Raw genomic sequence first — 72,089 nt, forward strand, 5'->3', positions numbered from 1 at the left:
GCCAGCCTCAGCATCTTAGTGAGCAATTTAGCAAGAGTATCTCAAAATAAAAAATAAAAAGGGCTGGGATGTAACTCAGTGGTAAAGCACCCTGGGTTCAATTCCCAGGACCTCCTCCCCACCAGAGTCAGCGATTTCCAGGGCCATGAGCAATGTAGGAGGTATCCCCTCCCCTGTGCCCCTGGAGGAGTAACCAATGGAGCTCTCCTCTTTCATTAGACTGATCCTTTTCAAACTTTTTTTGACTCATGCTTTTCTTGACTTGAGAAGTCTCACTATTTAAAAAGTGATCTTAAAAATAGCTGTAAAAGTTTCAAATACATATACTCTTTGATCCAGTAATGCCTGTTCTGGGAATTGATCCTTTAGCTGTCATAGCCAACGTGCAAAATGACATGTCTATAGGGTTGTTCATTGTGGTATCATCTGTAACTGTGACAGACTGCAAACTAATAGGGGGCTGGTTAAATAATTTATGGCTCATCCACACAATGGATTACTATATAGCCATTTAAAACAGAAAGAAAAAGCTCTCTTTGTACCCATATGGAACAATATCCAAGATATATTTTTAAGTGAAAATAAGAATGCAATAGCTAACACTTAAATCTCACATTTCATCAATTTCAAGATGTGCATTTTTTTCACTTTGTATTGTTTTTGAAATGAAGATGTATTACAGTCAAAGACATGTCATAATTTAATTACAATGTTTTTTCTTTCTTAGTACATAAAGTAATGATGTGTTTTACAATCTATGCCATCTTGGATTTGCTGAAATACAGTAGTGCTTACCAAGAGCAAGGCACTTTCTTAAATGATATATACACATTCATATACAAACACACATATATATTATATATAGTGATATATACATAAATGATATCTATATATCAACTATATATAATTTCAATCACACAGCAACCCTATGAGGGTTGGTACTGTTCTCCATTCTACAGGTAAGGACAGGGGACTTGACCTTAGGCAGTCTTGATCCAGAGCTCATGCTCTTAGTCTTCGGACACCACACTTCCTATAGTAAAAGTGCCCGCTATAGAAAGCTCACTGTGTACCAGGCCCTCCCTTAAATGCTTCACTTAATCCTCAAATAATAATATGACACATATACTATTATTATCCTCACTCTACAAATGACAAAACTGAGAGGTTATGAAACTGGAGTAAAGACAACTAATGGGTAGCAGAACTGGGGTGCCAGCATTGCCAATTTGGCTTCAGAGTTCACATTCTTAATGCTCTTTTTGCAACCTTTTGTGTACAGAAAGGGGGGTCATAATAAAATATTCATATTGTAAAATGAAATCTTTTTTTTTTTTTTTTGTACCAGGGATTGAACTCAGGGGTGCTTAACCTCTGAGCCACATCCCCAGCTCTTTTTTTGTATTTTATTTAGAGACAGGCTTTCGCTGAGTTGCTTAGAGCTTCACTAAGTTGCTGAGGCTGGCTTTGAACTTGCAAACCTCCTGCCTTGGCCTCCTGAGCCTCTGGGATCACAGGCGTGCACCACTGAGCCCAGTGTAAAATGGAATCTTGGAAGGAACAAAAAGAAAACAAAGCAAGCGGGTTACTTGCAGGCCAATAGGAACAGGGTGGCTGGAGGATGCAGTGCAAGGAGACATTTTATTGTACAGCTTTTTGTGTTATTTGATTTGGGGCTCATATGAATGTATTATCTATTGAAAATAAGAATTTTAACTGCTTCAAATTAATATATGGATGGTATGAGAAAAGTGATCCTGAGTATTTAGTTAATGAGATTTCTTTTCACATGCTCTTTTAATATTTTGAAACTTGTCATCTAAGCCTCCAAAAGATTTCATTTACTGTTTTGAAATATCAAGGGATAAGAGAGAAAAATCTCCATTCACCCTGACCACACATGCCATGCTCTCAGAGCTCACCTTCCACTGTAGCACCTGACACATGGATCTGCAGGTCGCCGCAGGGAGGATGGAAACAGACAACCAACAGGGCAGAGCCATACCCTTCTCCTGATGCTGGGGCGTCTCAGGGAGCTGCCTCCGGTGAGCTTCCCTGCAATGGCATGGGCTTCAGTTATGTTCTTTTGTGTAGTTCCATTTTTTGTTTGTTTTGGTACCAGGGACTGAACCCAGAGGCACTTAATCACTGGGCCAGATCCCCAGTCCTTTTTTATAAATTATTTAGAAACAGAGTTTTGCTGAGTTACTTAGGGCTTCACTAAGTTGCGGAAGCTGACTTTGAACTCATGATCCTCCTGCCTCAGCCTCCTGAGCCACTGGGATTACAGGCGTGCACCGCTGCACCTGGGGCACATTCACTTTTTAAGTCCTTCATCCCCTTAAAGATGCGGGTTAGTAAGACCATTGAATCTTCCTCATAATTCGGAAGGATCCCCAAATCCACCTTTCTGAACCAAAGCTTGGGTTCTATATTTAGTATTGATCACAAGTAATGGCGTCAACCTTCAAGTAAATTTAAGAAAGCCAAATCTCTTTCGACTTTCCAGAGGTTATTAAATGTCTGCTTTTCATTTGTGTTCAGTCTGCGAAGATCCCCGGCTCTAACGTGCATGAAGGCAGTGATGTGATACATTCTAGTTTTGTTAAATGCTTTAGAGTTGGTAGATCAGCAGCCCATCTTGCTGCTTCATGGGGATGGGAGGACAGCAACCAACTGTCTACTGAGGATTTTCCCAGGATACTGCTCCAGGGCCAGCAGGAAATACCTGGATTCTGTGTCTTTCTCAAGACTTTCAAGGTCTAGATCATCAGCACTAAGAATCCAGCAAACTGAGATCACAGTTTATCAGACCTACTGGGCTCACAGCTACTGCAAACATTCCAGGGCCATTAAAAAAGACCCCCACTTCGGGGTGCTGAGGCAAGGAGGATTGCAAGTTCAAAGCTAGCCTCAGCAACTTAGCAAGACACCCTCTCAAAACAAAAAACAAAACAAAATAAAAAGAGCTGGGGATATGGCTCAGAGGTTAAGCACCTCTGGGCTCAATCTTTGTTGACAGAGAGAGAGAGAGAGAGAGAGAGAGAGAGAGAGAGAGAGAGAGGGAGAGAGCCCCCTGCTAATGCCATCTTTTAAGGTTTCCTGATAAGTTATAAAATGAAGAAATGCCAAATAGGGCCACAAAAATTGTGGTATATTTTAAATATATACATTTTTTAAAATGGTCTTTTAAATACAAAACAAATAAAATTCATTCTAGATGTGCTAATCAGGAGATAATTACAGAATTTATAACAATACTAATTCACGGCACACTCTCAGTGATGAAGTGAAATAATAAGGGGCCACACTGAGATAAAGTGGCTGCAGAAACATCTTCATTCAGTTTTGTTAGTGGGTCCCTCTGGGGGAATGGCTGTCTCATTTGGAAATAGGATTAAAAGTCCATAAGATTTTCTGAGAGCATGAGGTCTGCGGGAACCCAGCAAACACCCAAAGATGGAGAGATTATTCCCGCGAACGCAGGCCAGGGGAAGACTCTGGCAGAGCTCTGCTCCTAGGGTTGAGGCTCTGACACAAACCAGCTTGGGTCAGGTATGGCAAAGTACTAGGGTCTATTTCTCTATTTTTACTTATTTGTTCTTCTACAAGAAGGTGCATAAGGTGAATTCAGTAATGTTCCTTGGTCTTTGTACTTTGAGGTTATTTTTATTGTGAAACTTAATTTATTATATCTTAAAAATTTGGGGGCCATTTGCCTGCCTCTCACCTGTCCATTGCCTGCCTTACTCCTATCCATCACCCATCCCACGAGGTTCACCTCCCGATCCTGCGACAACAGTCAGCAAACTGATCGCCACAGTGGAGCACCAGCTGCCTGCTATTGCCTGGAAGTTCACTGTCACAGTACCTGCAGGTTTGATTACACGTGGCTGCCACCATTTTGAGACAACAGCCAGGCCCTGTAGGACCCCTGGCCGGATTGACTGAGCCCTGTATCCAGGATCCCTCAGCCCAACCGATCACTCCCTGCCTCTGGGGCCCTCACATCGACTGACTGCTCCCTGCCACCAGTACCCCCAGACCAACTGACTGCGCCCTATCACCGGGACCCCAGACCGACTGATTGCAACCGGCCTCCAGGATCCTGCAAACACACCCGACCTCCGGACCCCTGCCTGACCAACTGCATCCTGCTTCCAGGACCTCCTGCTGACCATGGCCACACCCTAAGCTGCAGCTCCCCATTTGCCAACACATTTCAAAGCCAGAGTGGCCATCTTGGATAATCCTGGAAGCCATAGCTCCAATCTTTAGGTGGGACAAATCCCATCCTGAGACACCTGCTGGAGACTTGAAGCTCATTGTCAGGTACCTCTCATGCATCAGGCTACTGAACTCTGGGAGGTTTCATTACTATATGACTGTTATACTGTAGATTTTCCTTTTTCTCCTTATTGAAAAAGTTTAAGTTTTTATTTCTTTACTTTTCTTGCTCTCTTTTCCTTTTGTTTACCTGTTCCCTCAGAGTCTCCTTCTCCCTTTTTTGCATGCTAACATCTGATTTCTTTTGATTATACTCTCACACTTTCCATTATCTAGAACTTCTGTATATTCTTTTCTTATCCCATTAACAGCCGCATTCTACATCACTCTGCATCCTCTTTGTCCTCCATTAGAAACTGTAGACCTTATTGCAAATTTGTTTGTTTTACTGAAGATAATATTTGAACTCATTCTGTTTATTATGACAATTTTGTTATTGTCCTCATAGGGGCTATTTGGTCTAGGATTGCATAGTGCCTGAATTGGGCACTGCTAATATTGATCTCCCCTTAAAGAAAGGGTTTTGGAAACCGATAGGGTCACTATAAGCCTATAGGGGGAAATCTGCAATACCCCAGATCTGCACTGCTAGAGGGGAAGATACATGAACAACATGAAAAAACAAGGGCAGAAAATGATCCAAACAAATCTAGATTCTATATTAATAGAATCCAATGACAGTATGTTAGAAGAAATGTCAGAAAAGGACTTCAGATTATACATGATTAAGATGATTCATGAAGCAAAGGATGAGATAAGAGAGCAAATGCAGGCAATGAATGATAATACAAATAAGCCGAAAGAGCACCTGCAGGAAGCAAAAGATCATTTCAACAAAGAGATAGAGATATTAAAACAAAAACAAAAACAAAAACAAATGGAAATCCTTGAAATAAAGGAAACAATAAACCAAATTAAAAACTCAATGGAAAGCATCGCCAAAAGATTAGACCACTTGCAAGACAGAACCTCAGGCAATGAAGACAAAATATTTAATCTTGAAAATAAAGTTGCCCAAACAGAGAAGATGGTAAGAAATCATGAACAGAATCTCCAAGAACTATGGGACATCATTAAAAGACCAAATTTAAGAATTATTGGGATTGAGGAAGGCACAGAGATACAAACCAAAGGAATGAACAACGCATTCAATGAAATAATAGCAGAAAATTTCCCAAGCCTGAAGAATGAAATGGAAAATCAAATACAAGAGACTTACAGAACACCAAATACACAAAATCACAACAGATTCACACCAAGGCATATTATAATGAGAATGCCTTACATTCAAAATAAAGATAGGATTTTGAAGGCCACGAGAGAAAAGCATCAGACTACATATAGGGGGAGACAAATACAGAAGCAGCTGACTTCTCAACCCAGACTCTAAAAGCTAGAGGGCCTGGAACAACATATTTCAAGCTCTGAAAAAACATGGTTGCCAACCAAGAATCCTATACCCAGCAAAACTAACCTTCAGATTTGAAGATGGAATAAAATCCTTCCATGATATACAAAAGTTAAAAGACTTTACAAGTAGAAAGCCTGCACTACAGAATGTTCTCAACAAAATATTCCATGAGGAGGAAATGAAAAACAACAATGTAGGTCAGCAAAGGGAAGAACTACCTTAGAGAAAAACCATTCAAAGGAGAAACCAAGCCAACTTAAAAACCAAAAATAAGCCAAATGACTGGGAATACAAATCATATCTCAATAATAACCCTGAACGTTAATGGCCTAAACTCATCAATCAAAAGACATAGACTGGCACAATGGATTCAAAAGAAAGACCCAACAATATGCTGCCTGCAAGAGACTCATCTCATAGAAAAAGACATCCACAGACTAAAGGTGAAAGGATGGGAAAAAACCTACCACACATGGACTCAGTAAAAAAGCAGGGGTTTCCATCCTTATATCAGATAAAGTGGACTTCAAGCCAAAGTTAGTCAGAAGGGATAAAGAAGGACATTTCAAAGTGCTTAAGGGAACCATAAATCAGGAAGACATAACAATAGGAAATATTTATGCCCCAAACAATGGTGCATCCCTGTACATCAAACAAATCCTTCTCAATTCCAGGAATCACATAGACCACAACACAATAATTCTGGGTGACTTTAATGCACTGCTGTCACCACTGAATAGATCTTCCAAACAGAAAACAACCAAAGAAACCATAGACCTCAATAACACAATCAATAACCTAGATTTAACAGACATATATAGAATATTCCATCCATCAACGAATGGATTCACTTTCTTCTCAGGAGCACATGGAACCTATGTTATGCCACAAATAGACCATATGTTATGCCACAAAGCAGCCCTTAGGAAATGCAAAAAAATAGAGATACTGTCTTGTGTTCTATCAGATCATAATGAACTGAGAATAGAAATCAATGACAAAATAAAAAACAGAAATTACTCCAACACCTGGAGACTAAATAATATGCTATTGAATGAAACATGGATAACAAAAAACATCAGGGAGGAGATAAAAAAATATATTAGAGGTCAATGAGAACAACAATACAACAAATCAAAATCTCTGGGACACTATGAAAGCGGTACTAAGAGGAAAATTCATTGCATGGAGCACATTCAAGAAAAGAATGAAAAGTCAACAACTAAATGACCTAACATTACAGCTCAAAGCCCTAGAAAAAAAGAATGGAATAACAGCAAAAGTAATAGAAGACAGGAAATAATTAAAATCAGAGCTGAAATTAATGAAATTGAAACAAAAGAAACAATTCAAAAAATTGACAAAACAAAAAGTTGGTTCTTTGAGAAAGTAAATAAAATAGACAAACCCTTAGCCACAATAACAAAGAGGAGAGAGAAAACTCAAATTACTAAAATTCATGATCAAAAAGGAAATATCACGACAGACACCACTAAGATACAGAACATAACGAGAAGCTACTTTGAAAATCTGTATTCCAACAAAATAGAAACTACCAAAGACATTGACAAATTTCTAGAGACATATGCTCCTCCCAAACTGAACCAGGAGGACATACACAATTTAAACAGATCAATATCAAGCAATGAAATAGAAGAAGCCATTAAAAATCTACCATCCAAGAAAAGCCCAGGACCAGACGGATTCTCAGCTGAGTTCTATAAGACCTTCAAAGAAGATCTCATTCCAATACTTCTCAAAGTATTCCAGGAAATAGAAAAGGAGGGTACCCTACCAAACTCATTCTATGAAGCTAATATCACCCTCAAACCCAAACCAGGCAAAGACACATCAAGGAAAGAAAATTTTAGACCAATATCCTTGATGAATATAGATGCAAAAATCCTCAACAAAATATTGGCAAACCATATCCAAAAACATATTAAGAAAATCGTGCACCACAATCAAGTGGGGTTCATCTCTGGAATGCAAGGATGGTTTAACATCCATAAATCAATAAACGTAATCCATCATGTCAATAGACTTATGGATAAGAATCATATGTTTATTTCAATTGATGCAGAAAAAGTGTTCGACAAAATACAACACCCCCTCATGCTCAAAACACTAGAAAAAATAGGGATAGTAGGAACATACCTGAACATTGTAAAGGCTATTTATGCTAAGCCCATTGTCAACATCATTCTTAATGTAGAGAAACTAAAACCATTCCCTTTAAAAAACAGGAACAAGACAGGGATGTCCTCTTTCACCACTTCTATTCAACATTGTCCTCAAAACTCTAGCCAGAGCAATTACGCAGACTAAAGAAATTAAAGGGATATAAATAGGAAAAGAGGAACTTAAGCTGTCACTATTTGCTGATGACATAATTCTATATTAGAGGATCCAAAAAACTCCTCCAGAAAACCTCTAGACCTCATCAATGAATTCAGCAAAATAGCAGGCTATAAAATCAACACGCATAAATCTAAAGCATTTTTAAATGCAAGCGACGAAACAGCTGAAAGGGAAATGAGGAAAACAACTCCATTTGCAATAGCCTCAATAAAATAAAATAAAATACTTGGGAATCAATCTAACCAAAGAGGTAAAAGATCTCTGCAATGAAAACTACAAAACACTGAAGAAAGAAATTGAGGAAGACCTTACAAGATGGAAAGATCTCCCCTGTTCTTGGATAGGCAGAATTAATATTGTCAAAATGGCCACACTACCAAAAGTGCTATACAGATTCAATGCAATTCCAATTAAAATCCCAATGATGTACCTTACAGAAATAGAGCAAGCAATCATGAAATTCATCTGGAAGAATAAGAAACCCAGAATAGCTAAAGAAATGCTTAGCAGGAAGAATGAAGCAGTGGGTATCACAATACCAGAACTTCAACTATACTACAAAGCAATAGTAACAAAAACAGCATGGTATTGGCACCAAAATAGACAGGTAGATCAATGGTACAGAATAGAGGACGAGGACACAAACCCAAATAAATACAATTTTCTCATACTAGTCAAAGGTGCCAAAAATATGCAATGGAGAAAAGATAGCCTCTTCAACACATGGTGCTGGGAAAACTGGAAATCCATATGCAACAGAATGAAACTAAACCCCTATCTCTCACCCTGCACAAAACTCAACTCAAAATGGATCAAGGACCTCGGAATCAGACCAGAGACCCTTCATCTTATAGAAGAAAAAGTAGGTCCAAATCTTCACCTTGTTGGCTTAGGATCATACTTTCTTAAAAGGACTCCCATAGCACAAGAAATAAAAGCAAGAATCAACAACTGGGACAGATTCAAACTAAATAGCTTTCTCTCAGCCAAGGAAACTACCAGTAATGTGAAGAGAGAGCCTACAGAGTGGGAGAAAATCTTTGCCACTCATACTTCAGATAGAGCACTAATTTCCAGAATATATAAAAAACTCAGAAAACTCTACACAAAGAATACAAATAATCCAATCAACAAATGGACTAAGGAAATGAACAGACACTTCACAGAAGAAGATGTACAAGCAATCAACAGATATATGTAAAAATGTTCAACATCTCTAGTAATAAGAGAAATGCAAATCAAAACTACTCCAAGATTCCATCTCACCCCAATTAGAATGGCAATTATCAAGAACACAAGCAACAATAGGTGTTGGAGAGGATGTGGGGAAAAAGGTACACTCACACATTGCTGGTGGGGTTTCAAATTAGTGCAGCCACTCTGGAAAGCAGTGTGGAGATTCCTTAGAAAACTTGGAATGGACCTACCATTTGACCCAGCTATCCCACTCCTCGGCCTATACCCAAAGGACTTAAAATCAGCACACTACAGAGATACAGCCACATCAATGTTCATAGCTGCTCAATTCACAATAGCCAGACTGTGGAACCAACCTAGATGTCCTTCAATTGATGAATGGATAAAGAAACTGTAGTATATATATACAATGGAATATTACTCAGCTATAAAGAATAATAAAATTATGGCATTTGCAGGCAAATGGATGAATTTGGAGAATATCATGCTAAGTGAGATAAGTCCATCTCAAAAAACCAAAGGAGGAATGATCTTGCTGATAAGCGAATGATGACACATAATGGGGGGTGGGAGGGGGGCAAGAATGGAGGAAGGAGGGACTGTATAGAGGGAAAAGTGGCGTGGGAGGGGTGGAGGGGGAAGGAAAAAAATAACAGAATGAGTCAAACATCATTACCCAATGTAAATGTATGATTCTGCAAATGGTATGCTGTTACTTCATGTACAAACAGAAACAACATGTATCCCATTTGTTTACAATAAAAATAAATTTAAAAAAATTTTTTGAACTACATTCTCATCATCCATCTTCCATTTTAAAGAATTTCTTTAGAAAATATTGTTCTCCTGCAAATATCAATCAAAAGAAAGCAGGAATGGCTACACTAATATCAGATAAAGTAGGCTTTAGAGCAAAGATTTTTACTAGGGACAATGAAGGCAGTACAAAAGGACAAGGGGCCTATGTAACAAGAAGATGGCGCATAAACACGTATGCAACCAACAACAAAACTGCAAAATATAAAAAGCAAAAACTAATAGAACTGGAAGGAGAAATCGACAAATCCACAATTATAGTTAAAGACATTAGTACTCTTCCTACAGCTGATAGCACTAAACAGAAAATCACCAATGACAGAGAACAATGCCACCAACAAATAGGATCTCACTGATATTTTTTAGAACACTCACCTAACAATAAAGGCACATAGGTGGGGCATGGTGGCTCAGGCCTGTAATCCTAGCGACTTGGGAGGCTGAGGCAGGGGATCATGAATTCAAAGTCTGCTTCAGTAGTTTAGCGAGGCCCTAAGTAATTCAGCAAGGTTCTGTCTCTAAATAAAATATAAAAAAGGGCTGGGGAGGTAGCTCAGTGGTTAAGTGCCCTGGTACCATAAAAAAGAACGTATACTCTTTTTTAAGCACTCGTAGAACATATACCAAGATCAACTATATCCTGGGCCATAAAGCAAGCCTCAGCAAACTTAAGAATTTAAGTCAGGGCTGGGGATGTAGTCCAGTTGTGACTTGCCTAGCATGCGTGAGATCCTGGGTTCAGTCCCCCGCCTACACACACACAAGGAAAATCTGTTGTTTTTTTTTTTAACTCAATGAAATCAAATTTGATATCAAAAAGCTAGTAATATTTTCGAACAATTGGAAACTCAACAACATACTAATAAGTGACCCTTGGATAAAAGAAGGTGTCTCAAAAAAATTGAACTGAATTAAAATGCAAATAAGATTATCAAGGTTTGGGATTCATAGTTAAAACAGGACTGAGAAGGAAATTTTAACCCTAATTGCATACATTAGAAAAGAAGGAAAACCCCAAATTAATAATCTAAGTTTTCACTTTAAGCACCTAGAAAATGAGGAAACCAAACTCAAAGGAGGAAGGAAAGAAACAATAAATACAGGAGAAATAAATAAAATTAACAACAGAAAGTAGAAAGTAGAATTAAATCAAGGAAACAAAGAACAGATTCTTTGCAAAGATCAATAAGATTGACAAATCTCTGGCAACATGAACAAAGAAAAACCAGACAAGACGTGAATTACCAAGATCAGGTCTGAGACTGGGGACAGTACTACAGACCCTGAAGAGATCAAAAGGAATAAGGGGATACTATGAACAACTCTACATAAATTTGAAAATTTAGGCAAAAAAGACCAATTTTGAACTCACTTAATGTGAAATAGATACTTGAGTAGCCCTATAACTGTTAAAGAAATTGAATTTATAAATTACAAACTGCCCCAAAAAGAAATCTTCAGGCCCAGATGATTTCACTGGCAAATTCTACTAATAAGCATTTAAAGGCTTAACATCAATTTTACATAATCTCTTCCATGAAATGTCAGGAGTTGGAGGGATATTTTCCAGTCTATGTTGTGAAACTGCTATTACCCTGATTCAAACGCAGGTAAAAATAGTAGGTAGGACAAGGAAAATGATGAATGCCCTTCACCTATAGAGAAGAAAAAACCCTCAACACAGTATTTGCAAGTAGCACCCAGACTATATAAGAATCGTGCATCAAAGTCGGACTTATTCCTAGGATGCAAGTCTGGTTCCACATTTGAAAATCAATGAATGTAATCCACATTAATAGAATAAAGAAGAAAAGTCATATGATCCTGAAAAATGTTGAAGGAAAAGCATTTGACAGAATTGAGCATCCATTCCTGATAAAGACTCTTAGAAAAAGAGGAATAGAGGGGAACGTTCTCAACTTAGTTAAAAAAAAAAAAAAAATTAAATGATTTCCCCCAAATTTTAGGAAAAGCATTAAGGCAAGGAGAGGAAATCAGAGACATATTGGAAGAAAGAAATAAAACTGTCCCTATTTGTAAATGATATTAGTGCATACTTTTATTTATTTATTTTTATAAGGTGGAATCTCACTGTGTTATCCAGGCTGGGCCTAGACTCTTGGATGCAAGTGATCCTCCTGCCTTGGCCACCTGAAAAGCTGAAACTACAGGCACGTGCTACTCTGCCCAGCTTTGATTGTCTACATAGGAAACTCCAAGGTAAGGGAAACAGGAGGTAATGGGGAATGAAATTGACCAAATTATGTTATGCGCATGTACAAATATATAACAACAAATTCCACTATGGTGTATAATTATAATGCACCAATTAAAAATCAAAACAAAAAATTAATAAAAATGAGAAAACTCCAAGGTATTTTCCCCACCAAAAACAAAAGCCCGAGCTGAAGAAACAGCTCCTTTTGGAAAGCGCTCACCTAGCATGTGCAAGGGCTGCGGTTCGAATCCCCGATGCCTCAGAAGGGACCCAAAAAAAACAGGCCATAGAATAAGTGAGTTTAACAAAGTCACACGAGACAAGATCAACATAGAAAAATCAATTATAATTCTATATACTAGTTATGAACATGTGGACCTTGAAGTTAAAAACTAATACTATACAAATAACCCAATCAATAAATGGGCTAAGGAAATGAACAGACACTTCACAGAAGATGATGTACAAGCAATCAACAGATATATGAAAAAATGTTCAACATCTTTAGTAATAAGAGAAATGCAAATCAAAACTACTCCAAGATTCCATCTCACCCCAATTAGAATGGCGATTATCAAGAATACAAGCAACAATAGGTGTTGGAGAGGATGTGGGGAAAAATGTACACTCATACATTGCTGGTGGGGTTTCAAATTAGTGCAGCCACTCTGGAAAGCAGTGTGGACAGTGTGGAGATTCCTTAGAAAACTTGGAATGGACCTACCATTTGACCCAGCTATCCCACTCCTGGGCCTATACCCAAAGGACTTAAAATCAGCACACTACAGAGATACAGCCACATCAATGTTCATAGCTGCTCAATTCACAATAGCCAGACTATGGAACCAACCTAGATGCCCTTCAATTGATGAATGGATAAAGAAACTGTGGAATATATATACAATGGAATATTACTCAGCTATAAAGAATGCTAAAATTATGGCATTTGCAGGCAAATGGATGAAATTGGAGAATATCATGCTAAGTGAGATAAGCCCATCTCAAAAATCCAAAAGAGGAATGATCTCACTGATAAGCGGATGATGACACTTAATGGGGGGTGAGAGGGGGGCAAGAATGGAGGAAGGAGGGACTGTATAGAGGGAAAAGGGAGGTGGGAGGGGTGGAAGGGGAAGGAAAAAAATAACAGAATGAATCAAACATCATTACTCTATGTAAATATATGAATATGCAAATGGTATGCTGTTATTCCATGTACAAACTGAAACAACATGTATCCCATTTGTTTAAATTTAAAAAAATAAAAATTAAAAAAAACTAAACTATTTCTAATTTATCAAAAATTAAATATTTAAGTATAAATCTAATAAAACATGTACAGGACTTATGTGCTGCAAACCAGAAAACACTAATAAAAAAATCAAAGATCTAAATAGAGATTGCGTTAACTGATTTAGAGATTCAATGCAGTAATGATGTCGCTGATCTCTAAATTTGTGTAAATTTAATGCAATTTCTTTTTTTTTTTTTTTTTTTTTGTGGTGCTGGGAATTGAACCCCAGCCTTGTGCTTGCAAGGCAAGCACTTTACTGACTGAGCTATCTCCCCAGCCCTTAATGCAATTTCTATCAAAATCTCAGGAAGATTTTTTTTTTTTTTTGTATAGACAAGATTTTTCTAAGATTTTTATGGAAAGGCTAAAAAACTGAGAATAGTTAAAACAATTTCAAAAAAGAAAAATAAAATACAAGCAATCAATCTACCCAATTTCAAGACTTATTTTTTATCTATAGTAATCAAGACTATGTGCTATTGGTACAGGAACAGACATGTAGGTCACCAGAACAGAGTAGAGAATCCATGTATAGTAGAGACCTACGTATAGATCTACATATACATGCCTAGTTGATTTTTGATAAAGGTGCAAAATCAATTCATTGAAGGAAAAACAGCCTTTTTAAAACATGGTGCTGGGGCATCCATAGTATAATATAAAGCCGCTCCCCCCGCCCTTTACGCTGCAGTCATTTCCTCGCCTCCCAACTACTTGTCAGTCTGTGAACATCCTAGCTATTGGTCCATCAGTCAGCTTGCAAGTATCCTTCTCCATTATTGGTCCCGTTAGCCCAGAGAATTCGACTGCTTAAGAATGGCTCCCCCGCCATTTTCTCTCTTCTCTTCCTCCTTATTTTCATGCTTTCTCTCTCCTCCCTTTCACACTCTCTTGTGTGCACTCTCTCTCTTTTCCTCTTATTTTCTCCCTTACCCTGCAGGGAGACACTCTGTTTGCTTCATAAACCCTCTTATGTGAGTTCCCGTGTCCGGAGTGGTTTCTGGGTTCTTATACATAGATTAAAAAAATAATAATAATCTAAACTGAAACCTCACACTTCAGGCAGAAATTAACTAAAAATGAATCATGGAAATAGTAAAATGTTAAATATTGAACTTTTAGAAAAAAAAAATAGAGGAATCGTCTGGACATAAGACTTAACAAAGAGTTCTTAGACTTGAAACCAAAAGGATCATCCATAAAAGGAAAAACTGATAACAGGAATTCACCGAAATCCAAATCCTTTGCTCTGGAAAAGACCATGTTATGAGGATGAAAAGACAAACTACAGACTGGAAGAAAATATTTGCCAACCATGCATTCAGCAAATACTAATATCTAGCATACATAAAGAACTCTAAAAACTCAACAGTTTAAAAAAATCAATCAGAAAATGGACACAAGAAGATATTCCACTACAAAGAGATATTTCACGAGAGAAGATGCTGATGGCAAGTAAGCACACAGAAAGATTTTCAGCATCAATAGCAATTAGGGAAATGCAAGTTGAATCCATCAGGACCTATTGTGACATACCTATCAGAACTTCTAAAATAAAAAATAGTGGGCTGGGGTTGTGGCTCAGTGGTAGAGCACTTGCTTAGCACATATGAGGCACTGGGTTCAATCAGGATGGCATGAAAACCAATAAATAAAATAAAGATATTGCATCCATCTACAACTAAAAGATTTTTAAAGATAAAAAAATGGCAACACCAGTATTTTTGAAAACTAGCTGTAGAAAACACACAATGCATAGGATTAATATTCTTATTTCACAAAAACTTCAACAAATCAACACAAAAATGCTGGAGATCCCTCCCCCCACGTGATAGGAAATAATAGGGAAATGAATATAAACAGATAATTCAGAGAAGAAATACAGAAGTTCAGTCATAGAGTATGTGCTTAGCATGCGTGAGGCCCTGGGTTCAATCACTAGCAACACACACACACACACACACACACACACACACATACACACACAATTTTAAAAGAATTTGGAAAAAGAAATGTCTTATAATATGAATTAAAACTGAATCTTCACCCTATGGAATTGGCAAAAAATTTAAATATGATTAAAAAATATACAAAGTTGACCAAGTTGCCAGAAAACAAAACATTATCCTACTCTATATGGGACATATAAATTGGTATAATCTTTCTGGAAAATAATATGCTAGTATTAAGTGTTAAAAATAGTTTCTAATCTCTGACCCAGTAACCGGATTCAAGGAATCTGTCCTACAGAAAAATCAAAATGTGATCAAATGCGTAGGAACAATAAGTTCACCCTGGCTTTGTTTGCAATGGAAAAACTTGGAGACAAGCCAAAATCTAACAATAGGGAGTGATTAAACCATTTATATATAGTACATACATACAATGGAGCATACTACTCTCTAAAAATCATGCTTCTTGAAGGGTATTTAATGACAGGGAAATGTTCAAGATACTTTAAGTAAAAAAAAAAAAAAAGGAATATACTAATATATTGTCAAGGTCATGAGATTAAAAACTAAAAACATTTTGCTTTTATTTCTTTGTACATTCCAAAATTTCAATAGTGAGCTTTGTTTTTTTCTTTTTACTTTGGTAACACAGAATTATGTTCATGTATTTCAGTTGAATATAAAATCACAAAGTTAACATTTTAAAGGATTTAAAAAATTGATCACAATTTTAATTCTGTAATATCTGTTTCTCATGTTATCTTCACACCATTATTTCATCATGAAAGTTTTCATACAGACAGAAAAATCTGAAAAGCTATTTACCACCTAGATTCTATAATTAACATTTTGCTCTATTTACTTTATCACATATACATTAATCCATGGTTTTTATGTATTTTAAATAAATTCCAGAAATCAGTGCACTTCATTTCTAAATGCTTCAGCATACATATCATTAGCAACAGTTCAACATTTATTTCTGGTTCTGTGTTTCTTTTTACCTTACATACAGTGTACAAATCTTCAGTGATGAATTTTGACAAATGTATGCACGTGTACATCCACACGCACATGAGATACAGAATGACTCCCTCACCTGGGTCAGTCCCTCATGCCCCTTTCTGACCAATCCCCTATCCATGCTCCCACAGGCACACCAGTGACCAGCTTCTATCGCTGTAGACTACGTTTGCTTGTTATTAAATTTCACACAAATGGAATCATACGGTATGGCTTGGTTTTGCTCAGCATCATTTCTTCTTTCTTTTGGAGTGCTTCTGAGTTCTTGTGTTTGTCAGTAATTCATTTATTTTTGTTGGGGGGTAGTACTCCATTGGACATCTGAGTGGTTTCCAGTTTGAGACTATTTACAAAGAAAGCTTCCATAAACATTCTGGGGGAGGTCTTTTTGTGAGTATATTGCATTTTCATTGGGTAAATATCTGGACTGTAATTACTAGGTCAAAGGTAGTCATAAAATTATAAAAGTAAAAGAAATCTGGGGGCCTGGGGATGTGCCCATTGGTAGAATGCTTGCCTAGCACGCATGAGGCACTGAGTTCCATTGTCAGCACCACATAAAAATGAATAAATAAAATAAAGGTATTGTGTCCATCTACAACTAAAAAAAAAAAATTGGGGGGGCCTTTACACACCCACCAATTACCAGGGCGCATTCTGCTGCTCCACATCCTCACCAACAGTCAGTGTTGTCAGTCTTTGTAATTTTCACTATTCTGCTGGAGCGATGACTAGCAGGTGCTAATTCCCATGCTTTTAGGCCATTTGTATCTTCTTCTATGAAGTGGTCTGTGCAAATATATTGCTCATTTTAAAACTGGATTTTTTAATGTTCTTGAATTATAGAGCATATTATCTTTCCATAGGACAATAAGCTGTATACTGTTATCAGTTGTGTGTATACTCATTCGTTTTCTGCTCTTTTTAATAAATACTGCTTCATACCCTCCCCCTTTATTTCCTCTTAGAAAGCTGGAAACTTTGTCCATTTTATTTACTTAGTTATTGTAGTGTTGGGGATCAAACCCAGGGCCTCACACAGGCCAGACAAGTGCTCTACCACTGAGCTACCCCCAGCCCCACCCCTGCGTTTTTGTTGTTGTTAAAGAGACAGAAAACAGGCAGAGCTCATTGGAAAGCAGGAGAAGGACCTCCTCTCTTGCCCCTGCCCAAGGCACATACTCCTGTCTGATGACCCCATTAGGCCCTGCTTGATGTCCCTCTATCCCCACAATCCATGGAGGACCAGAGGGGAAGCTGTGCCCCTCTCTCGTGTGCCCCAGAGCCTGGAACTGGAGAACTGCTCTTCCCCATCATCCCCTCCGTGTCTCCTCCCTCCTCCACAGAGCCGTGACTGCTTCTTCATTGCTGCTGTCTCTTCATTAGTGAGGATTTTAGAAATTGATTCGTTATCTTTTTTTTTCTTTCGATCTTTAGTCTTGTCATTCCTGACAATTTCAGCAATCTTAGGGGTGAACCATCTAATACCTAGGCCTCTCCAAACTGCAAATTCCTCATCTCCAATGATGACTCACTCCTCTATCCCAGGAGACACCTGCTCTCATGGCCACATCCTTGAGCTTCTCACCAAGACCTGTCACTTGGACCTCTCCCTGCCTCTGCTTCCTCCTTTTCTTTCAGCTCACTCCCTCCATCCTCCCACCCCAATAAGCCTGCAACCGTGGCAGTTGTCCAGGACATTGACCTTTGCCCACTTTCTCATGCTCAATCCTGACACCTTAGCCAGCTTAGAATTCCTGGTCCATCCTTACAGCCATTGGAACACCCCACGCTTTGTCCATTATAGTCTTCTGGTTGGGTCAACCCACCTGTCTGCCTCCTCCACGTCTGCACTCAAGCAGCTGAGCCCTGTTGACCATCTTCCTTTAAAACCACGCTCACTGGGCTCATCTAATGGACATCCGGGCCTCTCAGACTTTCATAAAGTTGTCTTCCTACCCTCCAGGGTAACTGCCCTGGGCCTGCTGTCTCCCTTCAAATCCCAATATTGCCATTCTGTCTTCTTGGCTTCCACCTCCCACACTATATTCAAAGGCCACAAGATCCCTCCCATCTCCCCTCCAGCAAATCGGCCTACCTACCTGTAACTACAGCATGCCTACCTGTATATAGAGCTCACCTACCTGTAACTACAGCCCACCTACTATGTCTACAGCCTTCTTCTTCTTTCCTGTTACAAAGGATGAAATGTCCCTTCTCTAACAAAGACAGACCACATGCCTCTGCTCCAAGACTCCCCATGTCCCCTAAATCGTAGAGGATTCTTTCTCCAGGGTCAGTCCCAGTAGCACACAGGAGCTCTGCTCACCTGACAGAGTGGAGAGAGGGGGCTTGCCTGAGTCACTCACGCTCTAGCCCAGGATGGTACCACCAACTGTGCTGCTTCTTCTGATTTTCAAGCAGCAGAAGAGCTGCTATTGACCCTTGGGAACATCTTAGTGTCCCTCTCTCCAAAAGCAGAGATCCACTCCCCTTGTTCACGAGGTTCAAAACATTTCTGTTGCAAGACATCTGTTCCCAGGGACTATGGAGAGACTGGTTCTATCATAAGCGTGGAAGTTGGGAGAACTGCAGAGATGAGTGGGAGGACCGTGCTGGGCCTGAGAGCTAGAAGCTTGAGAGAAGGTGTGAAATTAGTCAAGCCAAGATTTGGGTGAGATGAATCTTGCTGCAGTTAGCTGTGGGCTGCACAGGCCCTGAAAATTGAGGACACATCTCCATCCTTCAGACCAAGAAGCTGCAGGTTCTAATGCCAGCTCATGCCTTACCTGGCTGTATGTCCTTGAGCAAGGTACATAATGTCTCTGAACCTCAGTTTCTTCACTTGGAGAGTGGGGATAAGAACTACCTCAAAGAGAATTCTGCTGTGAGAAAGAACAAGGTCAGTGTCAAGCTCTGGACATCAAAAGCACTCAATTCAGGTCAGTTTTACTTCCCTACTTTCTTGGTCCAGCCAGGTTACCCAGGCAATCGTGGGTGTGCATGGACCAGACTACCAGTCTACATACGGAAGCTTCAGAAAGCTAGCGAGTTCATTTCGCTAATGCCCCGTCAGAGTGCTTCTGCCTCAGCAGAGCGCCTATTTCTCCTACGCTGACCCTTGCTACCTCTGCTGCGGGCCTGGGCAGGGCGATGCTAAACTTCATGTTCAAAATAAAGGTAACTAGAGGCCTCAGGCACTGAAGAGATCACAACAACAATCTAGCAAGACTGTCAGAAGGCATTTAGTCTGCACGCTCTTTCTATAGGACATAATCGTGGGCGATTACCCAGCTAGGCATCTTCAGAGCTAGGATGAGAATCCAGGTCTCCTGACTCCTGAGGCCTGGCCACGGTGCACTACACTTCAGAAGGGTTTAGGAAATTCCCAGAGAGCAATTCTTTTTATAACCCAGAAGTGAGTCTGTATCATAACTGTGGTGGTTGATACAAAAAGGCAAACTTACTGTATATAAATTTTAAAAGGGAAGGGGAATTTTTTTTCACGATTATCTCCCTGCCCCCTTTTCCTTGTGGTGCTGGGGATTGAACCCAGAGCCTCAAGCATGAACTCTACCACTGAGCTGCACACCCAGGTCCTTGTTTGTCTTACATGTTTGTCACTATGTTGCCTGGGTTGGCTTCCAACCCCTGACCCTCTTGCCTCAGCCTTCCAGAGTCATGGTGTGCCACCATGCCAGCTTAGATTATCTTAGTAACCATGTAGCAGTTAGAACTTTGCTTTCTTCTTGTAACAGGATATTTGTGTGGCTTGGACTTCTTCACCGTAAGATCACCATCATTTTTTTAAAGTTGCAGTTTTCTCTCTCCCCTTTCCCCTCCCTGCCCTTTCCCAACTTTCCCATCACCTCAGAAATGGTAAGACACACAGCTGTTTTCCCTACCTACCAGAAGTCTGAAGGTCAAGTAGACCTAGACAGAATCCCTGCTCTTGCCCCATCATCTGTGTGTGTTCAGGCAGGTCACTTAACCTCTCTGAGCCTCACTTCCCTCAACTTCAAATGAATATGGCTGTAACACCTTCCTCTTTAGGCTGTTGTAGGTATTGCCTTTAATGCATCACTTCCCGAACTTCCATCATAGAATCCTTTGGGCATCGTTAAAAACAGGGATTCTGGGCCCCAATCCAGAGTACTAAGCCAGAATTCCCAAAGGGTGAGGTCTGGCCATCTGACAAGCCCCAGGGATTCTTATCAGGGAAACTTGGGGAACACAGTTGATTTTTGTTGTCCTGTCTGGCACTAAGCAGTTAATATTTATTAAGCACTTCTATGTGTTCAATCTTTGAAATGGGGACAATAACGGCCACCAAGTAGGACTAGGATGAACAACCAGCAAAACACCTGTGGCCAGCAAGCAGGAAGTTCTAAGTGTCTGCACCTCCTTGCACTAGTCAGACTCTGAGGCTGAAACAGTCACAGGAGGTTGGTGGTCTGCTTTCCTGGCTCTGGCTTCAGGCTCAGGCGGGCTTTGTCCAGGAGTGTCTCCTCAACTCCCAGCCGAGGACCCCAACAGGAGATTCTCTTTTCCCAAATCCCAGAGATTGAGTCTCATTGGCCAGCCTGGAGCCAGGCCTTTCCTTGCACCGATCGCTATGGGCAGGGTGTAGAGTATGCTGACTGGCCAGATTGGAGCCATGTACTGACCCTGGAAGCGGAAAAGGGAGCGGGAGTCAGCCCATCTGACTTCAGGAGTGAATGGTCCATGTGCTCGAGTCCTTCCAGTGGCCCCAGTGTTGCTGTACCAGCAGAAACACGCTTGGCAGGCCACCTGCAGATGTCCCTTGCATGAGCTCCCTAAGTCACCATCAGTGGACGACAGACGCCCCTTCAGGTCTGACTTTACCTAATCTTGTCTATGTGGCACTCTTTTGGCTGGTCTTGAGGGCCGGTCAGGTGATCAGCCTCAGACCTGACCCCATCTGGGCAACCATCTCCAGCCTTCTCCTTGGCCTGCTCATCCAGGGACCCAGTCTACTACAGGGGCTGTCCAAATACTAGTCTAGGGACACAATGGCTGCGGTTGCTCAATGCTGCTTGTTAGGGACCCACTGTGGGAATCCTTCCAACCATGAACAATGAGTTTTTGGACCACGATAAAAACAGACTTTGCCAGTCAGCATATGAGGCAAATGGAACTGCTCCACCCGCCTTCCCTCATCTGCCTGGTTCTCTCAACTCAGGGAATATGAACAGGGTCTCTGGTGTCAGGGGGATGGAGATTTGAGGCCTGTCACTTACTGGCTGTGCTAGTCATCTCATCTCCTGGAGCATCAGATTTCACGTTAGTCAATCCAAGAGGTTTGGAGGAGGCAGTGGATATAAAGCATGTGGTCCAGACTAGGAGCTCATCACCACCAAGCAGCATGTGGTTCTCCAGGCCAGGGTCTGCACCAGAAAACGCACAGTCCCTTCCATGGTAATCAACGTCAGCATCAAGGAGACAGATTCACGGGAATTTGAAGAAATCGCAATTTGTCCCAAAGCTACATAGAACCCATCAATGGCTGTCCACACACAGCTAGGCTTCCTTCTTCCAGCCTGCACTGTGAATCTTCTGCTTCTCACCATGACTGGCCTCCCCTCAACTGCACAGTTCAGCCAGGAGAAATATGAAGCCCAGGAATGGGAGTCCTGGGTTCCAGGTTTTGCTGTCACTCTCTTGCAGAATGACCTTGGGCACATCACTTGCCATCTTTGGCATTGGCCAGCAGAGTGGTGAGAAGTTCCTCCCGATCCATGATGGTCAAGGGTGAGGAACTGAACCCAGCTGCCTCAATCAGGCAGCTGCAGATCAGGAAGGTATTTAAGTGTATGGAGGGGCAAGAGGGCTGGTTCTCCTGATGGTGCTCTTCTTTCTGGCTATATGACCTTGGTGAGTCACTCTTCAGCATCTGGGTAAACAGGAGTAATGCACCTACACAAGGCACTGTGATGACTCAGTCCTTACTGAGAAGCTGTGTTTGAAGCATTGGGCCAGGCACACAGCAAGACCTCAGGGAAGGGCAGCTCTTCCTTCTCGCCATTCATGACTGAATTCCACAAAATGAAAATAGCGTTAACAGACCTAGGTTTCACCTCTTCCAAGTTACCAATCTGCTTCCTAATCTGTACAACAGACATAATCTCCCTCAGGGGCTGATGAGAATACACGGCATGATGGATGTATTCACAATTTCATCAGTAAGAAATACTCAGCCACTTGACCAGGATCAAATTAGCTGAGGCATGGATCTCTACCTTCCAAATCCAGAAAGGGTTCCTTCCCGAGGCTTATCAGCTCAATCCATTCATCATCCACTTTACATTTTACAGTATCTTCTTTTGTATTTATCAGTCAGTTGATCCTTAAAGCTCCCATGGAGGAGGTCAGGGTCAAAGACCTAGGCTTTTCCCAACTTCTCCCCACTCCCAGTTTCCTTCACAAACCCCGAGGCCCAGAGCATGCCTGCCTGGTTCATACCCATTGCCCCAGTACCGAGGCTGGAACCTGCCTAGCAGCGGGTAGGTCACAGGCTGTCTAGGATGCAGTGTTAATTGTTGGAATCACACAACAACTGTAAGACGTTGTAAGAAGCTAGAGTTCTGCAGTGGGGTTCAAGGCTGTATGGCTGAGAAGGAATGTGCGGATATGTACAGTCAGCGAAGTAAATGGATATAACCACTCTGCAAAACAATGGGACCACACACACAAGCATGCATTAGAAACGTGAGACAACTTTGTTCAATGAATCTACTTCATTCTAAGAACTCCACAAAGTGTAAGTACTTATATGTGCACTGTAGTGATAAATGGGAAATAAACAAAAAATCTAACCATGGGACCACAATTAAACAAACCAGAATACATCTGATAGCTATGTAGCTATTTAAGATATATGCTTTTAAGAACTATTTAGAAGTGCAGAGAAATGATCATACCATTAAGTAAAAAAGTGACAAAATAAAACACCATATGTAAATCTCTTGAGTTTGCGAAATAATTTGTTTTATACATTCCTGAGTTTTCAAGCATACATTCTTTGTACAGCTGAAAAGAAAACAAAAAGATATTCAACACAAGGCGCTAAGGGTGGTGTGACTTTCTGGTGATTGTTTTGGTGCTTTAACTTTTGTTTAACTTTTTTTTTTTTTTTTTTTAATGTAGCTTCTAAGGAAGTTTACATCCCAGTGAGATCTTGTTTTATGACCCAAAGTACTCAAACTCAGCATCAGACTACATACATCTTCCATAAGAAAAGCTATTTCATCAGGTGACAACACACTTCCACCGTCAGTGAGCAGTTCAACTACATGCATTTTATAAAGATCAATGGCCTGTTGGACTCAAAGAAGCCATCCCCCAAAAAATTGTATAAAAAGATTTATTGAAATTTATCAATGACAAACAGACATAAAACTCAAAGTTTGGCTCTTCTGAGGGGCAGGAGAAAAACTGGTGCAGATGTTCTTTTATACAGATGAAACACGGGTTAGGAAATAACACGTCACTTCTAAAGCAAACCAGAAGAGGGACACGAAAGCAAACCTGTACATTCACTAGGAATTTGCAGTCATTTCAGACTTCCACTAGGTAAGAAAATACAATTTTGCATTAGTTTTTCCGTGCTTGGGTGTATGAAAAAAACCCAGCCGACATGCAGCCACGTCTCCTGCGCTCAGGTTTGTAAAATGTTCTAAGCACGGAAGTACACGTGGAAGAATTATCCTGTCATTTTCATAAAACAAAGTGTTCTAATATTTTACAGAACAAGATAGGACAGTTTTTTTTTTCTTTTAAAGAGGCTGAAATTTGAGGGTTTGTTTCTTCTGATTATAATTACCAAACCCATTTTTCTTATAATTCATAAACCTGTGGTTTTCAGCTCGTGGGCTCACAGCTCAAGAGTACCACCAGAGTCCTCTTTGTAGAGTGAAGCCCACCACCGTCTGTGAAGGGAGAAAAGGGATGAAGATGGGGAATGTCCCCAGACCAGTGCCAAAATACGCCTTTAGGTTGCTATTTACAAACCAGGGCGTTGGATGCCTCTAGCAGGCCCAAGAAATGCAGAAAACACATGAGACAAAGCAAGAGTTAAAGGTATAGCTGGTACTCAGCCCTTCCCAGGATCTGAGTGACCAGTCTGAGGCCAGCACGGCCTTCAAACCAATTCCGGGGACTTGGGACATACCAGGAAATGTAAGAGACCTCCAAACCATCCTTGTTGAGAGTAAGGAAAAACGCTCACTTGGTGTGTACTCAGCTATTGCATTTACAGGGACAAAACCAGACACAAAGAAAAAGGAGGGGAAAAAAAAATAAAGAGTGGCAGTAAAAATAGTATTTTATTCCACCCCCTCCCGCCCTCCCTCCCCCAGCACCCCCAGTACACTTTTCCCCTCTCATTCCCCACAGCAACGTTACAATCAGAAAAAAATAAGTTTCAGGGGACAGGATTTGGAGGAGGGGAGGGGATACGGGTAAAAACAGTCAAATCACAATAGGAATTTTTCAAAATAGGTTATTCCACTTAGTCATCGTCTTCGCCCTCATCTTCAGGTTCTCGTTTTCGCTTCTGACCCCTTTCTTCTTCTGGAGAGTAAGGAAAAGACATTTGGATTAGATATCCATCCCACCTCTTTAACTCAACCCACCCTAGCAAGCAGCCACATCGAGGGCCTCGGATAGGCATCTTCTGCCCACTGCAGGCTCCTCAGAGCCCAGCAAGCTAATGGGAACTGCACACGCCAGGCTGCCACCAGCTGAGATAAAAAGGTACCGTACCACCAAGATCTTCCTCATCTTCCTCGTCATCAACTTCCCCGTCATTATAACCTTCTTCATCCTCCTGGGAAAAAAAGCAACACTGGAATGTTAGAAATGACCTGGCCCACGATGTTACCCCCAACCCCTTAGTGTCCATGCCATGGCCTGCCAGCTCAGGATGAATGTCAAGTGAAGGTTTGGAGTCTATTTTGGAACAAGGATTCTACTTGAGAATCTGCCGAAAGCTTTGAATTCCTTCCCCAGAAATTGCCCACATCAGACATAATACTGTCAGACGACTGGAGGGGGCTGGACTCCACCCTAGAAAGGACTCCTGATGTGAAGTCCCCAGAAGTCAGGCTGCTTTCCAGCTTGCATGCTCTTAGGAGGACAGGTTCCCCAAGCAGACTCCTGACATGAAAAGGAGGCCATCCTTTCTTTCATCCATCCTCAATCTAGTTTTGGCCCCTAGTTTCAGCAAATCCAGATTATGCGAACAAGCCCAACTGCACCCTACCCAGTCCTTTCACCATCTTGCAATCTTGGGGCACCTGGAGGGGAGGGGAAGATAAATTCAAGGTCCCCTGAGGACATCATTCCCAACTTGCTTGAGACTTCCCTTTCCACACAGGGCCTTCGCTCTCTGCTGCCCCGGAAGACGTTTCATGCTCCCTGACTCCCTGCATGTTGACTGCTTCTAAAGCAAGCAGCAGCCCACAGTCTAAAAGAACTGGGTAACAGACTTCTTTCTGTCAAGGAAAATATCCTTTTATAATGTCACCAAATAGCTCCCCCTCGGTCTGTTTGCTAGAACTCTGTTTTTGTGTGTGTATTACTGGAAGCTGGAAATGTGCAGATGGTCAATGAGATTACAACCACCAAAACAAAACCCGCATGCTGCGTCTCTTGTGACAGGAAGGGCAAGCAGAACACTCCATCAGCCAGCACCACTTACTGCCCTGTCCTAAGGAGCCTTGTTTTCATAAGTCTACTTTTAAAGAGCTCACAGTACTCAATAGCAGTGAGCTGAGCCTAACCTAGGGAGAAGAGGAACTCAGAGCAGTAGCAGATGGAAACCCAACCTATCTCACTGTTTTTTTTTTTTTTTTTTTTGGTACTGGGGATTGAAACCAGCAGTACTACCACTGAGCCACAACCCTGGCCTCCACTTTTTTTTTTTTTTTTAATTTTTTATTTTGAGAGAGGGACTCACCAAGTGGCTTAGGGTTTTGCAAAATTGCTGAGGGTGACTTTGAAATTGCAATCCTCCTGCTTCAGCCTCCCAAGCCACTGGGATTATAGGTGTGTGTCACCACACCTGGTTTTTCTATTGGCTTTCACCTGCCTCTTCCAGGCCTAGGCCAGCAGCAGCTGGGAGATCCTGCTTGAGTGCAGTGTATATGGAGACAGTGAAGGAGACAGGAAGTGAGGAAGGTGGAGAGGGAGGGGGCGGGGCAGGCACCGTGCCCACACTGTTATCTTGCTGGTTTAGAATTCTAAATAAGTCATAGAAAACCATTCTGCTATGGAGAGTTGGAAAACCAAAACCCAAAACCTAGCAAATGGAGCCAGGAACTTGAAGGAGGGTGGGAGCGCCTACACTAAGCGGTCAGACACTCACCTTGTCAGACACTGTCCTTAAGCATTTTGCTTACACTTGATTTTATACTCTAAATAACCCAGTGAGAGACGCATCATGATCCGTAATTCACAGATTCAGAAATGGGCTCAGAAAGGTCAGTAACTTGTCCAGGGACACACAGCCAATACACAACAGAGCTGGGATTTATCCCCTTAGACACTCTCTACAATATTACTCTCACATAGACCTTGTTTTTAAAAAACTGGAATCAGTAAATCCATTGGCTAATGGCCCACTCTTGATGCACTACTTCCTCAGAGTACAGGTGACTTCCGTTCCTCTGACTTGAGACCTGGGTGTACCTTATCCTACCTTTTATCGGTTCCAAGCTGCCTGATTTTCCTTGGTACACTTTTACGTGCTTGTATCATAACTAACATATGAATGCAAAATAGCAGCCATTGGGGACAGGATTCTATACTTCCAAAAGATCTAATTTTTACATAGAAAAGAGGGCCAGGCACCCCCACCTCCACTGCCCCCACCCGCAGGTGAGTCCCTGGCTCTAGAATCTTCTTCCCCACTTCTAATTCAACTTCCCCAGAACTATTTGTGAGTCTATCCCCCAAAGTCAGTTCAGTGGAAGGTTCTGAAATGGACTCCTTCCCCTGCCCTGGGGAGAGTGGCTCCTCACCAGAGTCCCTGGGTTGCCAAGGTTGACCATGGAGGTGTTTGGCAGGACAAACTCAGAGGCAGCATTAGGGCACCAGGATACGGCAGCCCTGCAGTCCCACCTCCTTACCTCCTCCTCTCCACTCACGTCCTCCTCTTCCCCCTCCTCCTCTTCATATTCGTCCTCCTCATCTTCCACTATCTGAGCATCTTCATCATACTCCTCCTCTGTATAATGGGAACAAAAATAAAAGGGGGGTGAGGTAGCTCCTCCCTCCTGAGCACAGGTCCAGGTGGTGGGCCTGCTGGGGTGATGGGGTCTTGTGTGGGGCCCAGAGCCTGAAGGCTCTCACTCACAAGAGCAGCGCTGGTATGATTTAACACTTCCCAAAGTGATTCACAAGATTAACCCTCCTTTCAAGTTTCATGAGAGCAAAAGATCCCTTGTGGACGCTGAGGCCAGAGAGATCGCCAGATTCAAGCACAAGTTACAGAGAAAGCTAGGCGGGTCAATTCATTTAGAAAGAGCTTCCGGGGGCTGGGCACAGTGACACAGGCCTGTAATCTCAGCGACTCAGGAGGCTGAGGCAGAAGGATCGCAAGTCAAAGCCAGCCTCAGCAACTCAGTGAGACCCTGTCTCAAAATAAAAAGGGCTGGGGAGGTAGCTTAGTGGTTAAGTGCCCCTGGGTTCAATCCCTAGTACAAAACGAACAAATAAACAAAAACCCCAAAACTTCCAGGCCAAATTCTTCACTTTAAATGTCAGAAATCTAAGGCGGAGACAAATTACTTATTCAAGGTCACACATGGAATCAGAGGTGGGCACCAGGAAAGGGTTTAGAAACATGGCTTTAAACTGTGGACTTCCCTACAGCACCCTCAGATACTCTCTGTGTGCCAAAACATCATATGCACCCCAGGATGGAGGATGGTTATTATCTACCAAGAAAAAAATCTCCACCAAGCCAAACGGAGTATTTAAATATCTTGTAAAATACTCCTAATCTAACACAGAAAAACCAATCTTGTGTCTGAATTAACTGAGCGGGGAAGCCACGCTGTGCCCACAGCAGGGAAGGTGGGAAGTCAGAAGGAGGCGCTCTTTCTCCCAGTCTTTCCTTTCTGAAGGTTCTGACATTGCCTCCTACACACCCCAGAGCTAGCCACAGTCTGTGGGCTGCAGCCACCAGGGGGCCTCACAGTCTCTGGCTCTGACCTGATCTCCACTTCTGGAGAAAGGGGGTCCTCAGGCTATACCCCACCTTCCACTGTCCTCATGCGCACTCCCTGGGAGTGTCTAGATGTGGGTTCAAACTACATATACAGAGAGAGAGAGAGAGAGACTGTAGAATCACCTTTCTTAGGGGGCTTCAGAAAAGGGACAAAAATTGAAGTGAAGACTCAATTTTAAAGGAATTAGTATGTAATTGGGGAATGTCAGGGAGTTCCTCTGGGGTCTGGGTCCTGTTCTTTCAGGGGAAATAACCAATGAGACCTATTAGGGACAATGGGAGAGGAGGTGGCCAGCCCTCTGGAGAGAGACAGCCACTGGCAGGCAGCTCACCCTCAGCAGCAGGAGGGGCTTCCCAGCACCTCGCCCACTCTGCCTCACCCCAAGGCCTCAGGCCGAGCCCTCGCCATCCTGTGCCACCCACCATCCTCGTCCTCCTCGTCGTCATCCAGGCCCTCCACATAGCCCTCAGCATCTGAGTCGGAGGCCTCCTTGTCGTCCTGGTCATAGCCATCAAGATACGTGAGCTGTGGGAGGAGCTTGAACACATTTTCTCGGTAGTCGTTCAGGTTGGTTACCTCACAATTGAAAAGGTCTAAGCTCTTGAGGTTCTCTAGGTTCTTCTGCAAGTGGTAAAAGAAGTCAAGAGTGAGAGCAATTTATGGCAGGTGGCATAGGTCAGGCGTGGCTACCCCAGAAAAGATCTCATCTGGAAAATGGGTTGAACTTGAGGACCTTAAAAGTCTCATCCAGTGTGAAAACTTTTATTCTGCAATTCCAGCTTTGCCTTAACAGAAACTGTCTTGAAATTAACCTGGGTCCTTCTTGGTACATGAACCAAGAGCTCTGCCGAGTCCATCTGTGACCAAGGAGCCTGAAGAACCAAAAGGCAACAACATGAACTCACTCCTGCATCTACGTGATTATCACTGCGGTTAACACAGCACTTCATGTAGAAGTCAATTCGTCCTGTAACCACCGAAGTAGAAATTATTGAGTTTTACAGATGAGGATACAAGAGGCACAGACCTGTGATCTTGCACTTGTCCAAAAGGACAAGAGAAAATTTGATGAAAGATCCAGATTCTGTCCATAGTACTTAGCAGGTTGTGCTTATCAAAGCATTGCACTAGCTTGGTCCTAGCCCAGAGGAACCCTGTTGGATGGCTAAGGAAACTAAGGCCCATGAAGCAAAGGGTCCACAGCTCTTGTGTGAGAGCTGCATCTTTATCTCCTGTCTCACCTATGCAATTTGTCCCAAGCTGAGCCTCTGCTGGGATGGGGGCTGGTCTAACTGGGGAGGAAAGCTGCTGTCTCTCAGGGTCAATATTGGTTCTCTAGCACTTGAAACACCTGGCACCTGTGACCTGGGTCATTCTCAGAAGAGATGCTAAAGGCAGTCCTGACTGTGCTCTGTGTGGATGAGCCAGCACCTCCCAACCAAGACCAGTTTCCCACACCAGGGAAGTGTGGCGTGCATCTCGCTAATAATGGCAGGGAACCTGCTGAAACACTGTATTCTGCCCACTGGGAGGGGAAAGTGTGTGTTCAGTACATGGTGACTGAATGGCAGGGTTTAAGGTTTTCATACACTCAGTCCCCGAACACGCTCCACACTCTCAAATGAGTATACAGAACTTAGAAGGTTTTTCCTTTCACAATAAAATTATGAAATCAAGACCTCCAGGCAGACCAAAATAGTTTTTTGCCTTCTCCCAGGAGATCAGTGGGAGACCTGACCAGAACTGTGCTATTCAGCACATTTTATTAGCTGACCCCTAGACATAGATAGGTAAGGTCTGAGTTTAGGAAAGAAATGCCAGCTTCTTGTTTTGCCACCCTGGTCCATCAACAGGACCCTTGAATGCCAGTGGAGAGCTCGGAGTGCTTTGTGGACAAGAACCCTGCAAACCAGGACCCAAACCCAGGGCCACCCGAACCTCCGGCCTTGGCCATCACCGCAGCATGCCTCTGGAGCCTTCCCTGACTCTGCAATGCCTGGTTTGAGGTGATTCTTAAGGATATATTTACAAAATTAGGCAAGTTCACTTAATGTGGTAGTACTTAATTCCAAAGAGCTGTCATTTAATCAGTGATACATTGTTAACAGTTCATTTCCTTAAAAATCACAGGAAAATAGTAATTCAGGCCTTGGTAACGTAGAAATTATCATTCTGACTAGCCCCTCTCTGGCTAGTAAATTAGTGAAGTCTAGGGCTTGCTCAGTTCTAGGAAGACAGAGGAGCCAGAAATGCCACCCAGGTCTCTGAGGTCCTGGTCAGCAGCAGGCCAAGGACACTCTTATTCCACATGGAGGTGAAGGCCTGTATGAAGCTCCCTCATCATCACAGGGTCTGTGTCAGCACTGATCTGTGTCCCACCACTCAGTCACCAGCTGTGGTCAACTTAATTCTGGGATCATTCTTCCTTGCTCAAAGAGGGGCAATAAGACACGAACTGAGCCTGAAGAAACATAGTCCAGGTTTCCAAGGTGAGTGGAAACTGAGGGAAAAGCCTGAGACCAGAAATGGAGGCCAGTGTCCACATCCTGCCTTCGCACTGACTGGCAGTTTTGGCTGTGTAACTAACTTCTGTCAGTTGTTTCAACTCTGGGCCTCAGTTTCTCTGTGGACTAAGCAGAAATAGTAGCTCCCATTCTATCTCATAGTGTATAATGAGAGTCCAAGATATTAAGATAAATTAAAAAAGGGTATTATACAAATGCAAAGGTGGCATTCTCTGATATCAATTCCTCCTCCCCTCCCATCCCAGCAGAGAGGGGAGCATTCAAATGACTTACCAGTGGCTCTATTGTGCTGAGGTCTTTAATTTTGTTGCCACTTAAATTTAGATGCGTAAGGTTCGGACACCTTTCTGCCAATACTTCCAGGCCCCCTGAGATTCTGTTATCGCTTAGTTCGAGCTAAACAGGACAGGCAGAGAAAAAAGCAGAAAGGGTTTTTTAAATGAAGGTTCTCGGCTCAGAGCCTCTTGGTTCTCCCAAACAGTGAGGAAAGGAAAAGGGAAAGTAGTCTCAGGGAGTCAGCAGGCATGTCGGTGCAGGCACCTGGCCTCACCTTCAATTACACTCCCTGCACACAAAGTAATCACCCCTCCTCCTGCCCACCCAGCTCCCTGCGCTGTTTACCTTCTTAAGTTTGTTTAACTTTGGTAAGTTGGCGACTGAGGTGAGGCCTACGTTGATTGTACTTAGGAATTCCAGTTCTTCAAATTTGTCTGTGAGGCCTTCGATTTTGCCTTCATTTGACCGACAGTTGTCCAGGACAAGCTCTTTCACCTGGAAAGGGAAGGAGCACGTGAATGGAAGCAGGAAAGGGAGATGAGTGGGCAAGAGTGTTAGGGAAGCCTCCTTGGAGGACGAGGAGACACTCCCTGGAAGCAGTCCATCTTTACGCTAAAATGTCACTTCCAGATTCCTGTGCTGCCAGGAGTCAAAGGATGGATCCCCCCCACCCCCGCCCTCACCTTTCTGTCTGGGCAGCACAGAGGCCAGCTACCTCCTACCTCCCACCTTCACCCCTGTGTATTTCTGCAACCCTCTCTTCATGGTGCTCAAGGCTCACATGCTTGTTCACTCTCCGACTGGTCATCAGAGTCTGCTTACCTGGTCCCTGGCACTCATCACTGCAGTCACCTACTTAGCCTGCCCCATGGTAGGGGGCAGACCAGGAACTCCTAACTCTCCATCCCTAGACCAGTGCTGTCCAACAGAAGTTCCATTGAGGATGGAGACATTCTGCACTGCCCAAGAAAGGAGCTATTAGCCACACATGTGCCCTGAGCATTTGCAAGTAGCCCTAGCTAGTGAGCCCCAGGAAGCTATCGATACACAGCACAGCCTAGCTCTGCTCTCCAGGGCCCTGCACACAGAGAGGGGAGGAGAGAACGGATATGCCACACACTGGGGACTGGTCCGAACTGAAATGCTGAGGCTGGCAAAATCCCTAAGGATGTCTCTAGAAGTGTCTCTGGAGACATCTCTGAGACCCTGTTCGTTCCCCACCCACCTTTTACCCAAATACAGGTCCTAAATCCTTTTATCTCTAATGAGGTGGAAATAACTGATCAAAATCCACTCAGGTAGACCTAACTGAAAGTGACCTGGTCAGATGACAAGATGACCAGTGGGCATGGCCAGACAACAGCTGAGGAAGAGCGAGCAGCTGTTGGATCTGAAACGACCCAGGGAGTGAGCAGGGAAACCAGGGTGCCTCCAGGCGGGTGGCCTAGTTATTCCCACTTGGCGCATGCTACTTGCTTGGGGAACCTGGTCTTCAGGGCTGGAAGGAACCTCCTGGCTGCCCCTGGTGCTTGAGAGGGTCCCTTCAGCCCAGGACACAACATCCCAAATGAGCTGGCTCTCTGAAGTCTACTGGGATATGATATCCACTGAGATGTCACCTCCCTCCCTGGGACTCCCACACACTGGCCCTGATTTCTCATCACTGGGTCACATGGCACGGGCTCATCCTTTCTGCACAGCACTCCTGCATTTATTGCAGGGTCGCTGCTGCCCCTGGATAAACAGAATGGTCCCTGTCCAGGGCCTCCCCATTTCCTCTACAGGCCGACTTGTCTCCGTCTTCCAGGTAATGCTTCTACTCAGCCATCGTGGGCCAGGTGGAAATTTGCAGGAAAAGGGGGAACACGGCCCACACCAAGCCAGTGAGCAGAGCAGGGGAACATGGGGCACAGCTGGAAGTCAGGGGCCAGCAGGGTTCTGCTGCTTTGCCCAGGACAGCAGCAGCTCGTGGGCTCCTACTGAGGGGAAAGCCCGGGAGCAGCAGCTCTCTCCCAGAGCTAATGAGCTCTCAGCCGAGGCACTAGCCATAAAGGTCCTTCCCACTGGGTGTGGGAGTGGGGAAGTTCAGTCCCCAGTAGAGGCCAGATGTCCAGGTCAAGCTGCTTTCTCCAGGTCACTAGCAAGAGTGCCTGGAAGTAAATCCTGTGAGGCCCTCTATTCTAGGGCAGGAAATCAGGGTGGAGCCAGGAAGCCAGGCCGTAGGGCACAAGGAAATGGAGGAAGAGTAACCCTCTCCTGGTCTACAGTACGCAAAAGGATCCTGAGGCCCCTGTCAGTGGTTCCCTTAGAAGGCCCTGGGTATTCCTGAAGCTCTACTAAGGAAAGGCAAATCGGAGAAGAGACACCAGTCCACTCGTGACTGCAGACACGTGGTGTTCCTGGCCTGGTCAATGGCCTCTCCCCTCACTGCCATCAGCCAAGAAGAGGGCATCAGTGCTGGGGGTGCCTCAGAGACCAGGGCACACACCACCCAGAGATTCCACAGACACCTGGGTTTCCAAGTGCTGACTAAGCTGTCCCCAGCTCCCAGTGCCACACCCAAACTGCGCCACTTCTCTCAGGGACATGTCAAACCATGACAACTATTTTTTATTAAAAGCAATCATTGCTCTTCCTTGATCCCTCACCAGGCATCCTCTCCATTTACAGCCACATTAGCACTGCCTGTCCTAAAACCCAGGACCGTCATGGAGGGTGTCTACTGGACCCAAGGGGTCTGTGTAGTTTACAACATGCAGAGGGGCCCCTGGCAGCTTCTCTGACATTCCTAAATGTAGGGCACACACTCTCCAGACCCTCCTCAATTCTGCAGGCTCTCCTGCTCTATAACTGCTTTCTCTCAGCCCCTCTTCCAACTGTTCCAACAGTTGGGTGGGTGCCATTTCCAGAGGTCCCCACCCTGGCTACGCTTCCTTGGTAACCAAAGCACAGAACCTAAGTCAGCCCTGACTCAGAGGGCTGCAGGAAGGAACACAGACACAGAGGGGACTGGGACCCCACTATTTGGCTCTCCCCCACATTCTAGGAGGCTACTTCCACTCCTGGGGAATTCCACATCTCTGAAGGGACAGGCGGGGGACTCCAGAATCCCCACTGTTTCTGTATCTCCTACCTGGTAGGGGTGGAAAGTGAAGGTGTTCAACACTGTTTAGGGTGAGAGCAAAGAGGAGAGCGAGGGGTCAGGGCCTAGACCTTGTAGTTGCTGATATCAACAAAAAGCCCAAACCATACGGTATCACACTGGGGGAAACAAGTGAGCTGCCTAGGAAGTGTCTGAAATGGACCAAAGAGAACAAAGCAACAATGTCAGGTGGCCGCTGGCTTGTGGAAGTCATCCTGGTCACCCTCCCACCTGCCTCCACAAAGCCAGGGTTTTCGTACCCCAGGGCAGAGTGCTGTGTTTCCAGGCCTGGGACCCCTCCCTGAATTGCTCTAATTCCAATCTGCTTCCTCTGTAACTTGGTGGCCTTGGCTCTAACCCTTCCATGCTAGAACATCCCTTTGCATCCAGGGTGTGTTTTGCTTTAAAAAGAGGAGGGGAAAAAGCCCATTTCCCCTGCCAAGTCCTGGGTGTGAGCAAAGTGCAAAGTTAAAATTAAACTGAAAATTTGTACTTTGGGTTTAGACTCTCCCAATCCCACCAGTGATTTAAAAATATCTGAATGCGGTTACTCTTGTAGCCCAACAACTGGAATTACTCTGCTGGTATGGGAACTTTTCACCCCCACGCAGGACCCACCACTTCACTGATCAAGTGGTGACACCCAGAAGGAGCCTCCCATTCACATTCTGCCTCAAGAGATGTCCATGAAGAGGCACTGAAGATTCTCAGAAGCCAGACTATCCCGACTCACACATTTCTTGAAAAACTGTCCCCAAAGCACCAACCTGTCAGTCATTCCCCACCAGTGGGAGCTGAAACTTCCGTGATAAACACAAACATTATTACTCTAAAGGAACAAACAACTTGTTTGTTTCAAAACTCCCAAGTCCGTTTGACCTTTCCTCTCCATTTCCAACATCACGGCCATGGTCACTGTCACCTCAAGTTACTTCAAGCCTGCTTTTGCCTCCAACTGAGGTCTCTGTGACCTCAGGGACAGACATGCTTAGGAGGCAGACTGGACTACTGGTAACAGGCCTTGACCTGGAGGCCAAGGACTCCACTGGCTGACTGGTCCCATCTCTGTCCCCAAAGCCCTAGGCTTTTGTCTGTTAGAAAGGGGATGATGACATCTGTTTAAACTATAAAGCACAAACTCTAACTTAGAAAATACACCTTGTTTTTCAGTGCCTTGGAAACATCTGAGTTCTTAAACATGACCTACAAGGCCCCCCTTCCTCCAATCTCCACACTCCCCACCTCCTACCCTTGCACTACAAATCTAGTTCAAGTCCCCTCCCCAGGAAGCCTTCCTTGTACCCAGCTCTGGGCATCCTGGGGCTCTGAGGGCAGCTGCTGCATGAATCATTTAATCGTGTATTAAGCATCTGATCCTCCTAGAGGTCAGGGACTGTCCTTCTCCGTAATCAGCCTAGCAGGGAGCGGACACCAGAGCAACTGCTTCACAAATGTCCTCTTTATTGTGCCAGGCACAATACTAGGAACCAGGAATATCAAGAAAGGCAAGCTGCCATGAAACTTGCAGGGTAGCTGGTGGAATGAACATTGGATAAGTCCGACCTTTGATAAACAGCAGCAGCTTCTGGGTGTGTACTTTGTGCTCCTGAGACAAGCTTAAGCCCCTGAGAGGTAAGGGCAGCTGTGCTTGCTACTGACTTGACCCAGTGCTCTGTATATGGGCCTCTGGGCCTCTCAACACAGTGTGTTCCTGCAACATTGTTGGCTGTGGGGACATGGAGGCGATGGTGAGCCAAGGTCAGGGTCCTTGCCAGCAAGAGGTTAGGTGACTGGCTAGGAGGGAACAGTCGGCTAGTAAACAACTCCAGCCCAGGGTGCCAGGTAGCAGGACAGGCTGAGACAGAGTGCATGATCCAAATGCCTCCACTGGAGGAGACAGGCATGCCAGAGGCAGCCAAGAGGTACCCAGAAAGCCCAAGAAAGGGGATGCACTACCTCACAGCCAGGACAGGCTCTATGACTCAGAGGCCTAGTGCAAAATGACAGTGTGGGACCCTTGCTCAGAAAATCATGAAGAATTCTAAGGCAGTGACAGCAGCTCATGCAATACAGGTCACGTAGCCGTGAAGCTGGCTCTGATTAAAATGGACAGCTTGGGCCTAAAAACAGCTCTCTAAAGAGGAGAATCAGAAAAAAGGAAGCTCAGAGTAAGAACTGTTTTGCATGTTTCTAGTACTTCCTGAGGCAACACAGAGGGGTGGAGAGAAGGCAGGCTCTAGAGTCAAATCTTTTTACTTGCCCATCTCACCTCCCTGAGCTTCCAGATTTCCTCTAATGACTACAATGCCCATTATCTTGGATTGGATTAAATGAAATGATGTACTTAGAGCACTCCAGGTTGGAAAATGCCACTTGCCTTCCCCTTTACCCACTGCCTTCTCTACTTCCGTGTGTAGTCAAGGCATGAGAATGGGAATGAGGGCAGGCTATAGATGCATGTCACCCACCTGCCTGCAGAAATTCCTCACGGAAGACACTGGGAACCAAGGCAGCATGCTCAGAAACATACCCCTCTTGATTTTTACACCTACATCTGGTTTTATTTGGTTTCAACCTTGTCAGTCCCTGACCAATTTAGTTTTCAGGTTCCAGTCTTTGCACAGCGGAGAAGACTCAAATCAAATTGACCCGGTGTTTTTGGTGCTCATGGGTTTTAAATAGGTCAGCTTCTAAATGGGCCATCCCCTGTTGCAGATCCCATTTCTAGCTAGAAGGCCAAATTATTTGACACAGGGATAACAGAGATATATCTGCGATTTTGTTGTTTAAACCATGAAGTCTATAGTTTTGCTTCATAACAAGTATGGCAGAACCTGCAAAATTCAGGCTGGTCGGGGTGGGGGTGTCAAGGCTCTGTGAGAAAAGTCAGACATTTTGAAAGCTCCAAGGGCCTTAGGGATCACCTAGGCCAGTGGCTTTCTAACCACAACCCACAGCGAGAAATGCACTTTGTACTCAGTGCACACATGTGCTGGGCATATAGGCATACACAACGGAAACAAAACTTACTCTTATAATTACTTTTTTCTATTAAAAGAACTTTGGGGGGTGGGGTGGGGATGTGGCTCAGTGGTAGAGTACTTGCCTGGCATGCGTGAAGCCTTGGGTTTGATTCCCAGCATTGCAAAACAAAACCAAAACACGACCCACATTTTGTAAAATGTTAGTTCAGTTCTGATCTCTTTTTTTCAGAAGAAGCAAGGTGCAGCGCTGCACTCAGCGCCTCAGAACCCATATCTGGGTGATTCTTTCTTTTCTTTTTCGCTTACACCACACATGGCCACCCTGGATCAGAAATCACAGTCCCTAGTGGAAAGCCGTGGAATTAACAGATCACCCATGAAGCTTCCCAGCTTCGGCTAACAGGAGGCTAATCTGCAGCCTCCATGGTAGCCAATTCTTAGGTCTCCACACTTCTCAAAGATCTTTCAAAATCTTAACTAGGGGCAGGGCCCCACACTACTTTAAAAACAAACAAAAATCTCTCCAATAAAAAAGCCTCTGTGTCCCTGATCTTTTTGTTGTTGTTCCTACAATAGAGCTAGGAAGGCAGCGAGGCGCACATGGCGCAGAAAGTGGTGACGCCATCCTTATTATTTTCGGGAGCCCAGGAACGCGAGCCCAGGGCGCCGCAGCGGTAATTAAGCTGTCGGCCAGGCCGGCTCATAGGCTGAGCCGCGGCGGGGGAGGGCCCGCATTAACATAAACCCTGTGACTCGCTCGCGCCGCGCCGCCGCCTGGAACCGGCTCCTCTCTCCTCCCCAGGGCGTGGGGCGGACTTGGCTTCTGCTTCGCCCGAGCACAGGGAGCTGGTTCCACTGCGGAAGCTCCCTCCAGTTACAGATAGGCTGGGGCAGTACTTTGATCCTGGTGCCTGGCTTTGGGCTTGCTAAATGGGCCTGTCTAGTTAATGCACCCTTGCGGAGCTGGGCCCCTGTCCCCAATGTGGCACTTTTGTTGCTTTCCTCCCCTTTACCTCATTCCTACCTTCCAGCGAATCTAGATGATGCTACTTCACTGACCTGATGGGTACCACCTCCTGTGGGAAGCCTTCCCTAACTGCTCAGCTCCTCCATTTTCCTGCCTAATTTAAGAGCGTGTACCGGAAAACCTTCCTAGAGTAACAGGAAAAGGCCCCCGAGGGCAATTTGGGGCTTTGAAGAGGAGGAGCCTTGGGTCTGACTTTGCTGGGGGTGGGATATGCGATGAGGGTTCTGGAACAGACAGACCACTCCTAAATGGTCCTCCCTTCCTATTTTAGGGTGGGGTGGTACCAGAATACCAGATGAGGCAAGAATCCAAACTAGTCTGAGCAGGCGGGATGTGTGTGTGTGAGAGAGAGTAAATAGGCAAGCAGGCAGAGAAGGAAAGGGGGACAAGCAGCACGCAGGTACATTGCAAAGGATGCTTCTCAAGGCAGTCTGATGACCTGCCTCTGGTCTCCTCTCTGTGCCACTAATTTGCTGTGTGCCCTGTGGGAAGTCACTACACTCTCTGGGCTTCTGCCTGTTCTCTAGCCCATGGACAATGGAGCTTGAGCAGAGAGATGAGGCCCCTTCTAGTTTCAAAATTCTGTGGGTCCAAATACTTTGAATCTATGAGTGTTGTTCACTTCACATCAAACTCAATCACTATTCCCCAAAGGAGATGGGTGATTTCAAGGGCCAAGGAACCCAGGATTCTTGGTTGAGGGATGCCAGAAAAGAATTCTGGGACATAGGGCTGACATCCTGGGTAATGAGTGGGAAAAAAAAAAAAAAAAAAAAAAAGTAGGATTCCCATGTCCCCACCCATCAGTGCTGCCTCACGAAAACCCTGCACCCCTTTCCCAAGGTAGTTTAGTCTCTTCTCACCCCTCTGTTAGCACAAACAGGAATGCACCCTTTCCACCCTCCCAGGCAACTTGCTGCTGCCTGCCAACTGCCCTGATAGCTGCTGCATGGCCATTCTTTCTTCCTTTGGTCTCTTCAAACACAGCCTTGCTTAGCTTTCAGGTTCGAGTCCCCGCGGGTCCCCTGCCCAGAGGGGTTGGCTGTCCATAAATGCTTACTGAGTGGTCCCACGGAACAGTTCAGTCAGACTAGAGGAAGGGTCAAAGTGCAGATGAGCAGTGGCCCTGCAGAAACAACTAGCTTCCAGAAAGTCGACCCTTTTTCCACTTTCTGAGGCGAAGCATCCCACTAAAACGACTCAAGTAAATCAGCTGCCCCAGCTGACTGATAAGGTTGACACTAGCTCCTGAAATCAGGTGAGGACATTTAAGCCCAACTGGGCTGGGCCCGCTTGTGAACTGTAGAAGCTATCTGCTGAGGAAATCCCAATACAGACCTTGGGGGACCAGCATAGGGTCTCTGCCTTGTTTAGAGCTTGATTGCAAAACAGAAGTTAACTCATTTCCCCAGTTTTGCTACTCAGTTGGCAATTCAGTTTTTGTCCATCTCAGCTCATAGTGTGACCCATCTAAAGATACCAAGCCATTCAGACTCAGAGGCCAAGACACTTCTCACAGCCTTGCTGTGGGCATCTGCCCCATTTCTATTTAGCCTTTTTTTTTTTTTTTTTTTTTTTGGTCAGTGCTGGGGGTAGAACCCAGGGCCTCATACATGCCATGCAACACTCTCACTGAGCTACACACCCCTACCTCCTCCAGTTGGCTCCCATCTCCTTCCATACCATACTGGGAACTGAACCCTGAGGCGCTTTTACCACTGAGTCACATTCTCAGTCCTTTTCATTTTTTACTTTGAGACAGGATCTCATTAAAATATAGAGGCTGGCCCTGAATTTGCAATTCTCCTGTCTCAGCCTCTGGAGTTGCTGGGATTTCAGGGGTGTGACACCATGCCTAATCCCACCTGACTTTTCAAAAGTGCTTCAAACTAGGTGCATTGGTGCACTTCTATAATCCCAGCAGCCTGGGAGTCTAAGGCAGGAGGATTGCAAATTCAAAGACAGCCTCAGCAATTTAGTGAGACTCTGTATCAAAAAAAAAAAAAAAAAAAAAAAAAAAAAAGGGTGGGGTGGGCTGGGGATGTGACCCCAAAGCCACAGCCTTTCCATGATGGACTCCTCTAAGGAAACACAGGAAGTGAATTCCAAGGTTGCCAGTGAAGGACCCTAGGCCCAAGTGCAGCCCTCCTGCCTCACGGCCCCCAGGGGGCTAGGAGTAAAAATGAGGCAGGGAAGGCCAAATGACCTCAGAATCAAAATCTCCTCGACCTTGGCCTCCTTCCCAGCCACCTCTATCCCAAATGACAGTATCCTCAGCAATGACAGAAGCAGAGCAAATGCCTCGGCACTGAGGTCCTGGTGTCTAGTCACTAATGGGAAAAAATCCTGCAGAACCTAAGACTGGGGTTGAAAGTTCTTTCCTTCAAGACCACAAATCAAATTAGCCCCGGGTTACAAATAAGAAGCAATATAATCTTAGTTCTTTGCTCCTCCGACAAATGTAAAATGCACAATTTGCCTAAGTCTGTAAACACTTATGGTAAAATATTGGTGATGGAAGCGCAACAAATGCTAGAAGGAAATATTAGTTCCATATTTCTATTAACTGGAAGGGGATAAGTTAAATAATAGATTGAGGGAGAGCACGGAAGCAACGTAGAGGTGGGGGAGAGGACGAGACTGACACTAAGACAGGCAGAAAAAAAAAAGGAAGAAAAGGAGAAAGTTACAGGCTTTGTAGGTTTTGCTTAACTTCTAGAGTTCCATCTCTTCCCCTGGGTTTTGGTGATAGAAGTACATTTATTCACTCTTTTTAACAGAATACAGGTTGAGTTGATTGTTCCCAGGTCTATTGCTGCTTCAATCTCAAAGTGCTAAAAAACAAAACGGAAGGAAAAAAAAGCCCCTACGATTTTTATGACTCTTGACTTTCAAGAGTCCGGGAGGGGCTAGATGACTGGAGGAAGGGCCCTACATGGTCTTCATCAGCAGTTCCTGAGGAGGCCCTGCCACGGCAGCCAGCAAGGTCATCCCAGACTGTGTGACAGAAACAAGTGGGAAGGACAAGCTCCTTGTTCAGGGTCCCCAAACACTGCACTGACAAGCCCAGACTTTAAGTTCTGAAATCTGAAAAACAAACTTGAAGAAGGCAACCAGGGTGGAAAGGCATTTTTCGATTGAAGAACAATTGAAGGAACTAGTCAGGGCAGGGAGACCATGATAGTTCTCTCTCCCCAACTATTTGAAAGAGTATCATGTGTGAACAGAGGTACATTTTAGTTTTCTGCATTACTCCAGCAGTTCCACTAATCAGTGGGCAGGATTTATAAAGAGGTGTGTTTCTGCTGAATGTAAAACCTAAGAGGGTCTTTTGATCACAGTGGCCGTCCCATGAAGAATGGGCTGTTCTGAACACTGGTGAACTTCCTGGTCCTGTAAGCATGTGAACTAGAGGCTGCTAAATGACTGTCTGCCAAGCATTATGCATAAACAGTGCTGAACAATTATCACGTGGAATGATATTGTATAATGAAGCTCTGCAAAGAGTTGGGTCCTGGGTCTTTTTACCTCTTAAAATGCTAGGATTTGATTCTCTCCTCTTAAAGCAGCATTATCTGCTTAGCACACAGGCTCAATTTACTCATTCAACAAGCTGTATGGAGTAGCCATTATATGCCAGGCAATGAGCTAGGCCTTAGCGATACAAAATAATCCAGGCTTCTGCTCTCATAGGTTTATACTGTGGTGGGAGAGCCAGACAATAAATAAGTAAATGTAAACAATATTAATATTATAATGTTAGTGATATGAAGAAAGAAAATGGGAGAAAAGCAAATGTGACAAGGGGTAAGAGGGAAAGGGTGACCAGGAAAGGCTTATTTGAAGTAAGGTTTTTGCAGGGTTGAACCCAAGTGAACATCTGGGGAGGGGGCTTTCAGACAGAAGGAAGAGCCAGGGCACAGACCCTGAGCAGGGAGCACACTTAACCCTATTTGGGAAGAGCTAGGAAGCCAGGTAGCTATAACAGAACTTGAGGATGGAAGGAAAGGAGACAGTTGCAGGAGACTGAGGAATGGAAAAGGGTGCTGTCTGCATCGTACTCTTAGGCACATTCCACATGCAACTGGTGGTAGGACAGGGGGTCCACAGGCAATGGAAGACAGAATTGTGTGGACCATTACAAAGGAGATAACCCAAGTTCTGGTCATAAGTCCGAGATTTCCTTGGCCCCGCCCTAAAGGAAAAAAATAAAAGAACTTTATTCAGGACTGTTCCCGTCCCATGCTTCCAAGTGGAAACAGGCTTAGGCTACACACTTGGGAAAATCCTATGGAAGAATGTTTTAATTATGAGCAGGAACCTGTGAAGTAATCAGAAAATAAGGTTTGGTTCCAGGCTTTACCACTTAGGAAACCGGTGGCTTTGGCCAAGACTTCACTGAGACTGTTTCTTCATCCATAAAATGGGAAGAAGAACCCACACCAATCCCACATCTCCATGGGACCAAATCAGTATGAAACCACTTGGTAAGCTTGCTGTCTTAGAGGTTACTGTAATAAATTTTATGAGTGTATTTCTTACCCAGAACTTTGAAACCCAGAGAGCAGAGACCAGGTATTATACAACTCTGATCCCCCCACGTTGCCTTACACTCAGCTTTCAATGAATGTTTGCTGATGAAAAGTATTAAAAATAACCTGGGACAATGTTCTGTCATTTTTCCTTCCTAATACATAGCAGCCAGAACAGTTTTTGCAGACTTGAACAGTCTCTCTTCACTGCATCCTTCACTTTCGGAGAAGAACCAACTGAGTCATATCAAGGCAATGTGTTCAGGGGATAAACCCCCAGAAATGGGAATGGGGACAAGGTCTGACACCTCTGGGTCAGACCCTTGCTTTGTGCCACATTAGCCTTTCTCAAACATCCTGAGAGGGCCAGACCAGGCCATCAGTAGAAGGGACCACAGAACTGCCTACAACATGGTCAGAGTATCCTGGGAAAGCCCATAAGAGCCAGGGAAATACACCAGGGCACACAACATTCCATTCCAGATTAAGATGTTTGATCTAGTCCAAAGTCCAGAAAATAAGAATAGCTATTTCAAAGTCACTTTTGGGTTTGCTGTTTCCCAATTTTTTGACTGAGGTTTTAAAATCAGAACGTATAAAAAGATATATAGTTAATGGCTGGGCCCAGTGATTTGGGAAGCTGAGGCAGGAAAATCATAAGTTCCACGCCAGCCTAGATAATTTAGCAAGACTATCTCAAATTAAAAACTGCTGGAGAGGTAGCTCAGGTGGCAGAGTGCCCTGGACCCAATCTCTAATACTGAAGTGGGGAGTGGGTGAGGAAGAGGAGAAAGGAAGGAGGAGGAGGAGGAAGAGAAAGAGGAAGAGGAGGAGGAGGAGGAAGCAGCAGCAGCAGCAGATGATGATGATGTACACGGTTAATCCTTTGTGCCATCTCCTCTTTGTTGGTCCAGTTAACTGCTCCACTTACTGAGCCAGTTTGTTCATATATAACATATACAAACAATACAGAATCTTATTTTTCTCCCTTTTACCACAAACTGACCTAGCATACTGATCTTTGCCTTGTCTTTCTTTTTTTCATGAAGTTCATGTAATAGAACACAGGAAACCTCCCATGTTCCTTATATGTGCAACTGCTGGTGCTGTCCCATTGTGTGGATGTGCCATCGTTCTTATCCAGTTCCTTATTGATGGGTATTTGGGTTGTCCCATTCTTCTGTCATAATACATAATTCTGCAATGTTGATAAACCAGAGCATGTCATTTTGCATTGGCCCTATTGGTGAAAGAAGTACTGAAATCAGATCCCACTTCTGATTATAGGGTGCAGTCCTTGGAGTCCTAATGGGCTCACCACTGCCCTCCTATGTGAAAAGGTACTTAACCTCCCTTCATTCAGTGAATGCTACTTAGAACTTACTAAATACCAGGTATGACTCCAGGTGCTGAGGATACAATGATGAAGGTGTCCTTGCCTTCTGCCCCCAGTGTGTCCATCTGGGAGAGGCAGGCAAAGGGGCCTTTATAACACACAAAGGCAGTCTGATGTGCCTTGAAAGCTATTTGACTTCTATGGGCCTGACTCCCTGTCTCAAAATGGGGTACCTATACCTCAGGTTTTCTAATGGATCAAAAAAGTAATGATTGCCAAGTACTAGCAAGTAGGTACTAGGCAAAACTCATTTTAGGTGCTCAATAAAGGGTTCCAAATCCTTTCAGGTCTCAGAGAGGTCTTCCTCGTGGAAAGGGCAAGGAGGAGGTCTGAGTAAATCGCACAGCGTCACCATGCCCATTCATTCTATCGTATACTCTTTCCTTACACAAGGCTGGAATACACAGCTACTTCTTTTTTGAGGCAGCACCTAAGCCCCTAATTATGTCTCAGCCTGCTTTTATTGGAAAGTGATTGACCCTTCTCCCACTTCACAGACCCAGTTCAGTATCTCTAAGGTCCCTAGGGTATGTTTTCCATCTGTAGGCAGAAGCCCTAGTATCTGAAGTTAGTCAGAGCCATGAGGGGAAACTCGGGCATTTTTTTAAGACCCTCACACAGAAAGATCTGGGCAGGCATATGAAAGTTGATTTTACTGGGATATCTCTGAAAGTGTAAAATAACCACTTAAATGGGGGGTAGGGGGTGTGTAGAAAACCCAAATAGGGGGAAAAAAAAAATCATTAAACCTTATTGTTTACTTTTATGTGTTCTATTCCACAATAAAACATTTTTTAAAACTAGAAATTTTGGCACAATCTGCTTCACTTTCCTAGGAAAATAAACGTAGCAGATACAGATGTAGAAGAGAAAGAAATGGAAGTCTAGAGTATTTCCATATTATCACCCAAGTAATTGGGAGAAGACTGGTGTTTAGCTAAAGTTCTAGAATCCATGCATATCTCTGAGGCTGGTGACCTGGCTTTGTACTTAACACAGCTCCTCATGACCCTGGGTTAGTTACTCAACCTCTTTCTGAGCCTCGGGTCTCTCGTCTGTTAGATGGGAACATCTTGCAGCATTTCTATATAAATTAAATAAGAATATGGTGCTGTGCACATAGGTACAGAACAGTCAAAAACAAACAAAACACATTAGAAAATCTAATGCCTTCCTTCTAGAAGTTCAAAAGAAAACAACAGGAATCAAATTATGCAGGCCCCATACAGTGGGAAGCAGTTCCCTCCCAGGCTAATTAACTTCAACCAGAGTCCCTTTCACAGTCTCAAAGGCAGTCTGCTCCCAGATGAGAACCTATCAGCCAAACCTGGCTTATCCAGGTCCTCAGGAGAGGTGGGTCAACAGCCATTTGTATGACCTCTGACTAACTGTGGGCTTCTCTCTGCCTAAAATAAGCCCGGGGCTCAGTTCTGTCTCACAAACTAGGATCGGAGGCATTGCTAAAGTCTCACCAGCCCACCCAAAGTACCTGGACCTTCAAACCAGGGCAAGAGGGCAGGAAAGGCCCAAGTGAATCAAAAAAGAAATGGGGATCCTCCAAGAATCACTGCTATTTCAGAAAGGCCAAGGGGAATCCCATTCTGATATCAGAGCTGGTGGTTACCAAAATAGGGCAGCATCTCTTCCCAGGCAGGAATAAAACCCACTCTAGGTCAGTTCTTGCCCTGAAAGCTGGTTGGTAGATACCCATGTGTTTAAAATGTTTACCAGCTCCAACACACCCAGCCATAAATGAGAAAATAAATCTACTATTGTTAATAATGCAATTTAGAAGTCCAAATTGTTTAAAGCAAGAGTCCCAAGAGGATAATAAAAGACATTTTGGGATGACAAAGCAGAGGGTCAGTGCCTAAGGTTGATGAGCAGAGTTCTGGCTAGCTGTTCAACTTCTCCCTGTTTTGCATTACTTCATCTTTCCTACTAACGTGCTCATGAATTCACCTCTTAATCTTGCTTGATCTCAGCTTCCTCACCAGGAAGATGGTACCTCTAGATAGGTATTTTAAGGTTCTGGCTTATGGCAGTGCAAGCCCAGCTTAGGTTACTTACACTGCTCAAATCTCAACTCCTCAGAGAAGCCTTTCTGATAGCTGTACCCTGTAACCCAGCTTTATTTATATTCACAGTACTTACCACACCATCAGCCATGCCCTTGTTTGGTGACTTAATTGGATGTCTCCCCCAAAGAATGGAGGCCCCATGTGGGTTGTACAGGTGATTTGTTTGTCTAGTTCACTACTATATCCAGAATGCTTAGAACAGAATGCCTACAGTAGGCATTCAATCAATATGTTTGTAAACAATGAATGCAGAGATAGCTAAAGCCGGGGGTCAGCCAGAAAGGCAGGATTTTAATTCTTACCTCAATTTACCATCTAGATAACTCTGGTCCAGCTATGCAGTTCTCTGCAGTATTTTCTATTTGAAGAAACCATCCTAGTTACTATCAGTCACTCCCTGCTCCCCATCAGGGCATCCAGGGCCGTAACGAGCCTCCTGGTGCTAACATGACACTAACCCAATTCAAGTCTGCTTTCTGGTATGATGGGAACACATACCACACTTTGATGGAGTCTGTGGCTACATGGTCAAACTTAGAGGCACATTCTCATTTCCACATGTGACTGCCTTGACAATGATCACACTAGCCACTGGAACTGACAGAGGGTTCCTGAGTGACCACAGAGGCCAAACACTTGCTCTGAACTAAGTATCCCTGCAGCTTTAAGACAACCAACATTCCATTTCAGCTCCTGCTAGCCCTACCCACAACAGCAGACCCTGAGGGCTTTCCTCTAGGAGAAACTCCCCAGACTCACAGACCTGTCTGTTCCCAACCAAGACACATAAACACATGTCTGCAGAGCCACAAACTAGATGGGGGCTCAGAGGAGCAGAACTGCTCATTATGGCTGCAGGCCAACCTCTGCAGACAGGCTTCATCAGGCCTACTTAGAGACAGCTAGGGAGCGTCAGAGTACACACAGCCCACTCTTCTAGAATACACTCAAACTCCACAGCGAAGGGGAGACAAGCAAAAGTGAAAGGAACGCCTGGAAGGCCATGATGGTCAGTTCCTTCCCGTTCACATAGATCAGGCCCCTGATCCAGAACAAACAGACCCTTCCCACAGGTAAGCAAAGAAACAAATCTGTGGTCACCAGAGCATTCCTATATCCCCAGCTGTGTGTCACCCTGGGCTCCCTATACCCTCAATGTGCCCTCTGGCTAGAGTACAAAAAGACTTCAACCAGGTCAAGAAAAAGGAACCACGAACACACCCAAGTGAGATTTTATTGGAATTAGCTGAGGAGGTTGCTGTGGCATGACCTGGACATCACCTGATAGATGTGGCTGGCTTCCTCTCTCCTGGTGGGTTCAGTCCAACAGGGCTTCATGGAGGAGAGAACCTCGCAGAGCCCTTTGAAAGACTGGAAATGGCGGACCTGGAGTTTGGCAGCAAAGCCAGGAGTTGAGAGGCAGAAGGGCTGATGCCACAGGAAGAGTGCACAGCAAAGGCAAGTCACACAAAGCTCCCGCCCCAAGGGAAGCCCTAGGGCAGAGGACGCCTGCAGCTTGACTAAAGTTCCTCCAGCCCCACTTCAACAAACAGCTGGGGGCTCTGTCCTTTGCCTGGGGCTTCCCACTCTAAAAGCAGCTCCAGTGAGGCCTCCTTCTGGGCAGGCAAAAGGCCATTCCCACCACACAATCCCAGCCATCCAGCACAGACTTCTGCAGAGCAGCTGGCTCCCTATCCAACAGCTCTTTCAAGCCTGCAGCCTGGGATCTATCTTCAGGGTCTGCCTAATCTGGTAGAGACCATATTTCTTTCATTCCTGACAACAACTCCTGGAGAAAAGGCAATTAATGCTGTTTACAATTTTATAGAGGCAGCAACCAAGGCTCAGAGGTGATCTGACAATAGTCTCAAATTCAGCAGTCCTGGGACACTCATGGCTTCCCTACTCCACAAAAGGTCCACTGCCTCTCAGTCCCTTGGAGACTGAGGATGGGTCAAATCCAGTCTTGATCCCACTTCTAGCAGCAGCTTTATGAAATATGGGTACATAAGAAATTATAAGTACAGTGAGTACAATGTGTGTGTGTGTGTGTGTGTGTGTGTGTGTGTGTGAGAGAGAGAGAGAGAGAGAGAGAGAGAGAGAGAGAGAGAGAGAGAGAGAGAGAGAGAGAGAGAGACTGAGACTGTGTTCTGTATGCTATGGGGACAGGCCAAGGAGTGGAACTCTGCATCCTAGCAGGTTAAACCCTGTACTTTTCTCTATGTCCATGCTCCATTTCTTCTTCTTTTACATCCATTTAGTATAGTTCTTCCTACCTGCTGTGAAGTTCTGCACCCTCCCTCCATGTGGAGGTTTCCAACTGTGCTTTAGAGTCCTCTTTAGAGCTTTCTAAAAATACACACACTGGGGTACCACCTGGGAACGGATTCGGTAGTTGGGGTAGAGCCTGGGAATCTCTTCAAATGCTTCCCTGGTGGCTCTGATACAGAGCTGGGGTTGAAATCTGCTTTACTAACAACACACCTTCCTTCCTCCTGTCTATCACTCCAGCTCCTACATGGGAACCAGACAATATCAAGCCCATGCAATTCATTCTTCTCATGCCCTTCTCTCACTTAAACTGAACACAATTAAATTTGCTACACAAATACTTAATCTATTTAACTCCCTACCTCGTTCTGGATGCTGGTGCCCAGGCTGTGCACAGGCTCTGGCTGACGAACAGGTCAGTGGAAGTGGTTCCCCTCACTCTCCCCCACTCTTCCCCTCACAATCTTACTGCTTTGCCTGTCAGGAAGGCCAATCATCAGTACTAAGGTGAAAGCTGGTTACATAAGGTGGAGATGAGTCCCTCCTCCAGAGCCCTCTAAATTTACTATCAGGGGTCCTTGCCTCCACCCTCCTGCCATGCCTCCTACACAAACTCTCCCTACACACACACACACACAGTGCCCCATTCTCATGATGTCTCAGGAGGTAGCAGAATCCAGAAATTCAGACCTGAGCACTGCTGGCTCCAAGTCCTAGCACAACTTTGTTGATGTCTCACACAGCAGGGCTGGCAGGTCTCTCCCCTCCTGAGCTTCACCAGGCCCCTCTGTCCCAGCTCTCCTAGCCCACCAGGTCCTGCTGCCTCCAACTTTTGCCCAGACTAAAGTAGGGAAAAGCCACCCACGTACCCATCAGCTCTGAGCTGGGAAGGGATTTGGGCAGGTTTGGTTGAGGTATTTATTAGGAAAGCAGGTTTCAATTTTCCATGAGAAGAACATCCCAGGCTGGAAGGGAAAGGGTGCAGGGCCAGCAGGAATTCTGAGTGGACATCTGAAATAGCTGCTGCAGCAGGGAGAAAGGAGCTGCACAGGAGAGGACAGAGTCTCAAGTGGCGACTATCCTGGATACAGTACTGGGGCTGCTCCAGGTTGTCCGGATGATACAGCTATCCCCAGATCTAGGAACAGCAGCACACTGACTATCAAACTACTCCCAGGGAAATGTAACCTCCTGCAAATTTGAATCTATGGCTTATAACCTCTTTTACCATGGGAACAAATGTTACCTTTTAATATAATGTGCCTGTTGATAATGTAAAAAATTTTAAGTGAATGCCAACTAAAGTTTCTAACAGAACAGATTGTAACAATAACAGCCAGCATTTCCTGAGTGCTTACTGTGTACCAGACTGTTGGTAGGTATTATGACACTCTCATCTTACAGGGACAAAAAAGGGAAGGTGCTACGAGGTGAAGGGACTTGCCCAAGTACCCCAGGTGGAAGTGGGGGAGACAGGATGCACACCTAGACAGCATCATCTCTAAAATTCTCTTGGTGCTACAAAGTGTGGGGCTCCTCAAGAAACCGCCACAGTGTGGGGAACACTGAAGGATGGGAGACAAGAAGAGATGAGCATACAGGAGAGGGTGGGGTATATGGTTGGCTGAGGGCCACTGGCACAACCAGGAATTTTGGAAGGCATCTCTCTGGGACAGGAAAATAGAATGATTCCTTATTCTGTGACGAAGTTTGGGGTGGGAAAGAGGGGACCAAGAGATGGGCTGGTTTAAAGTAGGGGAAATCACAGTGACCCCAGTGCAGAGGTTTCACAAGGCATAAAAAAGCACTCTCTTCCCCAAACCAAATCACAAAATATCCGGGTATGAAGGCACCTTAATATCCATCTTTTACTGTCTCAACAGTAACAGAATTAAATCAATTGATGCATCCAAATCAGCACACTTTTTTTAATGCTATATATGCATGTTGGGTGACAGTGCTAAACATATGTTACCATTAGGATCAAAAGTTTGGATGCCACTGATCTAATTCATCACCCCTGTTTTAGATGCAAACAAGAGGGTGAACTACTTGCCCAACTCAGTTAATAGCAAAGCTGAAAACAGCACTCAAGTCTTTAATAGTTCTCTGGTAATTTCCTCACCAAACCGGAATCTCCAAAAGTAAATACCTCTGGGAAACACAGCCTGGACTTTAATCCACATCAGAGTAATAGTAGAGTAAGTTGATCTTTTAGATCTGCTGCCTGGAGCAAGTTTTGGTAAAAGAAATGATAGGAGGAAAGCAGGGAGCAGTCATGAAACTAAAACAAAATCAATTTGAGGGAAAAAACACATGAATTGCAGGGCATGGCATAGGGCATGGCTTGGAGTACACGGGAAAAAAAAGACATTTTACCTTACTTAAGACTTTGAATTAACAATTATCAGAACAAGGAGGCTGCTATCATGTCTTGGAAGGTGGCTCAGGGCCATGGGTGCTTTGCTCATCTAGTTTCAACCAATTTTATTAAATGAGAAGTTCTGAATAACAGATGCCTTCACAAATCTCCATCCCTGCCAGACTCCATCTCTTTAATGAAAACATCATTGTTGGGCATTTAGCATTTGCCGCATAATTACATTCCAATGTAACATGAGATTCTGACTCAGGTCCATGTCTCTACCTGCCTGTGAAAGGGAGGCAGTGGTGCTGGGTGCTGGGTGCTGTGTACTGGGTACAGGTGGGAGGTCCCAAAGACTAGAACACTCACTCGTGCAGGGGTGAGCAGGCTGCAATGGAGAAGATGTAGCAGCAAATGTCTAATAGAGCGCCCCTCCTGCACACCAAAATGATGAGCCTCTTTTTAAACCAAGTCAGACCAGAGTTGTACCAAGTTCATTCAACCAGAGCCCCACCTCCTCTGAGCAATAAGCTCTTAATTCTTTTCTGAAGTGACTACATGAAAATGGAGAGGACAGAGTAGTAAGCAGATATGAGTGTTCTATGCAATTTCCAGGAAAAAAAAAAAAAAAAAAATCAACAGCCCCAAGACTAGAGGAAATTACCTTGAGGGGCTGGTGGTGCAGCAGCAGCAAAAAGAGGGAACCAGATCTGTTTTGCCATCCTTAAAGTACAGGATGCCCTTATGGGAACAAGGATTTGTCCCCTTGAATTTATCTCTTCCTTCCCTCAGCCTGGCCAATCTTCTATCCATTTCTTCTCAGTAGCTCAAGCACAAGAGGCTGGTGGGAAAAATAAGGGCTCAGAAACCCAAAGCCACCTTGCAGTGATTCACTCCCCAGGGAAACATGCATGCTAGAAAAGCAATAAGCCCAAGCTAGAGATCCCAAGATGACTTGAGGTTTTTAGCGATCTGTGTCCTGAGCCTGATGCCAGCCAGGGGGGCCTCAAATCTCGAATCTTTGCAAAGTTCCCTCCCTCTATCTCTGGGAATCTTGATTAGAGTGGTGCTCCACAGTAAATCAGGACTTCTCTTCTTATGGAGGTCCTTGGATTGAGGTGCGTTTATACTAAGTTTATACTGTACTAGCTAAAGGACACATACAAAAAGGTCTTGGAATGATCACCCAAATGTATGGCTTTCCATATGCTTAAAGAAATAAAACACAGGTCCCTGGGGTCATCCCCTCCACCACTAAACCAGATTTCTACAAAGGGCTGGATAGCAAACTTACTGAGGAAGCAAAACTGAGAATACTATACACAGGAACTTTTATAACAAGAGTGAAAACAATTTCCACAATTCCTTTATTGATGAAATTCAAAATAAACTGAATACAAAAAAAAATTTTAATATAGTTCTGCTAATGAGACAGGTACAGTTGAGGGGGAGCTGGATAACATTTTGCTTAACTAGGACTCAAAGTCAGTGCTCCTTATCATAAAACTGATTACAATGTTTACATGTACAAATTATTCTTAGCTCACTCATGGCATTACAAAACCAGGCAGGCTCAGCTGTGGTTTGGTGACCCCGTGGTAAACCTACATCGAAGGGTGGAGTTTGGAAAATGTGCATTTTACATGCTCTCCAGATGATTCTGGTAATAGGCCATGTTTGGATCCCAATGGACTACATCTCTCAAAGTGTCTACTGTTCACCTAACCTCTGGTTTTAGAGCAGAGAACCAAGCACGGATGCCTGCCACAGTTCAACCTCTCCAAACCTAAATGATTCATCCTGACAGTAGGGATGATGCTGCACTGCTTGGCCTACCCTTGAGGGGTTGTTGGGAGGATTAAGTGAGATGATCCATGAGGTGTTATTAGTATATTGTCCCAGATACTCAGGACTTACCAATTCTGTTCATGCATTACATGCAAGATCCCATATAAGCCAATGCAGAAGAGGGGCTCCTGCTTATCTTGTACCTAAAATGTGTCCCCTGACACCTAAAAGGCCAGATTCATTTGAGCCTAAGCAGACATGATACGCCAAACTAAACTGTACGGCTTCCCTAAAAACGTCAATGCACAGAGCCTAAGGTTGAATAACATCCTCATATCCAGTATCTTAACCAAGAGACAAAGTGGTCTTCATTTCAATACTTTCAGTAACAAGAAACTCACTCTTCAGGTGGCACCATTCCAAAAGTGGAGGGAAAAAAAGCTCTTCCCCATAGTGCCTTACCAAAAATAAATAAAGTAAAAAAAGTGCTTCAAGGGAGGCTGTAGAGTTTTGAGCCTGAGTACAGTACTAACTAGCTGTCTGACTTTGAATCCTGATTCTGTCATTTAGTGGTCAGGTACTCATGTGATAACGACTCTGCTTCAATTTCCTTAAGCATAATATGAGGATAACAAAGTATCTACCTCACAGTGCCGGTTGTGGGGATAAATTAATTGCTATGTGTAATCCACTTAGCAATGTGTCAGACCCAGCATGGGGGCTATGTAAACATTAGCTATTATTGTTGTTCTTATTCTAAACTAAGAAGCCCAAGTTATGCCTCACCGCACCCCAATATCTTTCTGAGAATAACTATCATATACTGAGCACCTACAGAGGGCCAGATCAAACCAGTTTTGCCACTTACTGATTAAACAGGATTGCTGTTCCCATTTTACAAGACGGCAAGCTTCAGAGAGATGGGTTAAGGCGACCTGCTCCAGGTCACAAGGGGCAGTCTCCAACCTCAGTGTCAGGGGAATTCAAACCCAGGTCTCTGTGGTTCCAGAGTTCAGCTTCATCATGGATCCTCCAGAATCAAAACTACCATCAGCAACAGCACCAGTAACAAAATTCAGCTGATCACAACTATAGGGAGATCTCATTCAATTTTCTGCCTACGAATTTCAGATTGGCCTTGCATGAACAGGAATTGATATCGAGCTACTTAGACCCAATCAGCGGTAGTCAGCTTGGAAAACATCATGCGATGTACTCCAAAGGTCAAAGTAAAAGCTGGCTTCCAGGGCAGCCCTTGCCAGATACACTGCCACGAAAGTTAGGCTCTAGGCAGACATCAGGTCTACGATGCTATTTAAGCAGTACCCACATTGCTTTACGAAGTCTCAGAGAGACTCCAGCATTGGAAGACTCGAATGAACAGCCTGGCTTTTAAAAGCCAGAGAAAGACAGTTTACTTTTTTCCAACAACAAACCTTACTCCTCTTTCGGTCTGGGGTCACGTTTGGTAGGATAGCTAACTACATTACCCTGGCAAAAAAAGAGCGGAGGAAAAAGAGCGAGGGGGCTCTGCCATCCCGTAGGGTGCCGCAACACCCACCTGAAACACGCAGCTCGACCTACCTTCCCGGAGAGCCCAGCCCCGGAGGGCGTTTCCCCAGCACATCCCCGACAACTCGTCCCTCCCGAGTGAGAGGCTGCTGTCCTTGGCTTCAGTCAGGGCCACTAGAGTCGCGCGCTCAAACCCTCCCGCCCGCCAAAAGAAACCTCATGTTTCATTTTCCCCTCACCCTATCACTTCCGCCGAAGGAGCAAACGCCAGGACGTCCTCAAGACCACATCTAACTACGTCTAGGACGCCTGCAGGAGGAACGAAATACCAGAGAAGAGGGGCGGGGGACAGGGAGCCCGACTGGGTGTGTGGTGGTGGCGCGGGGGGGAGGGTGCTTGGGAGAGGATCGTCGCCCTCCGGGCGCTGCGACGCTCCAGCAACGCCTCAGGCCGTGGGGCTGGGGGTGGAAACCCCCATCAGCCAGCAGAACACAACGGGGGTCCCTGGAGCCAGCTCCCCTAGCCGCCTCCGCGCCAGAGGCCGTCGGGCAATGGCGCAAGACTCCGCTCTCCACCGCCCCCCCCACAGCGACAACAGCCACGGTGACAAAATGGCAGCCCGGCGCCCGGCAGTCGTGCCACAGGCGCGCAGGGCCCTGGCGACTGCCCCCGCCCCCCAATAACGCCTCGGCGTCCTCGAGCTCGGCCCCGGGCGGGCCTAGCCCTTAAAATACTAATCACAAATAAAACACCTGGAGCTCGGAGCCAGCTCGGGAAGCCGAGGCCGCCGGCGCACCCTCCCGGCCCGCGCGCCCGCCGCCGCTCCGCGCCGCATGGAGCCGGAGCCCGAGCCCGAGCCCGCATTCCGAGCCCCGCGCCGCGCGCCATGGGGGAGGGGCGGGGCGGCCGCGAGAGACCCGGGAAACATGGCTGCTCGTCCTAGTTCGGCGTCGCGGCGTGGCCACCAGCCCCCGGATCCGAGTTGGGAGAGGTGCCAAAGGTGGGTGTGTGGGGGCCCCGGTGGGAGCGCGGCGGGGAGGGGCGCAGGGGACGCTCTCCGGGAGCCATTCGTTTAGAAACGTTTATTTAAAAAAAAAACGTTCCTCCTCCCCCACCCCTTTTGTCCCTCTTTCGCGAGCTTTCTCTCCCTCCCCCCCCAAATGTGCAGAAAGTGCCCCCTCCCCCGCCACCCGCGCCCCACCCCGCCTCGAGGCAGGGGGCAGGCGTGTGGGCCGGGAGACTGGAGGCGAGGGGGCGAAGCGTGAGAAATCGCTCCCAGTTCGGCGCGGAGCGCTCCCCTCCCCCAGCACACACTCGGGGAAGTTTAAAGAGCCGGTTCGACCCGCTTTCGATGTCGCTCCCAGTTGGCCAGCAGCGCTGGTCGGGTTGGTCCGGCCACCGCGCTCCACACCCACGGGCCACGACCCCGGCCCCCTACTTGGCGCCCTTCCCCCTCAGCACGGGGGGCTTCCGGAAAGTACGCGGGAAGACCGCGGCTCGGCCCCCTCCCCCATCACCACACCCAGCCCCCAAATGCTCGGGCCCGGGGTCCCAGCCCGGACGAAGCGGGCAGGAGAAAGGCGAGCCGCCGGCAAATTGTTCGCGGAAACTCCTGCCTTCCCTGGCGGCACCCCTTCCTCCCCGCCCTGCGCGCCATAAGGCACTCGCACGTCTACAGTCCACAGCTGCGTTATGATGGGGGTGGGGGGACAAAAAGGATCTTGTTTTCAAAAGTCTCGCTCAGGTTTGGGGGAGGAACTAGGGAAAAGAGGAAGCGAGGCCTGCCTTCGCCAAGGATTCGGGTCTAACAGGCTGAGGGGCGACAAGTCAGTGCTGCCCGAACTCCCAACTCCGCGGAACCCCGGGCACCCAGGCCGGAAGCGGGGTCTTCCTGCCCGCGCGCCCTGGTCCCCCCGAGGGCCGAGAGGAGGCCGCCAGCGTCTCCGCCCCAGACCCAGGGGTCTCCTCCGCCGAGCGCCAACTCGCAGAAAACACTGGTGTTTAAGGGGGAGAGGGAGACAAATAAAAACGAGTGTTCAAGTCACCCAGCCTCACCTTCCTCCTCGGAGGCGGAGGGCTTTCGCCCGAGCCTCCTAGTTCCCACCCGTGTAAGTTTCCTCCGGCCGGACTCCCGCCGCTGCCCAATCAATAACGGCGACGGGAGGGCAAGCTCCCATCCTGAAGCTGCGCGTCTGCCATGCCCGCATAAATGTGGACCCAGCCAATATCCACCCGGGCACCGGCTCTGGGCAGCTCGCGTCCTGACAAAGTTTCCCGTGCCCATTTATTAACCAAGCGCCGAATGGCTGCCAGGGAGCCCACCGGGGAGAAGGACGGGCCAGGGGCCAGTGCTGAGGGGCACTAGGGCCCCAAGGCTGGCATCTCAAGAGGGAGCTGGGGCGAGGGGGACCGGGACGCAGCCTTTGGGCAACTTGCACTAACGATCGCTCGAGGTGGGGAGGCGCGGGGATTATCTGTCCTTTGCACGTTCGAAAATCCCTCCCCCTCCCTCCAATTTACCCCCCCTTCGTGGGGAAAGGAAGAAACATCAGCATCTGGCCCAAAGGTGGGGTGGAAAGAGTGAGGGAGAAAGAGGAGGAGAGGAAGGAAGGCAGAGAAAGGGAGGGAGGGAGAGAAAGGGCGCGTTCACGAACACTACAAAGTTACAAATATGGCTCCCCCGTCTCTCGCCTCATCACTGCAAAGAAATGAAGACGCACTTTAAACTCGAGCCATTCCCAACTCCACTGCAGCCCCCTCCCCACGCGCTTTCCCCGGGGGCCTCGGCCCACATTTATCAGAAACTAAACTGGACTCGCGAAGCCCAAAACTTATTGTGTGCGCGAGCGAGGGAGAAAGGGAGGGGGCAGGCGCGGGAGGGGGCGGAAGGGGATACATGTATAAAATACAACACCCCCCTTTTTGTTGTTAAATCCAGGAGGCAGCCCCTCTCCTCCTCCTCCCTCCTCCCTCGTTAATCTTTCCCCTAGACGAAGTCATGGGAGCAGCGAGCTCCGAGGGCTATTTCGCCCCATTCTCTCCGACCCAAACGCGTGCGCCTCCTGGCCCCCGATGGGTGCACACTCGCACGCACACACTCGAACCCACACTCGCACACGCGGGAGCACACGCACAGGTAGTCATACACCAAGGGCAGCGGCGGCGGCAGCCGGAACATGCTCGGATGGCATTGCAACCCCCAATCTTGCAATTCATTTGCAGTCCGACCCCCAAGCCTACACCTCCGGGTCGCCCTCCTCAAAAAAAGTGCCTCCCCCCAATGCGCGCGCGCACATACACACACACATACACACACAAAGTAGGAGAATGGACCGACGGAGATATTTTTGGCAAATGCTCACATCAGAGGGCGTCCTGTTCCGCAGCTCTAAATGAATCCGTTTGTCCATGTCCATCTCTCGCGCTCTCTCTCTGCAGAGGCTCCCGCGCCGGCGGAATTCAATCAATAAACCCCGAACCCACGGCCGCGCGTTTTAGGACTTTGAAGGCTCAACCAGCTCCGCTTGGTTCTCGAGCCCCCAGCACCCGCGGCGCACACTAACCTGATCACCGTGGAGGCGGGATCTGCGGCTTCGCGGATGAGCGACAGCAGCTCGAGCCAATCGCTGCTGAGGGTCTCCGGGCAACAGCCAATGGTGGCGGCGGCGGGGGGGGAAGGGTCCAATGGGCGGGCTGCGCAGCCGGCCAGGGAGGCTCAGCCATTTGGTTGTGGTGCCGGAGACGGACCCCTTTAGATTTCGGGGCGGCTGAGGAGCGCGGCGGCTGCTCGGTGGCTGAGCCAGCGGGGTGGGCGGAATGGCGGGGGAAGGGAAGGTGACTGCACCTCGAGAGCCTCGCTGCCCGGTCTCGCCCACCCGCCGCCACCTCAGTGTTTGGCCGGGGGCGGGGCCGCAGGTGCATTATAGCAGGGGGAGGCGCGGCCGGTGGGGTCGGGTCAGGGTCCCCGCCCGGCTGAGGGGTCGGAGGGCTGCCCGTAGGCTACCTGGGGCCTCCCCGCGCCGTAGGCGGGAGCTGCGGAAGGAGGCGGGCGGAGTGCGGTCTGGGGGCCGCTGGCGGGCCGATGAAAGGCCTAGAAAGAGGGGGAGGGGTCAAGGGTGCAGTGGGGGAGGGGCTGGTCATAGTCTGGGTCCGGCGGGTCTAGCTGGGCGAGTGTGGCTGTCCCCACCTCCGCGGAGACCTCCTACCCCACGGTTGCAGCTTACAGTCCGCGCACCCTTTCCCCCGGCCTCGTCCGAACCTGGTCGCCGCCATCGCCTCTCGAATAAATAAGTAAATAAGAGCAAGATGCTTCCACCTTTGGATGACTTACCGCGCGGTCTCGACCCTCTCTCCGCCGAGGGCATTTAATTTTGTTGTCAGATAAGGCCAGCATAAAAGGAGTGATCACCAAGAGTCACTCAGGATCTTGTGGGCAATAAATGAATGAAGACCACGGATTAAGAACTGTTTGCTGAATGTATAGAATATTAAAAAGGAGAAAAGGAAGGTGCTAATAACTCTTGGTTTCTGGGCCAAATATAATTTATGGGCTTCATAGACCTAGTGAAAGAGAACGGCGCATGGTTTATTCTAATGGTCCACCTGAGTCATTTGGTTCGATCTGAGTTGCCAAGGAGACTCTAATTGGAGTACTTTCTCCAGGTTTTTCGGTTTGCCTTTTTTGTTTTGTCTTGTTTTGCTTTGTTTTTTAAATTACCTTACGCTTTAGGAAACGTTAAAGTCCTGATTCCTTTTGGTTTGACAACTTCTTAAGGGCCAACCCTAGGACTTGGTCTGTGTGCTAAATTGGCTGCCTGTGCTGTTGATAAATCACCAGGATTGTTATCAACAAGGACAGATAACATCTTTACCTTCTTACGCTATACAACGGTTATTTTAGTGTCTTTTTACAGGTCTACATTTTCCCTACACACCCCCAAGGTACTTTTTTCTTTTTAGATACATTGTGTTTAATTTTTAGGGTCGTGGGTTCGAGGAAGAGATAAACCTGTATGCATGTTACAAATTTAAAATACTGTTACATAACACTGATACAGTTTCGTTCTCAAACATCAAAAGTTTAGGAGGAAATAAAAAGCTACAGAATATAAATAAAACAGTGCTTACACTGGGAAAGAAACTGTAGTAACTAAAAATTGCAAGCTGATGAAACTGTAAAGTCCTGCAACTAAGCATTTTACTCAGTAAGTTCAGGTAAAATATTGAATTTGAAAATTGACAAAAGTTTGAGTAGCTGAGAGAAATGCAAAGTAAAAATTAAAAGTCATTGTTTTATTTCATCTAAGTATTAATAGAATGACTTCTTGTTGGCTTAGCTGACATATCTCATCCTCAGATATTGTTCATTTTGATGAAGACTATTTGTATAGTTGAAAATTTTTAATTGTATTGGCTTCTTTTTAAAACATGAGGGACCCCAAGTTACCTCTTTGCCATTGAGTCGGTTATTTCTGGATATGATGTTTAAAACAGAGTTCTTCATCAGAAACACATTAAGTCAAAATGGTGTGTATAGTTCCTGCAAAACAAGAATCCTGAAGTTTTTCATGGTAAATGCTCACCTTCAACCTAAACTTTTAATCACAGTTGAGACCACACTGCTGGCAACACGATGTGAGACAGTGCTTTTCCAGAAGTGTAATCCCTTTAAAGCCAACCAATCAAGTGCAGAGATGTGCCCGCTTCCAGCATTGCTAAACAGAAGCAAAGAGCTCACATCAGTGTACAAGGAGTGAAAAGAATGACTTGGAAGCCCAAACCCTGATTAAGGAGAGTGTATGGAAACAAAATTGGGGAAAGAATCATAACTTAATCACCAAATCAAAATATTAAATGTAACTTGTTTTTAGAAGCATCTTTATACACTTTGATAACAACATTTTTGTATTAGTGTTAGAAAATTGAAAGAAGGTTTCCTTGGTTGTCAATCATCACAGAAGCTGGAACATCAGAAGTATTTTTTGAGTACTGACCATTTGCCAACATAATTTGAAAGAAGAAATTTTCTCTTGCTTGTAGTTTATTTCCAAGAAAGTTTTAATATGTTTTTGTTTATTTTTATTATCAGAAATAGTAATATAGCTTAGCTAAAGTTAACTCTCCTACAAAACTTGACTGTACGTTTAAAAAGTGCTCTTAAATTTACAGTTTTAAAATTATACTTTAATGCATATTATGGTAGTCAATAAATGCCCTGATTCAGCATTTCAAAATATATAGTAAGAAAAGAAGCCCCATATCAAGGAATCTTGGTAGAATTTTGATATGGAATAGAAACAGGTGGAGTTTCTCACTGAGTGACCCTACATAAGAATTAGTTTATAAAAGATGTAGTCCCTAACTTTTGGAATTGGGCTTGATTTCCATTGAGAATAAATGAGATACAATTCAAATTTTTGAATCCCTAGAGAAAAAGATGACCTTCAAGTAAGGAAAGATACCTTCCTACATTCCCAAATAGTTTTCATCAAGAATCATTCCAGACAAATGAGCAGCCCATTTTGTTCTCAAAGATGCAGACAATGTATGTCCTCAGTCTCTTTTGATAAGTGTTGAAAAGTACTCTTATAAATGTGGACATTACTGCTACTGCCATTTCAGCTGGTTTGCCCTTGTTTGGTCTCTAAAAATGGAGACCCTTTGGTTAGTGACCTTTTCATGAGTCAAGCTGATGTATTCACAGTTCAACTTTCTGTTCTTCAGTTGAAGCACATATACTGGAGCCTAGCCATAGTATTCTTTCACCTACATTATGGATCTGCTGCTTGGACCCCAAAGACAATGATATGGAAAGACTCCAGCTTAATTATGCTCTCTTTTGTCTTTCTATATAAATAGTTTTTAGAAATGTAGATTATTCTTTTGAAATCCATGGTAACAAATGTGAAGACTGTGCATTTTGATTTGAAGAGCAAAGGAATGTTGAGACCCAGGATCTAAAAACTTATTCCTAATTTTCTTTTCCTTAATAAAGCATTGAATGGTTTTTTTTTAAAAAATTGATTAAATGGTTACCATATCAATAGATTGGTCTTGGAAAAAAGGCAGTTAGATGAAGATGGCCATTATATGTGACTTTAAAAGTTAAACCAATCACAGAAATATTAAAAGCAGCATAAAGGTGGTTTATTTTGAAAGGGTGGGGGGGGGGGGAACAACTATCACCTGCACACTTGTTTGGAATCACTAGAAATTTTGTGAGTCAGTTTCTTAAGTTATTTATTAAAAATAGTTTGGAGGTAGCAATAAGGTGAAAATTTGTTTATTTACCAGGAATAAAACCAGAGGTATAGGTCTTATTTTTAGTATTAAGATTTGGCTATAAAGAAAAAAAAAAAAAATGCCCTAAAGATAAATAATGGAACGAGGAGTCATAGAACAAGAATGTGACTAAAGTTACTTTAGATTGAAAAAAAATTAGAGTATTAATTTGTTTTAATCCATATAGGGTTGGACTATAAACTCTATAAAGTTAGGGTCCTAAATATATTAGGACAGAAGGGATAGAGATCAGACTTTCTAAGAACTTTCAATGTGTTTGCTATTTGCAAAGGATATTCATAATCTTTATCATACATGGAAAATTGTCCTCTCAGATTCTCTGCTTTGTAATGGCAGTTGTCATTTGTATTTACAAGTATTGATCTATTTTCAAACATATATTCTATAATTCTTCATGAATTAGAGAGCACATTATTGCATTCTGAGAATTTAGTAAATATTTGCCATACTTCTAGTCCAAATGGTGAATCCCTTTGGAAGAGTATGCACCATCTTAAACTTTCACTGGAAGTTCTGGATTCTAGCACCTGAATATAAATAGTTTAAATTTATTTGCACATGACCAAATGAGATAACCATGGAAGGTATTTGAGGACTCTTAGCTAGCAAAGGAACACATGTTTTACTTTACTAGATTGGTTTTCTTGTCCAATAATTTACCTGAACTCATTTTGCATAACTTCTTGGTTTGAGAATTATGTGACCTCCACATATATTTACTCAAAGATGACTTTAATAAATGTGATAGTAGCAGGCTGGAGACAGTTCAGTGGAGGAGCACTTGCCTAGCATGCATGAGACCCTGGGTTCAATCCCCAGTGCCACCAAAAAAAAAAAAAAAAAAAAAAAAAAAAGTGACAAATACTTTTTACTTGACTGGCCAACTCATTGTTTCTGAGTTGATGTGGGAAAGTACTGCTGTGGATAAAGCAGAAGAGCAGGCAAATTCAGGGTACAAGTGTGTGAGCATGTGTGAAGAGCATGCTGACCATGGTATCATGTTACTTTTTCTAATAGCTAAAGAAAGAATATTTTTATATGCCCAGGAAAATGTCAGAGAGGGTATGTACCAAAAAAAAAAAAAAAAAAAAAAAAGTCTAAAAAAATTGTTTTTACAATGATTTTATTATGGAGGATGAAGTTACAGTGTTTTGTTGTTGTTTTGGTGCTGTTTTGCTTTTCTTTATTTTTGAAGTTTTTCCATTGATAAGTAATTTTTACAAAAAGAAAAATGGTTGTTTTTAATGGAAAATCTAGGCGTAGCTGATGTTTGGAACGTTTGTGTTAGTCGTAATTCCTGGATGCAGACAATAGAAATTTACGCTCACCAACAAGCAGAAAGCAGTTTTTAAATAAGGCTACCACAGAACTGAAGAACAAGGTCTAAGAAATGAGCAGTAAATGGGGTGCTGGACATCCTGGAGCACCGCCAAGAGCACACTCTGGTTATACTCTGCAGAGGTCCCCACACCTGAGCGGTCATCTCTAGGCTGTATACAGCCCCCCATGCCAATCCCATTGCTGCAAATGATCTCTCAGCATCCTGCGTTTTTGTGTTGCTCCCTTAAGGTTCGAAGCCCTTAGCCAGAATATTTGCAGATGGCCCAGCTGTCAGGGAAAAAGATTATCTGCCCCCTTTAGTTTCCACGGTGGGATGTGTAACCCTGCCTCCTACCTATTCTAGGATTCTTCCCAAAGAGTGTTTCCATGCTGGGAGGCCAAAGTTAAAAAAAAAAAAAAAAAAAAAATCCCCAAAAGTGATCTAATTCAGTTACACTATGAATGTTTTCTAATGATCCATATTACCTCCACCTCGGCTTCTCTCCTGATTACTACTACTTACTAGGGAGAGACTACACCACCTACCTAGGAACAACCTAAAGCAGAGCTAATATATGGAATCCTAATAACACATTTCCATGCCAGAATAAACAATATATCATTGTCGATGTAAATGAAAATACTTATCAAAGCACAACTGGAGGTAACATATTTGAGGAAAATATCCCCAGTAGAGATATTTGATCTTAAATTGCAAAGAATTTAGTCCTAAGGGATAATCAAAAGATAGGAATAATCAACTTGTTATATTTCATGTGTAAAATATAACATAGATATCAAGTGATGGATTACTGATAATGAGTTTCTATCTGCTACTTTAAGCACAGGATTCAGGCTCAAATGCTGAACTCAGCTCACAGAGTATGAGATTTGCAGTCAAAGTCTTTAGTAGTAGATGAGGAGTCCCAGTCTAAGTAAGGGTTAAAAGAAGGATGTAGTCACTTTAAGGACCATTTTGTGAAGGAAAGATACTGATGGTAAAAGAAATGCAAAACCACGAACACATCAGAGGCCATATTCCTGGGAACGAAGATGAAGGTCATCAAGGATGAGCTTGTAGCAGACATATCAATACTGGAATGGTTTCCTCTCTCCCAGCCTTTCAGGTCAGTTAGCTTAGATTGCTTTTCAGCTAGAAAAGAACAAATCATATCCTTGTAAGGACTCTAAACAAAGTTATAGGAATTCAACAGTTTTCTGTTTCTATTAAAGCTTGTCATACCTGTTATGTGAATAGAAGTTCTTTATAAGTGCCTGTAACTACTTTCCAGAGAAGCAGTGCTAAAGATTCTATTCACTGATAATACAAAATCTTCTTCATGACCAAGTGTTTAATTGAGTAGAATTTAACTGATTTCTCAGATGATTTAATGCAAATTATGTCAGATTGCTAACTGTTCAACAAAATTCATTTCCTCTTCTTCCTGAACACAAAGCTTGGCAGTGCTTCCCAGCTACCATTGCAGTTATATGTGTCCGTGTGACTGAGTCCTAGTTAGTACAGTATGAGTAAAAGTGATGTTGCACTTCAAGGTCCCAAATCACCCATGCTTGCTGATTGAGATGGATGTGACAGATGACCTTATAAATCATGCAGTGGAAACTTCCTCAGCTTGTGTCCCTTAGGAGAGCCATTCCACCAACTTATTTACCTGTCCATCGAGAGAGAAACTGTGACCAAGACAGAAACTCTTATGCTGCTATGCCATTACACATTTGGGTCTATTTGTTACTGTAGCCTATGCTAACTAATAAAGTTTTATTTTTTTAACCTTAGTTTTCCTTCCATTTTTGATATTATAGATCAATTGTAAATTTGAATACTGTTGAACTTGCAATGTGTTGCTTTGAATTCATGAAACAAAATATGATCTAATAAAAGGATTATATTAAATAACATATACTTAATGAAGAGAGTTCTAAGGGAGTCTATAGAGATTACATGTAAATATATCTCTTTATCCTAAAATTAGTGCTTGGTTCATATAGGTATAAAATAAATGTCCATTGTCTTATTAATAAATGATTCCTCCTAATGAACTCCAGCTTAACAATTCAGTTGCTTGGTTGCTTGTTGGACATTTCTAAACAACTGTCCTACAAGAACATCCACATGGTATTTCCAAAACTAATCCTCCTTACCAGCCTCTGCCTACTCTGCCTCCACCAGACTATCATTATTCTCTTGATTTCCCTCTTTTTATCAGTGGCACTCTTGAAATTGTCCTTCATTGACTCCCATAGCCAAATGTTTGTTCCCCTTTTTAAATTTGTTCTTTTTAGACACACATGGCAGTAGAGTGTATTTTGACATTGTATACATACATGGAATAAGACTTATTCTAATTAGGATCCCATTCTTGTGGTTGTACATGATGTGGAGTTTCACTAGTGTATTCATATATGAACACAAGGAAGTTATGTCTGATTCATTCTACTATCTTTCCTATTCCCATCCCTCTCCCCTCCCTTCATCCCCTTTGTCTAATCCAGTGAACTTCTATCCTCTTCTAGTTCTCCCGTATCTTTCCTCCTTTCAACCCCACTTTCCCCAATCTGTGTAAGACTGTTCGTACTATCTCCAATCTCCCTCATGTCTGAATTTCCACCCTGTGTTAGTAGTTCCAAGGCTTCTGGTTTTCTCACCAATGGTATTTCAAAAAGGATTTGAGGACCAGTATGGGATTCCCAACTTTAAATTTTACCAAACAAAAACATTTCTTAAAAAAAAAAAAAAAAAAAAAAAAAAAAAACAACCTATCACAAAACTGTACGCAGGGGCACATGCCTGTAATCCCAGCTACTTCAGAGGTTGAGGCAGGAAGATCACAAGTATCACTGATTTTTCTATAGATATTTTAAGATTTTTATTTGTTTATTTTTCAGTGTTAGGGATCAAACCCATAGCCTCATGCATGCTGATCAGGCACTCCACAGCTGAGTCACATCACAGCCCAATTTTTTCTGTACACTATTTAAACAGTGGTATATTGTAAAAGGGATTCAGCTTCAGAATGCAGGACAATCCTTTAGATTAAATAAACAATTTTACAAGAACTCATTGCATTGTCCAAGATCAGGCGATTGGAGACTCTCATGTAGCTTTGACCCTCAGGTTTTGATATTTTCTCTTATAGCCAGGTGAATGTTCCTGAACTCCAATTTTATAGTGTTTTTCTGATCAACAATAGGTTCCCTCTGGCTTATTTTTCCTCATCTTCCACTCAAAAGGGAGACACCACACACTACCTGCTTTGGTTTTAATATCTCCCCAAAGTTCATGTGTTGGAAACAATCCCCAAATTCATGTGTTTAAGGGGAAACATGGGGAGATGGGATCTTTGGGTTGTAATTAGGATTAGATAAGGCCATGAGGGTAGGGCCCCCTTGATGAGATTAGTGACTTTACAAAAGAGGAAGAGAGGTCCCAGCTACCATGCTCTGTCTGTCTTGTCATATAGTGTCCTCTGCCATCTTATGATGCAGTGAAAAGTCCCCACCAGACCCTGTGTAGCTGCCAGAACTATGTTTTGGATTTCCCAGCCTCTAGAACCATGAGCTAAACTTACTTCCATTCTTTGTAAATTACCCAGTCTTGGGTATTTTGTTATAGACACAGAAAACAGATTGACACTAACTTCCCAGTATTGTTTCTAATTTCCAGGCAAATTGGACCCCTATTATTCTATTTCCTTTTCTTTAACTATGTGATTCTGTTTCCTTGTACACTCTATCCTTTTATTTCTCCCAATTGTCAAAGCCCTACCTAAGATTTACCAAATTTGATGCGACTGCCTTCTTGAAACCTTTATGGTCCATTCTACCCACACAAATGAGATCTTCCCTCTCCTTGAACTTTCCTAACATTTAAGTGTAGCAAGTTGCTGCTTACTTCCATGATTGTTTATTTACACCTCCCACAAAATTAAAATAAATCCTTGAATAGAACAATGATTTTGCCAACCCCTCCATTATTTGAACATTAAATATTCAATATATGTTTAATGACATCATAAATGTTTTGGCCATAATAAGCACAATTTAAAAATCACCTCATAGATTCCCAGCACCACACATATATGCACACTCACATACTTTAGAAACTTTTTAATAACTTTATCTTCAATGTCAAGTGAATAGCAATAAAGTATTGGGGAAACAGGGTTTGCTAAAACTTCTTTGTTCTTTCTAACCTGAGGGAAACAAAAATAAATTCTGGTTTCTAAGACCACACACAACTTTTCTACTATGAAAGTTTTAATTTAGGCTCCTACCCAGGAATTATCTTCTTTTATTTTAGGCTTCTACTTAGGATTTGAGTTGTCTTAAAGGCAATTTGTAGGAGAAACAGGAATTATAGAACTCCCTAACGCTAATCTAATTTTATGTGTATGCCCATTTTAGTGAAGGTACATGAATTTTATTCCTTTAGTTTTTTGCATTTATCAAAGAGTAAGAAGCATCTGGGTGAGTTTCTGTAATCCTAGCTACTTGGAAGGCTCAGGCAGGAGGATCACAAGTTCGAAAGCAGCTGGGGCAACTTAGCAAGACCCTGCCTCAAAATAAAAAATAAAAAGGTCTGAGGGTATAGTTCAGTGGTAATGAACCCCTGGATTCAATCTCCAGTACCAAAATCAAAATAGCAATTAAAAAAAGGCAAGAAGGAATGAGATGACAAAGCTTATGTATTTCACTCTTAACATTTGAAGAAAATCTGAGCATTTGTACTTTCATGCTGTCTTTGACCTAGGAAATCTCTTTTCCCCTCACCCCCAAAAATAGTCTATCAGTATGAAAATCAATTTGTGAATTTATTATTTTTGATATATAAAAATAATTTTATTTTCTTAATGCAGCGCAGTAGACATACAATTAATAATTCCCTAGAATGTGCAATATATAAATTATTCACATTAAAAAATTTGAATGGAAAATCTCATATGCAGGAAATATTTAAAATATACCTAATTTTTAATTCATTTTTGACAATATATACTACTAGCTTTATAAATCTGAATGAATATAACATGATACACATTGGTGTGAAGTACACTTATGGGTCCGTTCCAGGTGCTTATCACATCATATGAGTAACTTGCTCTTCACTTTGGTCATTGAAATGCCATGTACTGAGGCACCAGAGTGAATCTGAAAGATACTTTCAGAAGTACATTTATCACAGTGGCATTGTGAAAACTTCTGTTTCTTCTGTCTTCCTTTATAGTGAGGGGGCTTTTCCTCTTTAAAAGCAAGAAGACCTTCAAGTCTGTCTTTCGTTGGAATGGTTTGAGTGTAACATGCTTCTTCTATGGCTAATCCTGTTACTAAATCAACTTCCTTCCTTGATTAATTGCTAATTTTGTCTCTCTCATTGCAACAGGTCCCTGAGGTAGAAACTCTCTTGGCCAGGTCCAGGGTCTTTCTGCAGACAGCATCTGCCTCCTGCTTCTCTTCCTGACCATCAAGCACTCCTGATGAGCTCCTTGAGGAGAAGATGAGCTCCTTGGCCAGAGACATTCCAATGGAATGTGGTCATTGCTGAGGTCCCCCTCCACCAGGAATAACTTCCAACTTTGTTTCAGTCAGGCCCATTTTTGCAGAGGAAACTGCTACTCCTGTATCACAGGCTAGAGTCAATTCGAGACCACCACCTAGTGCAAGTCTGTCTGTTGCTGTGATGGTTGGCACTGGTAGATTGGCAATGTCATCAATTACTGCTCTTATTTTGGAGACAAAGGGATCATCTTCACTGGAATGCGTTTTGGTCTTTTCCTTAAGGTCAGCACCCGCACAGAATATCTCTGGGACTTCACTCCTAATTATGTCATTCAAACTTTCTTAATCAGATTTTAAAGCATACACAGCTTTCAATAGCATTTTTATAAGACTTTTACTAGGTGCATTTTTGCTATAAGGTCTGTTTATTCCAAGCACTACGATTCTCGTTTTCACTTGTGGTTAACAGATTGTAGGTGCTCCATGAGCATGTGTCAAAGTTAAATGACATGAGCAGTATGCTGTTCTCCTCTTCACAACCCCTTTAGTTTTTCCCAACACTGGGTTGTCTTCCTCCACATGCCACACCCACAACTCCTCCTCTGTCTTAGCCTCAGAGCTGTATCCCCTCCCTGGGGAGGGATCCCCGACTGCCGGCACCCAGCCCGAGGCCCAAACTGCCCAGCCCAGCCACTGTGCTGCAGTCCTGCACAAACTGGACCGGATCTTCCCCATTCGTGTCAGATGTGACAAGCAGCCACCAGGTGGAAGTGGCCAACCTGCAGGGCACCGGAAGCCCCCAGTGCTGCAATCCAACATCCAATTTGTGAATTTTAGTTTTATTGTAATTCTGTGGTTGTTAGGAAATTTAGCAAAGATTGGGCTGAGTATGTTTTAGTAAGCCCTTAACGTTTATGGGGAGCATGAAAATAAAAGACAAGCCTACAAAAATATGGGAACTTCCCATTTGGAGTCTGAATTTTAGTGGAAGTATGTGGTAAGAGGCTGTTTATTTTTAGTCTTGCACTATAGCTAGAAAGACACCATGATTAATGTATGAATTAATATATGAATGAATGACTTCCAGTTCTAGTTATGGTTGAGTAGCTGGCATTGGACTCACCTTTGTGATGTAAAATACAATACAAGAAAAATTATGCAGAACAACAATTTGCAGGCACTGGACAGCAACCAGGTGGGATTATTATCAGGGAAAAGAAGCTTCATATTCCTCCCAACGCAGAGATGTATCACCTAAGCAGAGAGCATCAGTGTCTCTGAGCTGAGGAAAAAGAGATCAGAGTTCAAGGCTCCTGACACAGCTGGATTTGGAGTGCAAACTCACTTAAAGAAGGTCACAGAGAAGGAGATCTCAAAACTGCATAAAAATGACCTCTGATATTTGATCACTGGTAAGATCTGTAAATGCAGGGGGAAACTCCAGGAGTCTGACAGAATAGTTTCTGGAAGGCTGAGAACTGGTTAGAGATCAGAGGTTGTACAATGGTAGGGATACACAGTTATGCCTAGCCAAATGTAGAATTACAAACCTTTTGGAATGCCTGGGAACTTAACAGGAACTCCAAAAAGATCACATAGTTGGATTAAGGACATGAACCCGTAGTGCTACACAATGTGGGTGAGGGACAAATTTAAGTCCACCCTACCAGAACAAGATTCAGCACTCAGAGACATATCACATAGAGCCCTTTCACTGTGTTTTCTGGTAGACAAAAGCAAAGCAAACAAAACAAACAAACAAAAAACAACAAAACCCCCACTGGACATGCAAATAAAAGGGAGGGAAGAAAACCCACCAGTAACCGTGAGAAAAACCAATAAATGACGCAGATCCAGAGATGATTCAAATATTGGAATAAGGACTTCAAGATAACTATGATGATTGTGGTTTTTTAAATTAGAAGAAAAGATGGACAAAATGCATGAAAAGATAGAGTACTTCAGCAGAGAATATGAATCCACAAATATGAATCATGGACATTCTACAGCTGCAAGTTGAAATATCTGATATTAAGAATTATTGGATTCAATCTAGATTCAAAGATAGTCATAGAAAATATTTAAACTGAACTCAGAAGGGAAAAATAAGGGAAAATCAAAGAACAAATAAGAAGTGGGGTACAGGCGAAAGGTCTAACACATGTGTAATTGGTATTTCAGGAGAGGAGAGACGAGATAAGCAAAATCCCCAGAATAATAGCTGACAATTTTCTTAATCTAATAAATAATAAAGCTTAAAGATTCAAAAAGCTTCACAAACCCCAAGGAGAACAATAAAATCATATCTAAATACAGCATAGGCAAACTTATGAAAACCCAAGATAGAAATAAAATCTTAAAACCTGCCAGAAAAAAAGGTTATAATATCTCTGGGAAACAACAATAAAGTTCATAGTTGATCTCTTAAAACTCCATGGACAGTGAAAGACAATGAAATAACTAACATCTTTAAAATGCTGAAAGGAAACGAAAAAGCAGACAAAAATCTCATCTACCTAGCATTCTGTACAAAACCAAAATAACAAAAAACACCTCCAAATAGGAAAGTGAGAAAAGATAAAAGTCCTCAGACAAATGAACTGTTAAGTTCATCCTTAGCAAACCAACATGGTAAGAAATCCTAAAGTGATTTATTCAGGTTGAAAGAAAATAACCCCATGTGATCACACTGAGTGCATACAAAAGGCTAGTCACTAGTCTTTTGTGTCATGACAGGTATTTATGGGGTTTGTAACAGGTAGGAAATAAAATATGTAAAAGTAATAAAATATGTTTGTGGGGATAAGTGGGGATTAATTTATAGGATTCATGTGTTATTTGTGACAGTGACATCTGTACTGTAATAAGAATACATTTTGTAAACTCTATTGTTAACTTAAAGGACTGATAGTAAAAAGAAAACCAAAAGGTTAAATGGAATATTAAAACCATTAATCAAAAGGCACGAAGGAAAGAAGAAAAGATAGGAAAAAGAGAAAACAAATAGCAATGTAATAGACTTAAACCCAACTTAATTATTTCATATTTTGGGTAAATGAAAAGAAAACACTTGATTAAAAAACATAGATTGTCAGGTTTTTTTTTAAAAGAAAGATCAGATTATATGCTGCTTACAAGATACACACAAAAATACGAGAGCAAAAATAAATATAGTATGAGAAGTTTGATCAAATATGTCATGCAAACTAACCAAACAAAGCATATAGATTATATTAGT

At 43.9% G+C, this 72,089-nt stretch overlaps 1 protein-coding gene, 2 long non-coding RNA genes and 1 pseudogene across 4 annotated transcripts; 1 reads left to right on the forward strand and 3 right to left on the reverse strand.

Moving 5' to 3' along the window:
- Positions 1-23,636: 23,636 nt before the first annotated feature.
- Positions 23,637-55,655, reverse strand: ANP32A (acidic nuclear phosphoprotein 32 family member A). The gene is given in 8 exon segments (XM_079129597.1): positions 23,637-25,151; positions 25,344-25,407; positions 27,710-27,807; positions 29,236-29,434; positions 31,612-31,734; positions 31,960-32,109; positions 55,465-55,493; positions 55,496-55,655. Coding segments are annotated over 8 exon segments (870 nt in total). The 5' UTR covers positions 55,641-55,655; the 3' UTR covers positions 23,637-25,089.
- Positions 43,792-54,778, reverse strand: LOC306655209. Its single transcript, XR_013762231.1, has 2 exons — positions 52,077-54,778; positions 43,792-47,134 (listed from the first exon to the last, which is right to left on the reverse strand). It is a non-coding gene; the product is annotated as an uncharacterized lncRNA (long non-coding RNA).
- LOC306655207 lies at positions 55,572-59,012 on the forward strand. Its single transcript, XR_013762230.1, has 2 exons — positions 55,572-55,712; positions 58,151-59,012. It is a non-coding gene; the product is annotated as an uncharacterized lncRNA (long non-coding RNA).
- Positions 59,013-65,645: 6,633 nt separating this feature from the next.
- Positions 65,646-70,596, reverse strand: LOC306655204 (methylglutaconyl-CoA hydratase, mitochondrial-like; annotated as a pseudogene). Its single transcript has one exon. The product of its transcript is annotated as a methylglutaconyl-CoA hydratase, mitochondrial-like (transcript).
- Positions 70,597-72,089: the final 1,493 nt, after the last annotated feature.

The sequence above is a fragment of the Sciurus vulgaris genome (assembly GCF_902686455.1).
Source record: "Sciurus vulgaris genome assembly, chromosome: 2".
Lineage (NCBI taxonomy): Eukaryota > Metazoa > Chordata > Mammalia > Rodentia > Sciuridae > Sciurus > Sciurus vulgaris.